This window comes from Triticum dicoccoides, chromosome 5A, assembly GCF_002162155.2.
Source record: "Triticum dicoccoides isolate Atlit2015 ecotype Zavitan chromosome 5A, WEW_v2.0, whole genome shotgun sequence".
Classification (NCBI taxonomy): Eukaryota; Viridiplantae; Streptophyta; class Magnoliopsida; order Poales; family Poaceae; genus Triticum; species Triticum dicoccoides.
Window position 1 is genome coordinate 119,678,446 of NC_041388.1, and position 72,089 is coordinate 119,750,534.

Genomic DNA, 72,089 nt, shown 5'->3' on the forward strand with positions numbered 1-72,089 from the left:
TGGGTCCCTGCTGTCAGGTGGAGGAATAATTATTTTGCACGTAATAAGGAGGCACTTCCTTGCTGCAGCCGTGGACCCAGCTTGACCTCTCCACGTACAGTCCATGTCCGATGGAAGCCGTTCCTTGACCATGTTGACCACGCCACGCTGAGAGCACCAGGGCGGTGGACGACGGCGAGGCCTAGGAAGGGGACGACACAGAGCCGGGGAAGACGCGGCAGTGGATGCCCACGCGTAGAGGAGTACGAGGGTTCATTGGTTCACTGCGGTGTGAGGCCGCCGTCACCGCAGAATAACAGGGGGTGTGGGTGAGTAGAGGGATGGCCTGGCCAGCGGTGGGAGTAGTAGGGGGCGGTGAGGCCTCCACCGATCGCAGCCGGCCACGGGAGGCAGGAGCACGAGGCACGACCGACGATGGTTTGGGTGGCTGGAGCAAGAAGACTAGAGGTTGAAGAAGCACTACGGCCGTTGGATGGACATCGTATGGTCACTGGAGCTAGAATCGTGCATATTGACTAAGTTGACAAAGCCCTCCGTCCCCGTCAACTTAGTAGGCCCACAAGTCAGCCTCTTGCCAAGGTGGGTCCCAGCTAGCAGGGGGTATTCATTTTTTTGTGCGTAATAAGGAGGCACTTCCGATGGGTCTGAGCTGACAGCAGGGGGACCATTTTTTCGTGAAATATGGTGGCCCGTCGGGTGGGTCCCAGCAGTCAGGGGCAAATGTTTTTTTCACGATATACTAGTGGGCGTCCGGTGGGTCCCTGCTGTCAGGTGGAGGAATAATTATTTTCCGCATAATAAGGAGGCACTTCCTTGCGGCTGCCGTGGACCCAGCTGTCAGCCTCTCCACGTACAGTATTCTTCCGATGGAATTCGGTCGTTGACCACATTGACCATGCTGCGCCGACAGCACCACGGCGGTGGACAACGGCGAGGCCTAGGAAGGGGACGACGCGGAGCCGGGGAAGACGCGGCAGTGGATGCCCACGCGGAGAGGAGTACGAGGGTTCACTGGTTCGGTTGCGCTGCCGTCGCCGCAGAATAACAGGGGGTGTGGGTGAGTGGAGTGGAGGGATGGCCTGGTCAGCGGTGGGAGTAGTATGGGGGCGGTGAGGCCTCTGCGGCAGCACAGCCGGCCACGGGAGGCAGGAGCAGGCGGCACGACCGGCGCTGCTTTGGGCGGCTGGAGCAAGAAGATCAGAGGTTGAAGAAGCACTACGGCCGTTGGATGGACATCGTACGGTCAGTCGAGCTAGAATCGTGCATATTTACTAAGTTGACAAAGCCCTTCGTCCCCGTCAACTTAGTAGGCCCACTATACTGGGTCCCAGCTAGCAGGGGGAGTATTCATTTTTTTGTGCGTAATAAGGAGGCACTTCCTTGCGTGCGAAGATATAGCTGGTGGGTCCGAGCTGTCAGCGGTGGTAATGTTTTTTTCGCGAAATACAGACGCCGTTTCGGTGGGTCCCAGATGTCAGGTGGAGGAAATCATTATTTTGCGCGTAATAAGGAGGCATTTCCTTGCGTGAGGCCATGGACCCAGCTGTGAGCCTCTCCATGTACAGTCCACTTCAGATGCATGTCGGTCGTTGACCACGCTGAACACGCCACGCCGAGAGCACCAGGGCGGTGGACGGCAGCGAGGCCTAGGAAGGGAACGACACGGAGGTAGGGAAGACTCGGCCATTGTTTTTGTTTCCCACGCGGAGGGGAGTACGACTGTACGAAAGTTTACTGGTTCGTCTGCTGTCGCCGGAGAATAACAGCAGGTGTGGGTGAGTACAGGGATGGCTAGGCCAGCGATGGGAGTACGGTGGGGCGATGAGGCCTACATGGCAGCACAGCCGGCCACGGGGAGGAGGGAGCAGGCAGTCCCGCCGGCGCTTGATTGAGCGGCTGGAGCAGGAAGAGCAGAGATTGAAGAAGCACGACGGCCGTTGGATGGACATCCAACAGTATACAAGCCATCTGTGGAAAGCCTCAAATCTATGGAAAACAGCATACATCCCATCTGCCATTATTTCAAATAATTTACAGCCCATTTCCTATGTGAGGACAACAAACCGATCGACCTGGTCATTCTCTATTTCGTTGTCATGCCTTTCTACCCTTCTTCAACCAAGAGACACGAGACTCGTTCCTTAGCTACTGATTTTCCCCTTTTCAACCTATATGCGGGTTCGATGCCTACTCTCTTGGATAGTACAATCTCCCTTCCTTTCCTTATTCAACCCAGACATGTATTAGTCTGCATGAAGTAGGGTTTCCTTTAATAGTGCAAATTATGGTTTTCGTCTGCGTGGCCAGCAGACAGAGGATGGCAAATTGGGAAGATGGTGGAGTGGAAAAAGATCCACATGCAACGACGTGGCAGATGGGGCAATAGAACAAGGTTATGGTTCGAAAAGAGGTAGCATACCTGAGGGTCGACGGGAAGTGGCTTCTCTCGTGGTCGTCGTCCTCCGCACACACTACGGCAGCGAGCTTGGGGACGGAGGCCATCCCGCGCGGGCGCTAGGTCTGAGAGGATGGCCTTGTGGTCAGTGCGTGACCTCTCTCGTCGACGACGAGTGCGTCAACGTTGCACATCCTTTTCTCCCCCGGCGGATCTGTGACCACCGATGAGGAGGGAGAGAGGGGCTGTCTTTTTTAGATCTGGAGAGAGGGTGGTAGTGTGAGAAGCAAGTGGGCAGCCCTTAGCAAGAAAGCGCTCAAGCTTCAGCCTATATATCTTTTTTATACTACTAGTACTAGAGGTGGAGTAGTGGTAGAGTAGTTTATATTTTCTCTGCGTACAGTACCAGTTAGTCGTGCTTCAAAACTAAGCGGCACGCCATTAAAAAAATAAAGGTCGATAACTAATGCGGCACCTCGGGCCAACGCGGCCAGATCGCATTTTGCACGAGAAATTACACACCATGTTTCGTTGACATGTGGTCCCGTTCCAACATATTAGTGAGACGACGGCGAGTAGTAGGAGTATTTCCGAACGGACGTGTAGGCCGGGGCGCCTCTTCGTGAACCGTGGCAAACTCGCAACCGTCCACCGACTCTTCGCCTTTCCCTCTCGATTTGGAACTGCTGTCGCACGCTCTTCCTCTCCCTCCTCCATTTTCCTTCAGCCCTTCACCCTTTCTTCTGCCATTGTTCGATCGTCTTCTCCATGGAGGGAACAGGCCAGAAACGACCCCGTTATTCTTGCCCCTATCTGAAAGATGACGTGGTGGAGGAACTCATTGATCGGTGCGACGTCATCACCTCGGCTAGCATGGCAGGTGCGTTCAAGCCCATTCTCGACTCAACTAATAACATCATTACAAAGAACCCAAGAGTCAAGGAGCGGTTTGATCTCCCCTATCTTCTTCGCCGTGACCCTGATGATGACTGGCGCCGGCATGACAGAGGCCTCGCCCTGTGCAAGTTGATGCCGCTTGATAATGATATGTATGATGTTAAGATGCCATCGCTTGAGGGCAAGGCTTGGGCGGGCGCAAATGGAGATTGGGTTGTTTACATTGGGTCCAATTGCGAGTGGGAACTTGTGAATGTGTACACTCGTCACCGGGTTCCACTTCCAAAAATCTCAGCACACTGCCCAGAGGTTGAGCACACCGGTAATGTACGCATGTTCAAATACAATCATGGTGACTATATTCTACGGAAGATAGCAATTTGTCGAGTTCCCAACCGCTCTTGGAATTACAGAAACTATGATGTTGTTGCTATCTTCGACAAGCTTGTTGCCTTCCTTGATGGTTTCACTCGATGGATATTGCTCAAAAATCAGTTTCTGTACACAGATGAGTACTGTGATGCAATTCAATACGAGCGCCTTGTGTTTGCTGCCACCACTCGTGGCACTGTTTTTGCATGGCATCCTCATAGTTTCGGAACGTTTGTCTTCCACCATAATTATAATTGTTTCATCCACATGCATGCGGGTTAGCAAGTTTCCCTTTACTAATTAACCTTCTTCTTGTGTTTCCAAGGTCCTGTGAACATCCCACCACCTATACTTGAAAATTTTTATAACCAAGGGGGACATGACGATGGTGATGATCACGAGCAGCGCCCATATACTCTGTGGCGCCTGGCAACTAATTCCGATGGATCACCTCTTCTTGTGTGTATACAACCCACTAATGATGTTACTGCTAAGGAAGCAGGTGTCTCCCATGGTCGCACTCTCCGGACCTATTCCAACACCCGTTGCATGGTATTCGGGATGGATACTAGTGTGCTAGCACCAACTCCTTCTCCCTGGTACAGAATTGATAGTCTTGGAGAAAACTCGCTCTTCCTTGGACAAAACTATCCGATGATGGTGAAAGGCGATCCAACTGCTGTTGACACATTTATGAGAAGCAACTGTGTCTATACCTTGGACATTTGTGTGGTTCCCTACCCTGGTAGGGATATAGTACGCCGCTTCAGCCTAGATGATCAGTCCTGCGTTGGTTTCCAGATCGACAATCGATGGCCCGTCCCAGAGAATCACTTGTGGTTCAAAGCAAGCGTTTCCAACACCGAGGAATGGTTGAGTTGAAGTTCATTTCATTGCTTGTTATTTGTTGTGTGGTGAAAACTTTAGTATTTATAATGTATCCTCGTTGTCGATGTGGGTTGATGACCTGTTGTATGTAATAAAATGATATGCGTGTGATAAACTTACTAAATTTATGAATGGCTTTCGAGTCGCTTCTCTGAGTGAGTGGTGCAACGAGGCAAAAAAATATTTTCTGAATACATAATTGTACGTGCATTGCAACAGGTTATCGGATGAGGCCAATCAACAATAGTAGTATACTATTTGTACTAGCTTCAGATGCTTCGCGCGTCGGGCGGGTGTTTTTTACTGTAGCCATATGTTAATGTGTTCGCTGTACGTGACCAGCACCTCGAATCCTCGATACTAGTACTATATAGTAGGAGTAAGTAGTAGGGAGTAGTAGGGTGGCATGGGCCAGAACAAGCATTCACGTCCAGGAGTACGACACATGCCACCACCACGACATCCATCTGACACCATATTATTTCTTGGAGTCCATGCTAGAGCAACCTCTTCAACCTCGTCATTTCTCTAACTTCATCCATCGCGCGGCGGGCGAGGTGGGGGTTTGCCGATAGTCAGTTTCCTTAACTGCGGTCCCACTTGTAAGGCCAACTCCAACACACGGCCCCAAACGCACCTCCGTTTTGCATAGACTCCAACGATAATTTTGACTAGAAAAGCAAGACCAAAGAAAACAAGAACCACAAGAATACATTTTACTACTCCTGTAAGTTGGATTAGTGCCTTCTCGATGCATTCATTGTTGATCTGCGGAGGCTCGATCTTGCGTCTGTGCTAGCTAAAAGTGATAGAACATCTACTAAATTGCGCTCTATCAATATATGGATGTACTCTTCTTCCCAATACAAAAACTTGCATCCATTCTACTCCCTCCGTTGCACAATACATGCCTTCTATTTGTCAAAATATATATGTATCTTGACATGTCTTAGTATATAGGTACATCCGTTTTTGGACAAATGGAAGTCAAGTATTTTGGAACGGAGGGAGTACACAATAAATTTTTTAAGTTAGCACAACTAGTCTAATCCGAGAGCAGAACCGAAGATTTGGTCGGGTTCTTCCTCCTTTTGCCGACACGTGGGACATTCAGCATCCAGGTCGTGTCATGAAAGAAAATAGAGTGGTAGTTGAAGCCACGAGATGTGCATCTTGGGTTAAACTGTAAATATAATCTTACTACTCTTGAGTAACTCCAAAAGCGGCCACCCAAGATCTTTATTGGATTTCTTTTTCATCACCGGCACGTCGAGGTGAAAGATGTGCAGGTTCAGTGGGTCCTCTTGCGTTTTCACTGACATGTGGGGCCGCATGTGAGCAAATAGACGATGGGCTCCGCGCGTCCGCTGGCTGGCTGAGAAGAGAGATAGAGGAGGGCTGAGCACGGACTGCAGGAAATTTGTTCTACGTACCTCGATATAGGCTCGATATAGTGGGGTGGCATGGGCCATAACTCAGTAGCATTCACGTCTAGCAGTACGGCACACGCCACCCACACGAGTCCCATCCGACACCAATTTTCTTGGAGTCCATGCTACAGCCATCTCTTCTCCCTCCTGTTTTCTCAGCCATCGCACGGTGGGCGGGGTGGGGGTTTGCCGATAGTCAGTTTGCTCAACTGCGGTCCCACTTGTAAGTGAAAATGCAACACCGCACGCATTCCCGCTTGAGCGACGTGTTGGACCAACCGTGTGGGGGTGCAACGTGAACACGGCGGGCTTTTCCTTTTGAACTCGTAACTTGTAAAATTTGGTTCTGCTCCATGGCGCGACCGATAGATAGAAAATAACGATTTTGCCTAGAGTAATGAGAAGTTTGGTTCTGGCGCCGTTCATGCATGGAGTACGTACGAAAATTATGAAGTTGATGCGAAAGGTAAGATAATTACTGTAGTATCATATACTACTACATGGATTTGACGGAAAGATAAAAATACATACGGATCCATCAACGTTCAACGACATCCTCATGCCCTAGTGCGCCGGGTCACCAACCGACGTGTGAGGAGCAGCGGCGTTGGCGGCGAGCTCAAGGTGCTTCTGAACAGTGCCGTCCAAGGTTGCCCTGCACTCCAAGAAGGCCAGCGTCCTATCGTCCTCCTCTTGCATGTAGTGGTCCTTGTGGACGATTTGCGCGTAGACGTGGGTGATTATGTCGATGGTGTCTTGCTGCGCCAGGCGCTGTGCGGCGAGCGCGACCTCGAGGTGGACATTCTCCGGCGCGATGGCGAGCAGTCGCAGGGCCACCAGTGCGTCGAAGAGGTTGTTACCATAGTGGCTGTTGAGGGTAGCGGGCATCGCAGAGCCTGGGCGTGTCGGCTGGAGGCTTACGTCAAAGTCGTCCGCAAGCTTCTTGACGACGATGAACTTGTCGAGGAAACCGATGAGGACCTCGTCGAACCAGGAGACGAAGCTGTCGTCCAAGCGGCCCCTCGCCCTGGCGGCCTCAAGCAATACTACCTGGAGACGTTCCTCGGTGCCGGTGGACGTGGTAGTACTCCTAAATCCAGACGGTGGTGCTACTAGTACTACTAGTAGTACTACCAATGTAGTAGTAGGAGTACTAGCACTATACCACCCGTTGGTCAAATTATTACGTGCTGCTGCTCACAGTGAAGTGACAAGACCCTGCGCCAGAGATGACACCTAAGTATAGGCGTCGTGTTCGGCATACCATAGTCAGCCTCACCGTCTGCAGTCACTATCATCATGGCTGTAGAGCTAGCCTGCTTACAACTAGCCCTGTTCGACATAATTTCCCGTGCGTAGATGCCCGTGCATTGCACGGAACACCAAGATTGGGGGTGGACGGCTCCGACAGTGGCCATCGCGCTAGATTTTTCCACGGCCTTCTACTCCTAGATGTGTACACGTGTGCTGGTGTGTGTTGTGTGCTGGGTGTGCGCGAGTGCGTCCTTCTGTGCATGCCGCTGCGCAGTGGTGAATTGTGCGCAAGTGCGTCCTTCGCGCGCAAGAAGTTTGTCCTCAATGCGCCCTCAATTTACTAGCGTGCGGGGTGCTACCCCAAGTGGTTTCAACTTTGTTTACTTCACCGCGTGTCAGATGGGCCTCTAGTTTACTTATTTTCACCCACTGCCACATGGGCCAGCACACGAAGATACAGAACACGAGCTGACAAGGCAGCATGTGGATTGGTTGACCGGTCAACTAAACAATATACAGAGCTATACGGTGACACAGTGAGCGTATAATCCGTCGGTATAGAGAGTTCGAGTGAGAGGGGAGGCCCGTGAGAGATAGTAGAGAGAGAGATAAAGAGCTACTCCCTCCGTTCGATAATGTAGTTCCAACATTTTGTTAAGTCAAACTTCTTTGACCAAGTTTATAAAGAAATTACTTATATCTACAATACCAAAGATAAATGATAGTATGAAGTAAGTACATGTTGTGATGAATCTAATGATCCTTCCAGATGTAAATGTTTTTCTCCACATATACCTGGTCAAACGTTTCTGAGGTTTGACTTTTCAAAACATCCATATGCTTATGGACGTGACAGAGTCCCTAACAAGAGAGAGAGAGAGACAGAGAGAGAGAGAGAGAGTGAAAAAAGTGTGTGCGTGTGTGTGAAAGAGACATGGACAACACACGATAAAAGTAGAGAAAAAGCGTGTGTGTTTTATGCAAACATATCACACATGCATCTTCGACAACGGAGGCAAGGTGAGGAGATAGTGTGTGGTTGTTTGGAACCGAGAGAGCAAGACCCCTAGCACGTGGCCAAGAGGGGTCTGACAAACAAGGGAGAGAGGTCGAGAGAGACGTACGAAGAAAATGCAGACATGGGGAGGAGAGAGTGTATGTTTGTCATAGAGAGATCCCCTGGAGATCGTGATGGGACTACATGGGTGGGAGATCGAGTGACAAGGTGTGTGCGCGATAGAAGATGCCCCGAGAGATATCGAGATAGACGTATGGATGGAAGGAGACAATACGTGTGTTCCTGTTGGCTAGTAAGAGATAATCATACTTAGGAGGGGGGGAGTGCTTGCGCCTATGATGGATTGAGGGATTATAGTACTTAGGGGGGTGCGTGTCACATGGAGAGAGAACAAGGGCGGAGAGTGTTGGATGGGTCTATATGTATAGCATGAGCGAGACATGTGTATGTGTGAACCAGGGAGATATAAGGCCAGTTTGGCTTGCGTCCTGAGCATCTTTTGCCTGGCCTGGGGTTGTGGCTGGATTTCATGCATGCTTGTTTGGTTGCTACCCTGTGAAAAAGAAAGCCCGCCTGGCCTGGGTTCCCTTGCACTTTAATTAGCCTGGCTGAACTCCAAACACTACAAGTAGCCTGGCCCAGGCGACCGATTTCGAACGCCTGGTCGTGCCTGGTCATGTGGCCACGAGGCTAACAACAACATGGATGGATATTAGCATTAAATAATTGATGCATGGATTGATTGATGGGACGTTGATGCTTTGCCTGGCCCAAGCATGAACCAAACGCTTTAGCACCACACAAGCCTGGCTAGGCAGAAACATTTTACATCTCACGTCCACACCAGGCAGTACCGGCCATCAAGGCATGAGGGTCAGGTCATGAACCAAACTGACCAATAAAGTTTGAGAGAGATTGAGGAGCCCCGATAAGGCTGAGTGGTGCATCAGATGGCTGAGAGGGGGAAAGAGATATTCCATCCACTCGATAATGCAGTGCATGTAAATTTTTAGAAGTCAAACTTTGGAAACTTTGATCAGGTTTACGCAAATGTTATTTATATGTACAATACCAAAGATACATCATACAAAACTACATCTCATGGTGAATCTAATGGCATATGTTTGCCGTACTAGATGTAATTCTTTTTCTCCACGTACATGGTCAAACTTTATGATGTTTGACTTTTCAATAAATCTATATGCTATGGGCCGAGGAGAGTGCCTCAGTCGAGACAGATCAAGTGCGTGTGAAGGAGAATGAGTAAGTGTGCAAAAAGAGTATGTGTGTGAAAGAGAAAGTGACAACAAACGATAAATTAGAGAAAGAGTGTGTGTTTTTTCGTTTCTTATGCGAACATATCACGCATGCATCTCCGAGATGGAAAAGCGAGGGGAGGAGATACACGAAGATAGCTAGTGTGTGATTGTTTGCAACGGAGAGAGACACCCCTATAGCACATGTCCAATAGAGGTGTGGCCAACAAGGAACAAAGGTCGAGAGGGACACATGGATGGCATGGACGCATGAGGAGGGAAAGAGGGTGTGTTTGTGATAGAGAGATCCCGTCGAGGTCGTGAGGGGACTATATGGGTGGGAGATCGAGGGAGTGCGTGCGCGATAGAGAGATGCCCCGAGAGAAACCGAGATAGACCATGCACATGTTTATGATGGAGACTAAGATTAGCTAGTCATATACATATAGGGGGGACTGCGTGTGCCTACAATTGAGTGAGAGACCATCATACTTGGCTAGCTAGGCATGAGATTGTGTGTGTGCGCATGTGAGATGGAGAGAGAACGAGGGGGGGAGATAGAGTTTTAGATGGGCCTATCGAGTGCGAGTGAGATATGCATGTGTATGTGTGACCCAGGTGGATGGAGAGTTTGAGAGAGGGGGGAAGAGCTCCGAGACGACATAGTGGTGCGTGAGAGAGTTACAGGCAAAGAGCCAAGGAATCTGTGTGCGTACGATGAGTGCACCCAAGATATCTAGCTTGGACTAGCTAGAGTATCATACATAGTGTGCGAGAGAGACCTATAGATGGTGTATATATGCATGCGAACTAGAAAGACCCCCCCCCCACACACAAAGAGAGAGAGAGAGAGAGAGATGGAGAGAAAGGGAGAGGGACGAACAAGGTTTTTGTGTCGGATGTGTGCGACAGAATTGAAGATTGTCGGCGAGAGAGAGAGAGAGAGAGAGAACAAGAGTCCGGGAGAGGGGGAGGTCATGTTCTATGCATCAAAGACTGATATAAACCATGTTTCGATATAAACTTGCATTCAAATATTTAAATTGGAGAACATGTTGTCTGCAATCCACACATGAACGGATATATGCGTATATCAAACAAGTTCATTAATTTGACTTTCAACATGTTCATGGAGTACTATAATACTGTACAACATGCTACTCGATTGAGGTGTCCAATTTTGGATTTAGTTCACTATTTTGACCTACTGAACGAGCTATTTCATTGAATCGTGATATTTCATTTTGGGTTTGATTCGCGTTTTTGAGTGGGTCAAATATTTGTCATATAGTAAATCGCTAGCAACGAGCATGTAAAAACACATTACTCCCGAGCATCATATCTCCATCTAAAAAAGAAGTGGCAAGCTAATATTTCAAAATTTGATCTGAATCGACTTGGTAAGGTAGACGTGGATGCTCGTTCTCCCAAAATTTGAACGAACCGTTAAACATCCTCTCTGCTCGGTGGAATTCGCCTGAGCAATTAAATGGGAGACGCGAAATTACCGTCCTATGTGGGACACGCATCAATTGGCCCGTTGTACATCAGGGTAGGTTCGTAACTTCATCCAAGCGCGCCTTCTCCTCAGCCAAAATGACATGTGCCGAATAATTCAAAAACCATGGTCGGCAAAACACGCTCTCCTCGCCCGAAATAGCTCGCGCCCACTATTTCAAAACACGCTCTCCTCGCCCGAAATCGCTCGCGCCCACTATAGTTCAAAACATGCCCTCCTCGCCCGAAATCGCTCCCGCACAGAGAAGCAAAGTTACTCTACTATCCCCGACCCTTAGTACACAGACCCAAGCCGAGAAGCCTATAGGCAAGGGTAGAACTGTAACTCCCCCTCACATTTCAGACAAATGCGTCTGTAAGACATGGTTCCACTCCCCTCCCAATTTCCCCCGCCCGCCCCCATTCATACCTCGTGGGCGCCAAATCACCTTCTCCCCGGGAAGCTCCCTTCTCCCGAGCCACGAAACCTCAGCCCCACCTCCATGGCACCCCCACCGCACCAATTTCACAGTCGCCCTCCTCCCTAATGTCGGAGACGCTGTCCATTTGCCGTCGTGCACTGGGCCGTGCGCCTCTTACTCCGTGCTGCTGGTGCTGCCTCGACGACGGCCGCGTGAACCGTACCAGAGCCGATTCACCCCTGCTGTTGTTCACGGCGCTGGAGCGGCTCCAACTTTGGATCCGTCCAGAGTCCTAGCACTGCTTCGGCGTAGCCGTCGACCGTCGCGACATCGCTCTTTCCCTGCCGCCGGTCGCCACCGCAAGCGCGCCGGCCTCACCGACTTGGCAGCTGGACCTGCCTACTTCACCATGCCACCAGATAGGTCGCACCCTCATCTCAAATCACTTTATTTAGGTGTCAGTTGTCTGAATTTTTATTCTGGGCCAATCGATTTGCAATGGGAAGCAGCACCCCTCGAGGCGGTGGAGCTCCTAGGCTACCGGTTGGCTGGTGTCTAACGTAAGGGTGCGGGGCCGCAAAGTTCACCGTGGAAGCAGCTCTTAGATGGCTATCTTTTAGAGTTACGTGGGTTGAAGGTACTGCCGCCGCCGGATCTGGATGGCGAGGAGTCTTTGTGGATTGGCCCGGGGGCGGCGCAACCACGGCAGTGCGGTGGGGCGGGGAGCGGGGTTTTGGCCGGGGCCACAGACGGCGGAGGCAGGCTGCTCTGTCGTTGGTCGCTGGCTCTTCGGGGAAGATTCCGAACAGTGTCAGCCGGGAGGCACAAGACGGCCAACCATCCGGCGTAGATCGGGCAGTACCAAAATAAAATAAAATCGTGTGACCCCAATTTAGTCTTAAGTCAACAGACGTGTGACCACTCACATACCTTGCTGTTGATCTCTTTGTGTATTTCTTCAGATCAAAGAGATATGTCGTTCTAAACATTATGCGTTATCTGCATCTTCAGACACACCGTCTTCCGACTCACCGCAGCTGCTCCAACAAGGGAAGCATACACCAGAAGGGAGCTATAGTCCCCACTCAATAGTTCCCTGCATCTAATGCGCGTGCCCGACATGCACAGCCACAACAACTGCAGGGCCATCCACAAGTCAGCACATGATGCTCACTCCTATGGATGGCAGCCAGATAGGTTGCACCCTCATCTTACTTGTGTGCAACATTTATGGCTTTGTTATTCATCTAAGCATGGAAAATAGATCATCACATTTCACGGTATATTCATGTTGATCTCTTACGGGTCTTGTTCAGGAGTTAATGTTGTTCCATAGTTCAGCTAAGATACTTGTTCTTTAGGTAACACTGTTCCATAGTTATCATCCATCAACCAATGCTATCCCACAGGCTAGTGATTATAGTATTATACCACTTCTAGTATTTCCTATGTTGTTCTTTAATACTTTTGTGTGCCATCTAGTTAATCTCGAGTACAAACGATACATATTCTGTAGCTTTCATCTGTGTTCTCCCTTTAGTTTATGAGACTTGTTGCTGCTAGTTAATCCCAGTCCTACTATTTTTGTCGTCTCCTACAGGCACTCATTACATAAATCTAACTACTGGTTGTCTTCCATGCATGTCAGATATAATTGCACACACTGTTATATCCAGAAGAACCTCACGAAGCAATGTAAAGGCCAATAAACTTGATGTCAATGATACCCAATATGATGGAACATGTAAAGGCAGTTCTTCAGAAGACTTGCAGAAAGATGATGAATCCTATTCACCCCACAAGGTCCTTGCTCTAACTTGGCCTGTGATATGGCTACAACATGCATATAATGCCCTGGAGTGTATCTACTCTGTTACAATGCCATGTGCTTAGAATGCTGATCATGCATGTAAATATGTCATGCCTTCCTGTTTTTCAGTACCTATTCCATTCATGATAACATGTTTTCAAATTTAAGTATTGTCATTCTACTGTATCGCAATGCCATCTGCTTAATTTGGACATCATGCTTCTGAATATCTTATGCATTGTTATTCATTAGTATGTACTTCATCTGTCTACCATACCATGTTATTTTACATTGAAGTGTTGTTCTAGTGCTCTGTTGCAATGCCATCTTATTTTCCCAATCATACACGTGTATGTTGCCTTAGTTATTTCTGTATGTATTCCGCTAGCATACAGTTTTACATTCAACTAGTGTTTTTTGCTATATTGTCCTGTCTTATCCCTAGCTCTTACACCATACTCCTTCCGTCCGGATTACGTGTTGCCGAAATGGATAAAAAAGGATGTATCTAGAACTAAAATATGCCTAGACCCTTCCATTTTTTCTGGATGGAGGGAATACATGTCAATATGTCATGCCTTTCTATTCTTCAGTACCTATTCCATCTCTCTGCTGCCGCATGTTTTATAATTAAAGCACCATTCTTCTATACAAGGCATGCAAGGGGAATACGACTATGTTAGAATCTGAAGGGTTACAAATAAGGCCTTTGCAAAAGATCCAAATGCCAGGAGATAATAAACCAACTCCAGTTTTTAAAGATACTGCTCCAGCACAGAGAAACCCAACTCCTACTGATAATAAGCAGATTCCAGTGGCCAAAGAACTAGTCCGCTCCAGTCCAGCAAAAATATGTCAACTCAATTCTAAGAAGCGTGTGCATATCCTTGCATCATGAAATTTTATAGCATGCTGATCATATTTTCTACATGTTTCTTACCCATCTCTCTTTTAGAAAATAAGCTTAACAGATAGAAGATTTTCTGCAACGGTATCGTTTATGAGGAAAGATTCTTGCAGGAATTCTCTGTGCTCCAATGTAGATGTAAGTACCTGTTGTATATCACTATATTTTTACATCAGCATGTATTTTGTTAATCGGCGTGAATCCAACCTTTATTTGATCTAAATTTAGTTGTAGCAAAATGTATGATTAAAGGCCACAATGTGGATTTTTGCAAGGAAAACTGCCTGGTAATTTTGCATCCTGAGCTGCATGAGTGTACTATCTCATATCAGTGGGTTTGAATACTTTGGTTTTTCAGTGGGTTTTTCAGTGTTTTTTTACTGTGTTGTCCTGTCGTATCCCTAGCTCTTACATCATACTCCCTCCATCCGGATTAAATGTCGCAGAAATGGATAAAACTAGATGTATCTTGAACTGAAATACGCCTAGACCCATCCATTTATTTCCGGATGGAGTGAATACATATCGATATGTCATGCCTTTCTATTCTTCAGTACCTATTCCATCTCTGTTATAGCATGTTTTATAACTAAATCACCATTCTTCTATATAAGACATGCAAGGGGAAGATGGCTATGTTAGAATCTGAAGGTATACAAACCAGGTCTTTGCAAAAGATCCAAACGCCAGGAGATAGTAAACCAACTCCATTTTTCATAGATACTGCTCCAGCACAGAGAAACCCAACTCCCACTGATAATAAGCAGATTCCAGTGGCCAAAGAACTAGTCCGCTCCAGTCTAGCAAAAGAATGTCAACTCCATTCTAAGAAGCGTGTGTGTATCCTCGCATCATGAAAGTTTATAGCATTCTGATCATATTTTCTACATGTTTCTTACCCGTCTCTCTTTTAGAAAATAAGGTTAAACGATACAAGACTTCCTCCATTGGGATCGTATTCGAGGAAAATATCTTGTGGGAATTCTCTGTGCTCCAGTGCTGATGTAAGTACATGTTGTATATCACTATATTTTTACATCAGCATGTATTTTGTTAATCGGCCTAAATCTAACCTTTATCTGATCTAAAATTAGTTGTAGCAAAATGTTAAAGGCGCCAATGTTGATTTTTGTAAGGAAAACTGCCTGGTAGTTTTGCGTACTGAGCTGCATGAATGTGCTATCTCATATCACGCACATTACTGAATTGTAGTGCTTCTTTGGTTGCCCATTCATTCATTGTGTCAATGTTGCTTTCGTATTACCTTACCTGGTTGATGATAGCTGTGCCATATTGTGTTAATCTGGTGTAGGCTAGTTGCCCAAACGTTCGTTGTGTCAATATTGCTTTCCTATTATCTGACTTGGCCAATGATAGTAATGCTAGTGTGTTAATTTTGTGCAGGCTGCTGAAGATAAGAAGACAAACTCTGAAAACAGCAAGGCAACCCCATTGTTTCTTTCCAGTAAATCTAGGCCAGGTAATATGGCAATAACTCATGATTAATCTGTTTGGTTCCTGTCCTAATTTATGTTATGATGCAGTGGTCAAGACACTCCCACTATCAATAATACAAGCCTGCCAAAATTGCCATCTGAATCTGTTCAGTATCCTCTGTCTCGAATGCGACGGAGTAAATGTATGTTTGTGAACCAATTAATGGCTGAAGCAATGATGGAAATGGTGGATGAATCAGAGGTGCAGAGTCGTGCGACACAACAACTGATCAATGTTTTCAGAGACAGTGTGGCAAAGCAGCAAGAACTTGCCCACATACTTATGGGCGTCATCTGTGCTGAGGTTGTAGATTGTGACGTTGTAGATGGTTAGGTTCTGCTCATTTATTTGCACTGGCATCAATCTTTGATTGCCTAGTGGATGTAATTTCCTGTAATATATTCTGGATGTGCAACGTTATTCCCTGTATGCCGTACCTTTGCTTGTCTTAATGGGCTCAAATTATCTAATTTGGCCTAAAGACATGAACGAACTTTAGTGGGCCCATTAAGTTAATGGGCCGTTACTAGGCCGAAAGTTAATGGTCGGCCCTCTTACCTCCCGGGTCGTTAACAGGCCGACATCGAAGCGGGCAACAGGTGGCCCCAATTTATTTCACGGGCCATTAACAGGCCGTTACTAAGTTTGGGCTACATATGGCCCAACTATACTATAGGCCTTTAGCAGGCCGAAAGAGACAGCGGGCTTGTATTGGACCATGAAGAGCATGGGCCGCTAAGAGGCCGAAAGTCAGGTCGTATTGTAAACGGCCCAACTGTGTTGTGGGCCTTTAGCAGGCCGAAAGAGAAACCGGGCTGGTATTGGACCATGAAGGGCATGGGCCGTTAAGAGGCCAAAACTAAGGTCCGACTACAAATGGCCCAACTCATTTATGGTCCGTTAACAGGCCGAAAGGCACACATGGCCGGGAATTGGCCCAACACTTAAATGGGTCGCTAAAAGGCCAAAACTCAGGTCCGACTACAATTGGCCCAACTGATTTATGGGCCGTCAACAGGCTGAAAGTGACACCGGGCCAGAAATTGGCCCAACACTTAAATGGGCCGCTAAAAGGCCGAAACTCAGGTCGGACTACAAATGGCCCATCAAATTTATGGGCCGTCAACAGGCTGAAAGACACACCGGGCCGGAAATTAGCCCAACATTTAAATGGGTCGCTAAAAGGCCGAAAGATGTACATCCTGAAAATTGGCCCATCCATTAAATGGGCCGTTAACAGGCCGAAATCTCATCGGGCTGATATTGAGCCCAAATATATAGCGGGCTGTTAACGGGCTCGAACTGACGATGGGCTGCAATGGTGTCAAATCTTTAATGGGCCGAATTGGCACATCTCGCATGGGCCGTCGGCTTAAATGGACCTGACACAAGTAGGCCTTATATGGGCCGACCTGCTAATTTTTACTGGGCCGGCCTTTTTCACCGGAATGGGCCACTGTTGGGCCGTGCCATGTGTCGACCTATCATAGGCGCCTCCTGTCCAATGAGTGGATGACATCTATCCCAATGATGAGCCGACACGTGTTTCCTCTAGCCAATGATGATTTTACACGTGGAAAATCCCCATTGGTCGGGGCTGTTAATGGGTTATCGGATCCAAAACCCGACCCGATAGCTTAACGGCGTTCCGTTACGGTGGATGCCACGTGTCGGTCACCCTTGACGAATGCACTTCTGTGATGCGCGATTTATCGTCATGGAAGTGGACACTTCCGTGATGATAATTTTGGTAATGCCGTGGAACACTTCTACGACAGTACAAGTATGAATATCTTGATTTTGTCATAAATTTGTCATGGATGTACATGCATGACAAAAAAAACGACCTACGGTGACAAACACGTATCATCACGGAAGTGTATTTTTTGTAGTGCTTTGTATGGAACAAATTATGCCTCTGGTTTTGCTCAGCTTGTGTAACCTGCACACTCAAAACATTTTGAGCAACTAAACATTCATATCTGTCAGCATCTTCAGCAGCCATGTATTGCGTCTCATGATCAGAATCATCTCCACCGTGTTCTTCACTTGTAATAAGAGCCAAAGTCTCCTCATCATAGTCACTAGTGGACTCATACTCACCATCCTCAGTAACAACCATCACACGCTTAGATGGGCATTCTCTCGTATAATGACCTCCACCCTTGCAACGATGACAAATAATATCATGTGTTTGCTCTGTTGATGCCATGGATGAAGAAGAGCTCTGTGTAGGCCCAGAAGGTGTGCTCTTGGCAGACAGTGGTGGTTGTGCCTGCTTTCTTGTATCACGGTTGGAGGTGGCGGCTGACGGAGGTGCCGGTGCAGCAGAACGTGTGGAAGTAGAGGATGCACGCGGTGTCCATGATTAAGGTCGACCTGCAGAAAAGTTAGTTCGCGCCAATGCCTGTCGATCCTGCACTTCACGTTCAGCTTTGCAAGCAAGATGGAATAAACGAGTGATATTATTATATTCCTTGTACTATAGAATGGTTTGAATCTCTTTATTTAATCTACCCATAAAACGTGCAAGCATAGCTTCATTATCCTCAACAATACCACATCTAATCATACCAATTTGTAATTCCTAATAATATTCTTCTACAAAAAAATTCCTTGTCTCAAACACTGCAATTTTTGAAGCAATTCACGTTGATAATATGGTGGAACCCAGCGAGTACGCATAGCATTTTTCAAAGCAGCCCAAGTAGATGGAATAGGATATAATCTACAATGTTCAGACCACCAAACACATGCAAAACTAGTGAAAGCACAAATAGCAGCAGGAACAGTCTCTCCACAGGATATTGTAAACATGTAAAATGTTGTTCAGTTTCTAACTCCCAAGTAAGATATATATCAGGAACATATCTACCCTCAAATGGTGGAATATTCAATTTTCGTTTAGGAAGATGGTCATGATCTCGTGCCTGAGGTGGTGGTGCAGCCCTATTGTTGCGATGATATGCATGAGGACGACCTGGTGGTGGTGGTGGTTGCACGTAGTTCTGATTTTGATCAACATCATCCTCGTAATGGTCCTCCACCTCAGCAGTAGCAGCAGGAGCTACAGAAGCATCAATAGTATGTACAGCGGCACCAAAAGTTTGACCAGGCTCAAGGGGAATGCGCAGTGCTCGTCCCACTTGATTTCGAAGGCGATGTTGTTGTAGTTGCTGTAGAGGTGCGATAGGTGCAGCAGGCAGTGGTTGTGGAAGAAGCGCGAGCAATTCATTAAACTTGTTATCGAGCTTTGTTTCGAACGCCTTCTTAAAGCCATCTATATTCTCCATGGCCTCTTCAAATCTGTTTAGCACATCTTCCACCTGTCCACTCATCATTTGCTGAAACTTATCATGTAACTCTTTGTTCGTCATGTTCTCCCAGTCAGTCTCGTCGGCTTGTGATCCTGCCATGTTTAGCAGGAAGAGAAAAACACAAGAATATGATCCTATAGACTACTAGGAAGTGGCTGTGGTGTTGTCGAAAGTCACAAGTCCATCAAGATGATCTCAAATTCTTACCAGTTTTTACAAGCAGCAGGTGGTGATTGGCAACCGTTATAATAAAAAACTCTCAAAGCTTGGATAGAGAGATTACCAGGGAGAGTCAAACGCACGACGTAGATGTATGTGGAGCTGGGAAGGCTTATAATATGGTAGCAAAACGGGTAAGCAATAATCAATTCAGAGATGCAAAGTTGAATAAACGCTCAACCACGGTACTATGCTGGTCCTAGGCTAGACTGTACTAGAGACGCGAGCCTAGAACACTAACAAAATCAAGACGCGGCATAGGAACAAGGGAAAATCACACTCTGGAAAAATCGCTCTTTTTTTGCGCTCTTTTTTTTTGCAAAAAATCACTATAATGGCGAGTGTCTCAAAACTCTTCCCAAGTCAAAATAACAGGATACACACAATTTTTTTTGACAATTTGTTTTCTTGAGAAATCAGGGTAGCGACGACGAAAAAGTGCGACAAAAAATCACTATGATGGCGAGTGTCTCAAAAGACTTAGAAAAGCCTAAAAACAGGATAGGGAAAAATATTTTCGCGTGCCGAAATTTTGGCCTAAAAACTGCCCGGGGGTCTCCAATTTTTTTCCGAAACCTACTTAGGCAAGGAAACACGAATCAGAAAATGGAAGCATGTCGAAAACAAACCTAATATGAACGGAACTTGGATTGGTGGTGGATGTATGATGGTAAGATATGGCAGCGGTGGTATATGTGGACTCGGATTGGTTATGGACAGGCGGTTGTATATGTGGACTCGGATTGGTGATGTGGTATATATGAACTCAGTTTGGTGGGGGATATATGCTGGTATATGGCAGCGGCGATGTATCTGGTGTGGTGGTGGTGGTGGTATATGGCAACGGATGATGAATCTGGTGTGGTGGTGGTATATGGCAGCGGATGTTGAAACTGGTGTGGTGGTGGTATATGGCAGCAGATGATGATGGTGCGACAGCGGCATGAATACCATGAATAGAACTCGAAACTCTAAAAGACTAGACGCTAAGACCAGCAATTAGACACGACGATGCAACTACAAATTAAACAAAGCAAATACAAAAAAGATTATGCAAAGGCTTAGACTGGTTCGGATATGATGAACTAACCCTAATTTTTTTGTGGACTGTAGGTATGAAGAACAGACTAGATATTACAAAAAAACTATGAAATCTCAGCAAGCAACCTAGAAATCTGATACCACTTGATAGAGGCGAAGGTGTTGCGATGTTTCGATGAGAAAGCTATCGCTTTCTGTGGGAGTCGACCTTGGGGATCCGACTACGAATGTGTGAGGACGTCGCTCCTTAACAATCGCTAAACCAACTCCGAGAGGTTATTGACCACGTCGGAGCATGATTAACCTGACCACAAAGGTCTATTTCCCGCAAGCAAATGAAGAACGAGCAAGAAACTAAGATTGCAATCTGGATATTGCGAGTATAAGATGAAAGCTTTATTGATCAAGGTGGGGTTCTGTGACGCCTTGGTCTGGTCACTGAACACAGACGAAGTACACGAAGTTGCAACTATGGCGAACTTTTAATCTAAACAAAACCCAAAGTCTAAACGATGCCCTAAGCGTTATATATATGGAGGAAGAGGGGGGAATTTCGTGGCCCTTGGAGGAGGGGTCCGAAACCAAACCTAACTCTTGTTTCCCCATACATATAGACTCTAAAAACAGCCTATAATCAAGTATTTCAAAATTGCATGGGCCTGGCCCAATAATAAGGTGACGCAACACCTAGAATAGCCTTTGGATGACATTTATGAAGTGACATCTTGTATATTTCGTCCAAGGCTTCATGCACTCATTATGGTGGCTTCAAAGTCCTGGAATCATCACTTGTAACGCCATTCTTGTTCCCCTTGCGCATGCCATCATCTCCATGCTTGAACTTGCTCCAAGGTACATCTTTCTTGTCCAAGCTAGGCCCTTCATTTGTAAGCAAAACAAATGTATCCAATTTAGGCAACATCATATTCTCATGAACATTAGAATTGTTACCAAGAAACGAAAGTACCTGGTAATTCAATTGGCGTGCGCGAGCTCTAGTAATTGGTCCAGTATGTATAGTAGCAGGGGTTGTGGGTGTAACAATGGTATTGCTGTCCTCATCAACAAAACTTTTCATCTGATTTGCACATGACTATCCACTGAACCTTGGGTAACAACTCCGGCCCAACCAACAACCATCACTACCGCTCCCAAACCGATTGGAACAAGGGCGAGTGTTGAGGAAAGAGCTCTTCGGCAATGCCTCAAAGGAGGTAAATGATGGACAGATGAGTCCTCATCATCAACATCGATCCCCGTGGAATGCAAACCTCTCGTCCATAGCCCGATGCCTCGCCACCTTGACAGATCCAAGGAGTGGTCTAACCGTTGCCAACATCTGAAATGGACCCATGACTCCATTTGTATTCATCATTGATGAGCCATGCCAAACGGGGTAGAAGCGCTTCTAGCCAACACAAACTCTGTGATGGGAGCCCAAATGGACGTCGGCACCACCCCTCCAATATCGTCATGAAGCCTCACCAGTGCTATTAGCCAACCGCGTCACGCAATCACTGGCGGCATCCCGTGGGCAAGAAGGAGGCCAACCGCACTGCCCTGGCCACAACTTACGCAAGTCCAGCGACCATGCAGCCATCCAAACATGACGCTTGATACCAACGGGTGGAACCGCAAGATCACCCCACGCCACCCTCGGCAAGACGGGCGCCCCTATGTATTATTGTAGGAGAGATTAAACCTGGGCATTCTTCTGGCCGGGTCAGGTTCCACAAAGCCCGACCCCCAAATCCCAAGCCCAGGCTGGCCTGTAGCCCGGCAAAATGCCTACTTTTCGTATTTTAAATAATAAAATAACTATTTCCGACGATTAATACTATAATGCTATGCCTATATTTATATAAAAAAACTTGAAAATCATGTTTTACCGGGCTTTTACAGGGCTTCGGGCAGGTCTACGGGCGGGAAAGTGAGTCCCAAGCCCGGCCCTGGCGTCGGGCTTCAGGCTAGGCCTATCGCGTCGGGCCACCCATGTAAGGTTTACGCGAGACAGTGGCAAAGCTTGCGTCGGGTGGGCCAGCCCAGCCGCAAGAGGCTACAACCTCCTTTTCCTGTTTTTTATATTTTCTGTTTTAGTTTTTTTGCTTTATTTTTTACTTTTAATTATACTTTCAAATATTCTCAATATATATTAAAAATCTATATAAAACATTTCAAAAGTTTTGATCAAGCATTTAAAAAAGTGTAATGTGTATAGAGAAAATGTTTATCACGTATACGAACAATGTATTAAAAATTGATCATGTATTCACAAAAAATGTTAATCAAGCAATTGAAAAACATTTGAATAAGTATGTGAAATTTTTTAATCAAGCATTCGGAAAATGTTAAATGTGTATAGACAAAATTTTGACCATGTATTAAAAAATGATGATTTTTTATCATGTATATAAAAAATGTTAATCAAGCTTTTCAAGAAAATGTTGAACAAGTTTTTTTAAATTTAATCAAGCATTTGGAAATGTTAAATGTGTATAGTAAAAATGTTGACCATGTATTAAAAAATGATGAAATTTATTTACCTTGTATATAAAAATTTTAAGCAAGCATTTGAAAAAATGTTGAACAACTATTTGAAAAATGTTAATCAAGCATTTGGAAACTATAAAAAATGTGTATAGATTTTTTTGACCATGTATTAGAAAATGATGATTTTTTATAATGTATATAAAAATCTTAATCAAGCATTTGAAAAAAATGTTGAATAAGTATTTAAAAATGTTAATCAAGCACTTCAAAAATGTTAAATGTGTATAGAAAAAACATTGACCATGTACTAAAAAATGCTGAATTTTTTTATCATGTATATAAAAAATATTAATAAAGCATTTGAGAAAAATGTTGAACAAGTATTCAAAAAAGTTTAATCAAACATTTAAAAAATGTTAAATATGTACAAAAAATGTTAACCATGTATTAAAACATGTTAAAATTGTATTTGAAAAGGTTAATCAAGAATTTTAAAAAGATAGTTGAGTGTGTATAGAAAAAAGTTGACCATGTATTTAAAAAATGTTAACTTGGTATTTGAAGAAAACCGATAAAGAACAAGAAAGAAAGAAACATAACCAAAGAAAAACGAAGAGAAAATAAAGAAAAGAAAAAACATAGTGAAAACCAAGAAAGATACGAAGAAAACAGAAGAAAGACAACAAAAAATCCAATGAAAACAAAGAAAATTGGGAAACACAAAAGGAAAAAAAGAAAAACAGAAACAGAAAAACCCAGACAATCCAGTGAAAGACCATATCTTTTCGCCTCAAGTATGGTTGCACCAGTTACCTAAGAAAGAACCCGACGCTAGCCGAGTCACAGGAGCGATGCACAACATCTCAGAGACTAGGGTTCAATCCTTGTGTTATCCTCCTTTTTCATTGTTATTTTTAAGTGTGTCCACACGTAACAGGTCGGCCGATACTGTAGCCCCTCAACGCGAGAGCTTCTTTCGTCTTTGTTAATGCAAGATGTAGCTCTCATGCGGCTAGATGGCATACCGATCATGAGTCGTGACATCGTGCATGGCTGCAGGCCCACTGCGGCCTAAATTGGGCCGTACCCACAACCAGCATCGCAAGCACACCTCACCCACAACATTGCCACCTCTTCCACACATCCCTACACGGCGCCGTGATACGTCTCCAACGTATCTATAATTTTTTGTTGTTCTATGCTATTATATTATCATTCTTGGATGTTTTATAACCATTTTATATCATTTTGGGTACTAGCCTATTGACATAGTGCCAAGTGACAACTGTTTTTTGCTTGTTTTTTACATCGTAGATAATCAATATCAAACGTAGTCCAAATGCAATGAAAACTTTTTATGGAATTTTTATGGACCAAAAGACATCCAATGGGCCGAAGAAGCACCTGGGGGTGCCCCGAGGGGGGCACCACCCACCAGGGCACGCGTGGGCCCCAAGTGCGCCTAGGTGGGTTGTGCCCACCTCGATGGCATCCCGCACCGCCTCTTTGCTCAATAAATACCCCCAATATTCCAGAAACCCTAGGGGAGTCGACGGAAATCAATTCCAGCCGCCGCAAGTTCCAGAAACACCAGATCCAATCTAGACACCATCACAGAGGGGTTCATCATCCTCATTGGTGCCTCTCCGATGATGCGTGAGTAGTCTTTTGTAGATCTACAGGTCCATAATTAGTAGCTAGATGGCTTCCTCTCTCTCTTTTCATTCTCAATACAATGGTCTCTTGGAGATCCATATGATGTAACTCTTTTTGCGGTGTGTTTGTTGGGATCTGATGAACTTTGAGTTTATGATCAGATCTATGTTTTTATCCATGAAAGTTATTTGAGTCTTCTTTGATCTCTTATATGCATGATTACTTATAGCCTCGTATTTCTTCTCCGATATTTGGGTTTTATTTGGACAACTTGATCTATTTATCTTGGAATGGGAAGATGTGCTTTGTGGTGGGTTCGATCTTATGGTGCTTGATCCCAGTGACAGAAGGGGAACCGACACGTATGTATCGTTGCTATTAAGGATAACAAGTTGGGGTCTATTTCTACATAAATAGATCTTGTCCACATCATGTCATTGTTCTTATTGCATTACTCTGTTTCTCCATGAACTTAATACACTAGATGCATGCTGGATAGCGGTCGATGTGTGGAGTAATAGTAGTAGATGTAGGCAGGAGTCGGTCTAGTAATCTTGGACGTGATGCCTATATAATGATCATTGCATGCATATCGTCATGATTATTTGAATTTCTATAAATTACCCAACAGTAATTTGTTTACCCACCATTTGCTATTTTTCTCGAGAGAAGCCACTAGTGAAATCTACGACCCCCAGGTCTCTTCTTTATTATATTTGCCTTCGCGGTCTATTTTTATTTGCTTATATTTTCAGATCTATTAATCCAAAAAACCCAAAATACCTTGCTGCAATTTTTATTTATTTTATCTCGCGTTCCCGCAAGATCCATTTATCCAATCTACTACAATTTTACTTATCTTTTTACCCGTGAAGGATTGACAACCCCTCTCTTACGTCGGGTTGCAAGTATTTGTTCTTTGTGTGCAGGAGCTGTTTACGTGGTGTTGCTTGGTTCTCCTACTAGTTCGATAACCTTGGTCTCATCAATGAGGGAAATACCTACTGTTGTTGTGCTACATCATCCCTTCCTCTTTGGGGAAATACCGACGTAGTTCAAGCAAACACCAAAAGGAATTTCTAGCGCCGTTGCCGGGGAGACATCATCAATATCTACCAGGTTCCTAATCAAAAATCCCATCTCCTTGTAATTTACATTATTTGCCATTTGCCTCTCGTTTTCCTCTCCCCCACTTCACACAAATTTGCCGTTTTATTCGCCCTCTTTTTCATTCGCCGTTTTCACGTCAGATATATCTTTTTGCTTGCAATCATGAGTGATTTCGGTATGGCAGAAATAGATGATGGCCCAACTCCTAAAATTGGACGATCTGGCAATTTGGACGCTAAAGCTTTTATTTTGGGGCAAGGGAATTGATACGTCTCCAACGTATCTATAATTTTTGATTGCTCCATGCTATGTTACCTACTGTTTTGGGCAATATTGGGCTTTATTATCCACTTTTATATTATTTTTGAGACTAACCTATTAACCGGAGGCCCAGCCCAGATTTGCTATTTTTTTTGCCTATTTCAGTGTTTTGAAGAAAAGGAATATCAAACGGAGTCGAAACGGAACGAAATCAACTAGAGAAGTTATTTTTGGAAGGAAAGCTACCGGACGGACTTGGACCCCACGTCAGGAGCCAAGGGAGGTGCTCACAAGGGTGGGGGCGCCCCCTGCCTCGTGGGGCCCCCGAAGCTCCATCGACGTACTTCCTGCACCCATATATACTCACGTACCCTAAAACTTCCAGAACAGAGATTAGATCGGGAGTTCCGCCGCCAGAAGCCTTCATAGCCACCGAAAACCAATCTAGACCCGTTTCGGCACCCTGCCGGAGGGGGAATCCTTCTCCGGTGGCCATCTTCATCATCCCAGTGCTCTCCATGACGAGGAGGGAGTAGTTCTCCCTCGGGGCTGAGGGTATGTACCAGTAGCTATGTGTTTGATCTCTCTCTCTCTCTCTCTCTCTCTCTCTCTCTCTCTCTCTCTCTCTCGTGTTCTTGAGGTGATACGATCTTGATGTATCGCGAGCTTTGCTATTATATTTGGATCCTATGATGTTTCTTCCCCCCCTCTACTCTCTTGTAATGGATTGAGTTTCCCCTTTGAAGTTATCTTATCGGATTGAGTCTTTAAAGATTTGAGAACACTTGATGTATGTCTTGCCGTGCGTATCTGTGGTGACAATTGGATATCACGTGATTCACTTGATGTATTTTTTGGTGACCAACTTGCGGGTTCCGCCCATGAACCTATGCATAGGGGTTTGCACACGTTTTCGTCATGATTCTCTGGTAGAAACTTTGGGGCACTCTTTGAGGTTCTATGTGTTGGTTGAATAGATGAATCTGAGATTGTGTGATGCATATCGTATAATCATACCCACGGATACTTGAGGTGACATTGGAGTATCTAGGTGACATTAGGGTTTTGGTTGATTTGTGTCTTAAGGTGTTATTCTAGTACGAACTCTAGGGCTGTTTGTGACACTTATAGGAATAGCCCAACGGATTGATTGGAAAGAATAACTTTGAGGTGGTTTCGTACCCTACCATAATCTCTTCGTTTGTTCTCCGCTATTAGTGACTTTGGAGTGACTCTTTGTTGCATGTTGAGGGATAGTTATGTGATCGAATTATGTTATCATTGTTGAGGGAACTTGCACTAGCGAAAGTATGAACCCTAGGCCTTGTTTCAACACATTGCAATACCGTTTACGCTCACTTTTATCATTAGTTACCTTGCTGTTTTTATATTTTCAGATTACAAAAACCTATATCTACTATCCATATACCACTTGTATCACCATCTCTTCGCCAAACTAGTGCACCTATACAATTTACCATTGTATTGGGTGTGTTGGGGACACAAGAGACTCTTTGTTATTTGGTTGCAGGGTTGCTTGAGAGAAACCATCTTCATCCTACGCCTCCTACGGATTGATAAACCTTAGGTCATCCACTTGAGGGAAATTTGCTACTGTCCTACAAACCTCTGCACTTGGAGGCCCAACAACGTCTACAAGAAGAAGGTTGTGTAGTAGACATCAAGCTCTTTTCTGGCGCCGTTGCCGGGGAGGTGAGTGCTTGAAGGTATATCTTTAGATCTTGCAATCGAGTCTTTTAGTTTCTTGTTTTATCACTAGTTTAGTCTTTAAAAGAAAACTATAAAAAAATGGAATTGAGTTTGTCTCATACGCTTCATCTTTTTAATATCTTTCGTGAGTATGATGGAAAGGAAAATTGTGCCAAAGTGTTAGAAGAAGAATGCATTAAAATGTTTGGCACTAAATCTTTGAATGATGAGCATGATTGCAATGTTGTTAGTACGAATTCTTTGAATATCCATGATACTAATGATGATTGCACTAGTTATGATGAAAATATCTCCTATAAACATGTCAATTTTTGTGGAGTGCATTGGGTTTGTAAGTACACACCAAATAGGGAAGATAGATATTGCAAGAGGCATAAGTACTTAGAAACTAAATTGTTGCAAGAAGAGCTAGATGAATGTGCTGAAAATTTAATTTTTCTTAGCCCTACTTGTGAACTTTGCAATGAACGTGATCATTTTAGTACCCAATGCAAATTGTTTCACGATCGTAGCGTGTCCAAAAATTGTGATGACTTGATTTCCCTTGCACATCATAATGAACTTAGTTTGATCTTGGGTTATGAAGAAATTAAACGTATAACTAAGGATATTCCAAAATTTGCCCTTGATAAAGTTCTTCATTTTGATCAAGAGAAAATTTATATGTATTGTGTGGTGAATTGCATTGAAAATCCTTATATTGCCAACTACATAAAGAAAAGAAAACAAATAGAAGATGAAGAGAATACTAATGAAAGGGAAGAGACTTCCCAATATCCTCCTATTATTTCTTATGATGAATCAGGTAACGAGGAGGAGCCTCCTATTCAACCAATCTCATTAATAAGGAGCTCCATAAAGAGGATTGAACCCACACATGATGTGGTGAAGAAGAAGAAAAGAAAAAGGAAGAGAGGTAAAAATACATCTATACCAAATAGTGCTGCTCCTATTACTATTGTGCCTCATGAAAATATAATTGTGGAAGATAATTATACTTCTTATGATCTTGAAAATCTTTTTGGCACTTGCTTGGAAGAATATGATAATTGCTATACTATTGGTGCTATCCATACTATTAATGATGAGAGTGATTATGCTTATGATATGAAAAGGCCCAAGCTTGGGGATGCTATGTTTGATGAAGATGATGTTTTTGAGAATATATTTGATGCAATTAATGTTTGTCCCAAGCTTGGGGATGCTATGATTAATGAAGATGATATTTTTAGTCTCCCAAGTTTTGATATGCAAGTTTATAATGATGATAGCATGCCTCCTACTTATGATGATTATTGTGATGATACTTATGCTATAAAAAGTAGTGATTATATTTATAAAACTTGTCATGATTATGATTACCCCTTCTCTGAACATTACTCTTTTAATTTGGAAACAATTTATAGTATTCGAGTTTCCTATGATACTCCCACTATTCCGAATGAGAAGAATTTTGCCTATGTGGAGAGTAGTAAATTTTCTATGCTTATAGATCATGAAAAGAATGCTTTAGGTGATGGTTATATTGTTGAATTCATTCATGATTCTACTGAAAATTATTATGAGGGAGGAACATATGCTTGTAGGAATTGCAATAATATCAAGTTTCCTCTCTATGTGCTTAAAGTTTTGAAGTTTTACTTGCATTCCTTCCTGTGCAAGTTGATTCTTGTTCCCATAAGTTGTTTGCTCACAAAATCCCTATGCATAGGAAGTATGTTAGACTTAAATGTGCTAGTCATATTCTTCATGATGCTCTCTTTATATTTCAATTCTTATTTTTTATGTGAGCATCATTGAAATCATCATGCCTAGCTAGGGCGTTAAACGATAGCGCTTGTTGGGAGGCAAGCCAACTTTATTTTTGTTCCTTGCTTTTTGCTCCTGTTTATTAATAAATAATTCATCTAGCCTCTGTTTAGATGTGGCTTTATGTCTTTAATTAGTGTTCGTGCCAAGTAGAACCTTTGGGAAGACTTGGGGAAAGTCTTGTTGATCATGCTGTAAAAAACAGAAACTTTAGCGCTCACGAGAATTGCTGCCATTTTTTTTGGAGAGTTATATTTAGTTAATTCTTTTTTAAGATGATTAATATATAAATTCCTCAGGTCAAGCAATTTATTTTAGAATTTTTGGCTTTCCATAAGTTTGCGTTAGTTACAGATTACTACAGACTGTTCTGTTTTTGACAGATTCTGTTTTTCGTGTGTTGTTTGCTTATTTTGATGAATCGATGGCTAGCAAAAGAGTTTATAAACCATAGAGAAGTTGGAATACAGTAGGTTTAACACCAATATAAATAAAGAATGAGTTCATTACAGTACCTTGAAGTAGTGTTTTGTTTTCTTTCGCTAACGGAGCTTACGAGTTTTCTGTTAAGTTTTGTGTTGTGAAGTTTTCAAGTTTTGGGTAAAGATTCGATGGAATATGGAACAAGGAGTGGTAAGAGCCTAATCTTGGGGATTCCCAAGGCACCCCAAGGTAATATTCAAGGAAAACCAAGAGCCTAAGCTTGGGGATCCCCCGGAAGGCATCCCCTCTTTCGTCTTCATTCATCGGTAACTTTACTTAGAGCTATATTTTTATTCGCCACATGATATGTGTTTTGCTTGGAGCATCAATTTAGTTTGTTAGGATTTGCTTGCTGTTATTTAGAACAATGTTTTGCATCTTTTATTTCAATAAAAGTGGCATTGATAGCCTTTACTATGCCTATGTTACAAGTATACATGTTGCTGTTTGAAAACAGAAAGTTTACCGCTGTTGCAATAATTCCCTAGAAAAGTCAGAATTTGATAAAATGTTGAAACGTTTTTCATATTAAGCTCTGATAAATTTACTACAGTGGGAATTTTCTTTAATAATTTTTGGAGCTAGGGAAGTGTGGATGTTGCTGCATTCTTTACAGACTGTCCTGTTTAGGAAGATTGCTGTTATGTTTGCATTGTTTGCATATGTTTGCTTCTTTAATGATTCTATTTGAGGATAGGACTATTAAATATGCAGAGGAATTTAGTATGCAATGTTGAATAATAATCTTAGTGATTTTCTACAGTAGATTATGATAAGGTTTTTGCAATGGTTTATACTAACTTATCTCATGAGTTCTTGTTGAGTTTTGTGTGGATGAAGCTTTTGAGATTTAGGGAGACCGTGATATGAGAGGAATTAGGGAGACATAGAAGCTCAAGCTTGGGGATGCCCAAGGCACCCCAAGATAATATCTCAAGAAGTCTCAAGCGTCTAAGCTTGGGGATGCCCCGGTTGGCATCCCACCTTTCTTCTTCAACAACTATCGGTTAGTTTTGGTTGATCCTAAGTTTTTGCTTCTTCACATGATGTTTGCTATTCTTAGATGCCATTTTATTTTGCTTTGCTTGCTGTTTGAATAAAATACCAAGATCTGAAATTATTAAATGTTAGAGAGTCTTCACATAGTTGCGTAATTATTCAACTACTCATTGATCTTCACTTATATCTTTCGGAGTAGTTTGTCGATGCTCTAGTGCTTCACTTATATATTTTAGAGCATGGTGGTAGTTTTATTTTGAAGAAATAGATGAACTCTCATACTTCACTTAGATTATTTTGAGAGTCTTAAATAGCATGGTAATTTGCTTAAAATCCTAATATGCTAGGTATACAAGATTAGTAAAAACTTTCTTATGAGTGTGTTGAATACTAAGAGGAGTTTGATGCTTGATGATTGTTTTGAGATATGGAGGTAATAACATCAAAGTTGTGCTAGTTGAGTAGTTGTGAAATTGAGAAATGCTTGTGTTGAAGTTCGCGAGTCCCGTAGCATGCACGTATGGTAAACGTTATGTAACAAATTTGAAACATGAGGTGTTATTTGATTGTCCTCCTTATGAGTGGCGGTCGGGGACGAGCGATGGTCTTTTCCTACCAATCTATCCCCCTAGGAGCATGCGAGTAGTACCGAGGTTTTTTATGACTTGTAGATTTTTGCAATAAGTATGTGAGTTCTTTATGACTAATGTTAAGTCCATGGATTATACGTACTCTCACCCTTCCATCGTTGCTAGCCTCTGCGGTACCGTGCATTGCCCTTTCTCACATTTAGAGTTGGTGCAAACTTCGCTGGTGCATCCAAAACCCGTGATATGATATGCTCTGTCACACATAAACCTCCTTATATCTTCCTCAAAACAGCCACCATACCTACCTATTATGGCATTTCCATAGCCATTCCGAGATATATTGCCATGCAACTTTCCACCATTCCGTTTATTATGACATGCACCATCATTGTCATATTGGTTTGCATGATCATGTAGTTGACATCGTATTTGTGGCAAAGCCACCGTCCATAATTTTTCATACATGTCACACTTGATTCATCGCAATCCCGGTACACCGCCGGAGGCATTCATATAGAGTCATCTTTGTTCTAGTATCGAGTTGTAATCATTGAGTTGTAAATAAATAGAAGTGTGATGATCATCATTATTAGAGCATTGTCCCAAGTGAGGAATAAAAAAAAGAGAAAGGCCATAAAAAAGAGAAGGCCCCAAAAAAATATAAAGGCCATAAAAAAAGAGAAGGCCCAAAAAATGAGAGAAAAAGAGAGAAGGGACAATGCTACTATCCTTTGCCACACTTGTGCTTCAAAGTAGCACCATGATCTTTATGATAGAGAGTCTCTTGTTTTGTCACTTTCATATACTAGTGGGAATTTTTCATTATAGAACTTGGCTTGTATATTCCAACAATGGGCCTCCTCAAGTGCCCTAGGTCTTCTTGAGCAAGCAAGTTGGATGCACACCCACTTAGTTTCTTTTGTTGAGCTTTCATACATTTATAGCTCTAGTGCATCCGTTGCATGGCAATCAGTGGGCATCTCCATAGCCCATTGATTAGCCTCGTTGATGTGAGACTTTCTCCTTTTTGCCTTCTCCACATAACCCCCCTCATTATATTCTATTCCACCCATAGTGCTATATCCATGGCTCGCGCTCATGTATTGCGTGAAAGTTTATGAGTTTGAGATTACTAAAGTATGAAACAATTGCTTGGCTTGTCATCGGGGTTGTGCATGATGAGAGCATTCTTGTGTGACGAAAATGAAACATAACTAAACTATATGATTTTGTAGGGATGAACTTTCTTTGGCCATGTTATTTTGAGAAGACATAATTTCTTAGTTAGTATGCTTGAAGTATTATCATTTTTATGTCAATATGAACTTTTGTCTTGAATCTTTCGGATCTGAATATTCATACCACAATTAAGAAGAATTACATTGAAATTATGCCAAGTAGCACTCTGCATCAAAAAATTTGTTTTTATCATTTACTTACTCGAGGACGAGCAGGAATTAAGCTTGGGGATGCTTGATACGTCTCCAACGTATCTATAATTTTTGATTGCTCCATGCTATGTTATCTACTGTTTTGGGCAATATTGGGCTTTATTATCCACTTTTATATTATTTTTGGGACTAACCTATTAACCGGAGGCCCAGCCCAGATTTGCTGTTTTTTTGCCTATTTCAGTGTTTCGAAGAAAAGGAATATCAAACGGAGTCGAAACGGAACGAAATCAACTGGAGAAGTTATTTTTGGAAGGAAAGCTACCGGATGGACTTGGACCCCATGTCAGGAGCCAAGGGAGGTTCTCACGAGGGTGGGGGCGCGACCCCTGCCTCATGGGCCCCCCGAAGCTCCACCGACGTACTTCCTGCACCCATATATACTCACATACCCTAAAACTTCCAGAACAGAGATTAGATCGGGAGTTCCACCGCCAGAAGCCTCCGTAGCCACCAAAAACCAATCTAGACCCGTTCCGGCACCCTGCCGGAGGGGGAATCCTTCTTCGGTGGCCATCTTCATCATCCCGTTGCTCTCCATGACGAGGAGGGAGTAGTTCTCCCTTGGGGCTGAGGGTATGTACCAGTAGCTATGTGTTTGATCTCTCTCTCTCTCTCTCTCTCGTGTTCTTGAGGTGATACGATCTTGATGTATCGCGAGCTTTGCTATTATATTTGGATCCTATGATGTTTCTTCCCCCCTCTACTCTCTTGTAATGGATTGAGTTTCCCCTTTGAAGTTATCTTATCGGATTGAGTCTTTAAAGATTTGAGAACACTTGATGTATGTCTTGCCGTGCGTATCTGTGGTGACAATTGGATATCACGTGATTCACTTGATGTATGTTTTGGTGATCAACTTGCGGGTTCCGCCCATGAACCTATGCATAGGGGTTTGCACACGTTTTCGTCGTGATTCTCCGGTAGAAACTTTGGGGCACTCTTTGAGGTTCTATGTGTTGGTTGAATAGATGAATCTGAGATTGTGTGATGCATATCGTATAATCATACCCACAGATACTTGAGGTGACATTGGAGTATCTAGGTGACATTAGGGTTTTGGTTGATTTGTGTCTTAAGGTGTTATTCTAGTACGAACTCTAGGGCTGTTTGTGACACTTATAGGAATAGCCCAACGGATTGATTGGAAAGAATAACTTTGAGGTGGTTTCGTACCCTACCATAATCTCTTCGTTTGTTCTCCGCTATTAGTGACTTTGGAGTGACTCTTTGTTGCATGTTGAGGGATAGTTATGTGATCGAATTATGTTATCATTGTTGAGGGAACTTGCACTAGCGAAAGTATGAACCCTAGGCCTTGTTTCAACACATTGCAATACCGTTTACGCTAACTTTTATCATTAGTTACCTTGCTGTTTTTATATTTTCAGATTACAAAAACCTATATCTACTATCCATATACCACTTGTATCACCATCTCTTCGCCGAACTAGTGCACCTATACAATTTACCATTGTATTGGGTGTGTTGGGGACACAAGAGACTCTTTGTTATTTGGTTGCAGGGTTGCTTGAGAAAGACCATCTTCATCCTATGCCTCCTACGGATTGATAAACCTTAGGTCATCCACTTGAGGGAAATTTTCTACTGTCCTACAAACCTCTGCACTTGGAGGCCCAACAACATCTACAAGAAGAAGGTTGTGTAGTAGACATCAGGAATGTTATAGGAAAAGAACGTATCCAAGAATTTTTCAATTGTGTTGGAAATTTGAGTCTTGATATGATGCTCCTATTCTTAAGAGGACTAAATCTTATGCGGAAGCTATTTCATCACTAATTCTGAAACTTGAAAATAAATTTATCCGTACCCATCCTACCTTGCAAAGATTGTTTTTTGAGCTACCCATTATAAAGAATCCTAAAACTAAAAAGTTAGCCACCCTTGTTCTTATGAATGAATTTGAATACATAGTACGGGAAGCTAGAGAAATTTTTGATTTCTATGGTATGATCGTGTAAAACCGGAGATAGATGAAATTCTTTATAATAGTGATTATGTGCTAAGACATTTGCTTGGGGATAATCAAATCTTTGATGAGAATCTTAAAAAGGAAGCCCCTATTTTAGATATAATCCAACAAGTTTTCAATGATGTTAATCAACACTATTCTTGGATTGTTGCCGGAAATCAAAAAGGTTATGATGACAAGCAACTTGATAGTGCTAAGGTCTGTATGGATAAGATGTTCTATGCTGTCTTTACAAAACCCCTTGACAAGGACACCTCTAAGGAAAATAGAAACAAAGATGCCAACACTTAGATATTTTGCATTATGCCTAGTTAGGGGCATAAAACAATAGTGCTTGTTGGGAGGCAATCCAATGAATAAAATGTATTTGTCTTTTTCTTTCTATTCTTGAGTGTTTGCAAAATTATGCTACTGTTATAGTTGTGTTTTTTGTGTTTTAATTAATGTTTGTGCCAAGTAAAGCCTTTGGGATCATGTTGGGTGATAGTTGATTTGATCTTGCTGAAAAACAGAAACTTTTGCGCCTAGAAAGATAATTTTCGTTTTTAATAGAAGCATGATAAAATATTGATTGTTTTTGCAGAATATTAGTATAAAAATTGCTCACGTTGTCCTAATTTTTCAGAATATTTGGAGTTGCAGAAGTATTGGATATCTCCATATAGCTACAGACTGTTATGTTTTTGGCAGATTGTGTTTTCTTTGCGTTGTGTGCTTGTTTTGATGATTGTATGGTTTTCTTTGAAGAGTTTTTGCCATAGAAAAGTTGGAATACAGTAGCTATAATGCAAAAATAAAATATGAATGGGTTTTCAACAATACTTATAGTAGTGATTTGCTTTCTTATACTAACGGATCTCACGAAGGTTTTGTTAAGTTTTGTGTGATTGAAGTTTTCAAGTTTTGGGTGACTTTACGATGGATGAAGGAATAAGGATTAGCAAAAGGATAAGCTTGGGGATGCCCATGGCACCCCAAGATAATATTCAAGAAGTATCAAGCAACTAAGCTTGGGGATGCCCCGAGTGGCATCCCCTCTTTCTTCTAACAACCATCGGCATTTTACTTGAAACTATATTTTTATTCGTCACATATTATGAGTTTTGCTTGGAGCATCTTGTATGATATGAGTCTTTGCTTTTTTCTTTGTGTTTTTAGTCATGAATCCTTGCTGGAAACACCTATTTGAGAGAGCCAAAATTATGCCATGACTTGTAAGAATTGCTCTCTATGCTTCACTTAAATCTTTTTGAGCTATGGAATTGCTCTAGTGCTTCACTTATATCTTTTTGAGCATGGTGTGCTTTAGTATTTTTGGAGAAATGCTCTCATGCTTCACTTAGATTTATTTAAGAGTTAGTAATTTTTTTAGAAATTCTGTCTTGCTTCAGTTAAATTATTTTCAGAGAACAATTTTTTATGCTTATGTTCTTCACTTAAATTTGTTTGAGCTATCAAAAGCAACATATGAAACTAGTACCAAAGTGATAGATGTCCAAGGAGGATATAATAAAAAAACTTTCATGAAGATCATTGGACGAAATAAACATGATACCTCGTAATAGTTTTGAGATATGTTGATATAATATGTGAGTTATTATGCTTTAGTAAGAATATTGGTGTTAAGGTTTGTGATTCCCTATGCAAGAACGAAAGTCAACAGTTATGCAATGAAATTACATCCTACTTGTGGTGCAATATTCGGTATTAGTTATGCTTAATGCTCGCTGATATGTCTCTGTCATATCTACTTCTCCAAACACTTTTGCCCTTATTTTGGACTCTAACTTGCACGATTTGAATGGAACTATCCCGGACTGACGCCGTTTTCAGCAGAATTGCCATGGTGTTATTTTTGTGCAGAAATAAAACTTCTCGAAATGAACTGAAAATCAACAGAGAATTATTTTGGAATATATAGTAAATATTGGAAGGAAGCTCCACGTTAGGGGGTGTCCCACCTGTCCACGAGGGTGGGGGGCGCCCCCCTGCCTCATGGCCCCCCTGACGCTCCACCGACCTCAACCCTGACTCCATATATTCACTTTCGGGGAGAAAAAAACAGAGGAGAAGGATTCATCGCGTTTTACGATAAAGAGCCGCCGCCAAGCCCTAAACTCTCCCGGGAGGGCTGATCTGGAGTCCGTTCGGGGCTCCGGAGAGGGGAATCCGTCGCCATCGTCATCATCAACCTTCCTCTATCACCAATTTCATGATGCTCATCGCCGTGCGTGAGTAGTTCCATCGTAGGCTTGCTGGACGGTGATGGGTTGGATGAGATTTATCATGTAATCGAGTTAGTTTTGTTTGGGTTTGATCCCTAGTATCCACTATGTTCTGAGGTTGATGTTGCTATGACTTTGCTATGCTTAATGCTTGTCACTAGGGCCCGAGTGTCATGATTTCAGATCTGAACCTATTATGTTTTCATCAATATATGAGAGTTCTTGATCCTATCTTGCAAGTCTATAGTCACCTATTATGTGTTATGATCCGTTAACCCCGAACTGACAATAATCGGGATACTTACCGGTGATGACCGTAGTTTGAGGAGTTCATGTATTCACTATGTGTTAATGCTTTGGTCTAGTACTCTATTAAAAGGAGGCCTTAATATCCCTTAGTTTCCAATAGGACCCCTCTGCCACGGGAGGGTAGGACAAAAGATGGCATGCAAGTTCTTTTCCATAAGCACGTATGACTATATTCGGAATACATGCCTACATTACATTGATGAACTGGAGCTAGTTCTGTGTCACCCTATGTTATGTCTGTTACATGATGAACCGCATCCGACATAATTCTCCATCACCGATCCATTGCCTACGAGCTTTCCATTTATTGTTCTTTGCTTATTTACTTTTCCGTTGCTATTGTTATCATCACTACAAAACACCCAAAATATTACTTTTGCTACCGTTGCTTTTGCTATCTTTACCACTACTATCATATTACTTTGCTACTAAATACCTTGCTGCAGATATTAAGTTTCCAGGTGTGGTTGAATTGACAACTCAACTGCTAATACTTGATAATATTCTTTGGCTCCCCTTGTGTCGAATCAATAAATTTGGGTTGAATACTCTACCCTCGAAAACGGTTGCGATCCCCTATACTTGTGGGTTATCAAGACTATTTTCTGGCGCGGCTGCCGGGGAGTATAGCTCTATTCTTTGAGTCACTTGGGATTTATATCTGCTTATCATTATGAAGAACTTGAAAGACGAGAAAACAAAGATTTATCCCTCAACTACGAGGGGAGGTAAGGAACTGCCATCTAGCTCTGCACTTGATTCACCTTCTATTTTGAGTAAGCTTGCGAGACCTAAACCTGCTTCTGCTATTAATTCTGATATGTCGCATGTTATTTATGATGCCACTTCTGCTATGCATGATACTTATGATGAAACTACTTCTATGCTTGATACTACTGTGCCACTTGGTGAATTTCTTGATGAACAACTTGCTAGGGCTAGAGAGAATGAAATTATTGAAACTGATAATATTGATAAAGCGATGATGAAGATTCTCCCCCTAGATATGAATTGCCTGTTGTTCCTGAGGGTTATGTTATGGATGAAGAAACTGCTAGAGACTTTCTTGCTTTCAATGGTAGGAGTGATCTTAAGAAATTATTAGCTAAGCTGAAACAAAAAACTCTGAATGCTAGAATGAAATATGATCCCGCTTATGCTACTTCACCTATCTTTGTTACTGATAAGGATCATGAATTCTCTGTCGACCCTGAGATAATTACTTTAGTTGAATCTGATCCTTTCTATGGCTATGAATCTGAAACTGTTGTGGCACATCTTACTAAATTAAATGATATAGCCACCCTGTTCACTAATGATGAGAAAACTCGCTACTATTATATCCTTAAATTATTTCCGTTCTCATTAAAGGGTGATGCTAAGATATGGTTTAATTCTCTTGATCCTGGTTGTGTGCGTAGTCCCCAAGATATGATTTATTACTTCTCTGCTAAATATTCCCGGCTCATAAGAAACAAGCTGCCTTAAGGGAGATATATAATTTTGTGCAAATTGAAGGAGAGAGTCTCCCGCAAGCTTGGGGGAGGCTTCTCCAATTACTTAATGCTTTGCCTGATCATCCTCTTAAGAAAAATGAAATACTTGATATCTTTTATAATGGAATAACCGATGCTTCCAGAGATTACCTGGATAGTTGTGCTGGTTGTGTTTTCACAGAAAGAACTGTTGATCAAGCTGAAATTTTATTGAATAATATGTTGACTAATGAAAACAATTAAACACTTCCTGATCCAATTCCCGATCCAATTCCTGAACCAACTCCTAAGGCAACTCTGAAAAAGGGGTATTCTAGTTCTTAGTCCTGAAGATATGCAAGAAGCAAAGAAATCTATGAAGGAAAAAGGTATTAAAGCTGAAGATGTTAAGAATTTACCTCCTATTGAAGAAATGCATGGTCTTAATTTACCGCTTGTTGAAGAAATACATGGTTTTAATCCATCACCTATTGAGGAAACACATGGTCTTGATAACCCGACACTGGTAGTAAAGGTGAATTCTCTCTATAGATATGATAAAGCTGAAATTCCTCTTACTAAGTTTGCTAGCCCATGCTTAGATGAGTTTGATAACTTTATGGTTAAACAAGAAAACTTCAATGCTTATTTTGGTAGAGAATTAAAACGTAATAATTATATGATTGAACACTTGAGTGGTTATATGGCTAATGTTATAGGTGAACTAAAACTTATTAGTAAACATGCTTCTATGGTTACCACTCAAGTAGAACAAGTACTTAAAGCTTAGAATGATTTGCTCAATGAACTGAATAGTAAGAACAAAGATTGTGCTGTTAGAGTGGCTACTAGAACTGGTAAAATGACTCAGGAACCTTTGTATCCCGAAGGACACCCTAAGAGAATTGAGCAAGATTCTCAGAGAAATAATATTGATGCACCTAGTCCTTCTAAAAGGAAGAAAAAGAAAAATGATAGGACTTTGCATGCTTCTAGTGAAACTGTTGTAGACACACTTGAGAATCCCAATGATATTTCTATTTCTGATGCTGAAACACAATCTGGTAATGAACATGAACCTAGTAATAATGTTAATGATGATGTTCATGTTGATGCTCAACCTAGCAATGATAATGATGTAGACATTGAACCTGCTGTTGATCTTGAAAACCCACAATCAAAGAATCAACGTTATGATAAGAGAGACTTTGTTGCTAGGAAGAACGGTAAAGAAAGAGAACCATGGGTTCAGAAACCCATGCCCTTTCCTTCTAAACCATCCAAGAAAAAGGATGATGAGGATTTTGAGCGCTTTGCTGAAATGATTAGACCTATCTTTTTGCGTATGCGTTTAACTGATATGCTCAAAATGAATCCTTATGCTAAGTATATGAAAGATATTGTGACAAATAAAAGAAAGATACTGGAAGCTGAAATTTCCACCAGGCTTGCTAATTATACTTTTAAGGGTGGAATACCAAAGAAACTTGGAGATCCAGGAGTACCAACTATACCATGCTCCATTAAAAGAAACTATGTTAAAACTGCTTTATGTGATCTTGGAGCCGGTGTTAGTGTTATGCCTCTCTCTTTATATCGTAGACTTGATTTGAATAAGTTGACACCTACTGAAATATCCTTGCAAATGGCTGATAAATCAACTGCTATACCTGTCGGTATTTGTGAGGATGTGCCTGTTGTGGTTGCAAACATTACTATTTTAACGGACTTTGTTATTCTTGATATTCCTGAGGACGATAGTATGTCTATTATTCTTGGAAGACCCTTCTTGAATACTGCGGGGGCTGTTATTGATTGCACCAAAGGCAATGTCACTTTTCATGTTAATGGTAATGAGCATACGGTACACTTTCCGAGGAAACAACCTCAAGTCCACAATATCAATTCTATTGGAAAAATTCCATTGATTATTTTTGGAGGTTTTGAATTTCCTCTACTTACTGTCAAGAAGAAATATGATATTCTTATTGTTGGGGATGTGCATATCCCCGTTGAGGTAACCTAGTGTTATTCGAAAATTCCTCGGTTCCATGTTATTCGGAATGAGTTTGTTAACAAGACTTGATCAACATTGTTAGTGGATTCCTTTTGATGAGCATGAGATGGATGAATTTAGGAAACACAACTCTCTGTACCCTCTTTTTACTTTCTGTTATTTATATTAAGTAAAGAAAAAATAGTAATTTCTATCTGTTGTCTGAATTATCCATGCAATAAAAAATACCCCAAAAATAAAAGTTCTCCAAATGCCCTGAAATTTAAATATGATTTTTTCTAGAATATTTGAGAATATCTGGCAGTAAAAACACACCAGGGGGAGCAAGCACCTGGCCACGAGGGTGGAGGGCGCGCCCTACCCCCTGGGCGCTCCCCCTACCTCGTGGGCCCACGGTGGGTCCCCTCCACTTATTCCAGTTACCACACACTCCTTCCTCCCACAAACACCACCAACCAGCTCAAACCCGAGTCCAAGCTCATTTTGCTGCCATTTTCGATCTCCTTGCTCAAAACACCTCTCACAAAACTGCTTTGGGGGATTGTTCCTTGGTATGTGACTCCTCCAATGGTCCAATTAGTTTTTGTTCTAGTGCTTTATTCATTGCATATTTTTTCTGCTTAGGTGACCCTGTTCTTGAGCTTGCATGTCAAATTTATATGGTCAAAAATAGTTTTGATGCATGATATTGCCTCTAGGCACTTGTAGGAGTAGTTGCTATCAATATTGTTGAGTTTGGTTCACTTTTATTTTGAAGTTAATAAAATTCCAGAAATTCTTCAGAGGAAGAAATATGCTTAGGAAAATATACCAAGGTGGTTCTTCAAGGAAGCAAGGACCCAGGCTCGCAATGTGCGATGCCGACGAAGAACCACCGAGGGAAGCTCGAGTGCGGGCTTGTGAATGGCCTTCAGAGGACTTTATGGATCGAGCAAGAATCAAGGAAGAATTTTATGCATATTTGTGCAATGCTGATCTTGAGAGCTTTGAGGAAGACAAATGCCGCCAGTATCACTATCTCACTGATTCCTTGTGAGGAGGTTTGGATTTTCATCATCACGCAATTCTCAAACTGTCCTGTTTGGTCTCTATGAAAATTCTTATACTATGGACTTAGAGGATTTTAACACTGCTTGCAAACTTCCACAATGGGGTAGTCCTAATGAACCTCGCAAATATGACTTTAGAGATTTTCTTGCTAGTATAACCGTGGGGGAATCTAGAGACATAACACAAGCTACCATAGGGAGCATCCATTTTCCTGCTATACATTATTTTGCTCTCTTCATAGGTAGGTGCATAAATTGTAAGGATGAAGCATGTCACATGTGTGTCCCTGGCCTCAATGTTCTCAGGAATGCTGTATTAGAATATAGACATTATAATTTGGGAGCCATTGTTGCACGTAGGTTGCATAATAATAGATTTAGTGGAGATTTCTTCGGTGGAATTTATGCAACCCGTCTAGCTAATTTTCTTGGTGTACCCATACGTGGGTATGATATTGAGTTGCCTCCTGTTTATTTGGATTATGAGGCCATGGTTCGTCATCAGTTTGTTGAGAGGAACGATCAGTTCCTCTAGTACCGACTAATCTTTGACAGACGACGCACCTATCATGTCACTCTCCCTGCTCCTGCTTTCTTTGACTCCCAGGCAAAAGGGAGATATGTTATAACTAGGGAGGAGGCGCACGAGTATAAGAGGAGGACGGAGACAGCTTGTATCTAAGCGACAGCCCACGATGCAATAGCTGCTGCATCTCAGTACGACCCCAGCTACAACTTTGGATATCCTCTAGGCCAACCGTGGCCATAGACCAACTTAGGCCAAAAGCCTAAGCTTGGGGGAGTACGTATTTCTCACCAACATTACATTCATGTTCACAAACTCATTGCTAGTTGTCGGTGCTCATACTTTTTCATTGTATCATCCATGCTAGTTTATTTTCCTTTTTGCTTTCTTCTTATGTGTTTAATAAACCTTAAGAAAAATGAAAAAAAAAATTAGTTGTAGCTTTTAGCTAGTTTACTTTTCATACCTATAGTAGTAATAACTAAAAGGAAAACCCAAATAGATTTCTCGTTCTTCTTTTGCTTGTTGGGAGCTTTCCCGTGTAAATAGTTTTATTTCTTTTCTTTGGTGGTCGATAGGAGAAGACCATAACTGAAATGTTAAAGTGGCTCTTATATGCATTATTGTTGATCTAACAAAGAGCCCATATTACCTCGTCTTCTCTCTTGAATTGAATGCTTGCAGATTCCAGCTTAGTCCAATGCACGTGCACTATTATTATTATTCACATCGTTCGGTCGTGCAGGTGAGAGGCAATAATGATGATTATATGATGAACTTATTGAGATGAGAAAAGCTGATATGAACTCGACCTCTCTTGTTTTTGTAAATATGATTAATTCATCGTTCCTGATTCAACCTATTATGAATAAACATGTTTGCAATGACAATTAGAGATTATAGTTGCTTATGCCATGCTTAATTAGCTAGGAGCTTATAATGGTTTACCTTGCGTGCCAACATGCTATTAAAATGGTTGTGATGTGGTATGATAGGGTGGTATCCTATTTTGAACAATTCGAGTGGCTTGACTTGGCACATGTTCACGCATGTAGTTGAAACAAAATCAACATAGCCTCTATGATATTTATGTTCATGGTGGATTATATCCTACTCATGCTTGCATTCGGTGTTGATTAATTTTAATGCATGTTCATGACTGTTGTCGCTCTCTAGCTGGTCGCTTCCCAGTCTTTTGCCAGCCTTCACTTGTACGAAGCGGGAATACTGCTTGTGCATCCAATTGCATAAACCCCAAAGTTATTCCATATGAGTCCACCGTACCTACCTATATACGGTATCTACCTGCCGTTCCAAGTAAATTTGTATGTGCCAAACTCTAAACCTTAAATAAACATTCTGTTTTGTATGCTCGAATAGCTCATGTATCAACTAGGGCTGTCCGTATCTTCCATGTTAGGCGGGTTATTCTCAAGAGGAGTGGACTCCGCTCCTCACTCACGAGAAAATGGATGTTCACCGGGATGCCCAGTCCCATGCTTTATGCAAATCAAATCAAATTAACTGCAAACAAAACTCCCCCGGGACTCTTGTTAGTTGGAGGCACTCGTTGTTTCGAGCAAGCCATGGATTGATGCTTGTTGGTGGAGGGGGAGTATAAACTTTACCATTCTGTTTGGGAACCACCTATAATGTGTGTAGCATGGAAGATATCGCCATCTCTTGGTTGTTATGTTGACAATGAAAGTATATCGCTCAAAATATTATTCATATCTATTTCAAAATCGAGCTCTGGCACCTCTACAAATCCCTGCTCCCCTCTGCGAAGGGCCTATCCATTTACTTTTATGTTGAGTCATCAACCTCTTATTAAAAAGCACCAGTTGGAGAGCACGGCTGTCATTTGCATCCATTACTGTTAGTTTACATTGAGTATGACTTGACTAGATCTCTTTTACCATGAATTACAATGTCTAGTCAGTCCTTGATCTTTAAAAGTGCTCTGCATTTATGTTTTGCGGTCTCAGAAAGGGCTAGTGAGATACCATCTTGTTATATCATATTATGATTGTTTTGAGAAAGTGTTGTCATCCGAGATTTATTATTATTGCTCGCTAGTCAATTATCCCATTGATATGAGTAAACATGAGACCTAAATATTATTGTGACTATGGTTAGTTCATAATCTTTGCTGAAAACTTGAATGCTGGCTTGACATATTTACAACAACAAGAGCAAACAGAGTTTGTAAAAGTTTTTCTTTATCACTTTCAGTTTATCAACTGAATTGCTTGAGGACAAGCAAAGGTTTAAGCTTGGGGGAGTTGATACGTCCGCGTCATATCTACTTTTCCAAACACTTTTGCCCTTGTTTTGGACTCTAACTTGCATGATTTGAATGGAACTAACCCGGACTAACGCCGTTTTTAGCAGAATTGCCATGGTGTTATTTTTGTGCAGAAATAAAAGTTCTCGGAATGACCTAAAAATCAACGAAGAATTATTTTGGAATATATAATAAATATTGGAAGGAAGCTCCACGTCAGGGGGTGTCCCACCTGTCCACGAGGGTGGGGGGGGGGCGCCCCCTGCCTCGTGGGCCCCCTCACGCTCCACCGACCTCAACCCTGACTCCATATATTCACTTTCGGGGAGAAAAAAACAGAGGAGAAGGATTCATCGCGTTTTACGATAAAGAGCCGCCGCCAAGCCCTAAACTCTCTCGGGAGGGCTGATCTGGAGTCCGTTCGGGGCTCCGGAGAGGGGAATCCATCGCCATTGTCATCATCAACCTTCCTCCATCACCAATTTCATGATGCTCATCGCCGTGCATGAGTAATTCCATCGTAGGCTTGCTGGACGGTGATGGGTTGGATGAGATTTATCATGTAATCGAGTTAGTTTTGTTAGGGTTTGATCCCTAGTATCCACTATGTTCTGATGTTGATGTTGCTATGACTTTGCTATGCTTAATGCTTGTCACTAGGGCCCGAGTGCCATGATTTCAGATCTGAACCTATTATGTTTTCATCAATATATGAGAGTTCTTGATCCTATCTTGCAAGTCTATAGTCACCTATTATGTGTTATGATCCGTTAACCACGAAGTGACAATAATCGGGATACTTACCGGTGATGACCGTAGTTTGAGGAGTTCATGTATTCACTATGTGTTAATGCTTTGGTCTGGTACTCTATTAAAAGGAGGCCTTAATATCCCTTAGTTTCCAATAGGACCCCGCTGCCACGGGAGGGTAGGACAAAATATGTCATGCAAGTTCTTTTCCATAAGCACGTATGACTATATTCGGAATACATGCCTACATTACATTGATGAACTGGAGCTAGTTCTGTGTCACCCTATGTTATGACTGTTACACGATGAACCGCATTCGGCATAATTATCCATCACCGATCCATTTCCTACGAGCTTTCCATATATTGTTCTTTGCTTATTTACTTTTCCGTTGCTATTGTTATCATCACTACAAAACACCAAAAATATTACTTTTGCTACCGTTACTTTTGCTATCATTACAACTACTATCATATTACTTTGCTACTAAATACCTTGCTGCAGATATTAAGTTTCCAGGTGTGGTTGAATTGACAAATCAGCTGCTAATACTTGAGAATATTCTTTGCCTCCCCTTGTGTCGAATCGATAAATTTGGGTTGAATACTATACCCTCGAAAACTGTTGCGATCCCCTATACTTGTGGGTTATCACTCGCTTATGAGATTTTTCATTTCTCGGTTGGTCGCTTCTTAATCTTTTGGTTGCCTTCATTTTGCACTAAGTATGACCACTACTTGTGCATCCAAAATCCTTTAAACCAGTTTTGCTATATGAGTCCACTATACCTACCTATATGCGGTATTCTTTTGCCGTTCTAAGCAAATTTGTATGTGCCATCTCTAATTTTCAAAATAAACTACTCCTTTGTGTGCTCGTACCACTCATGAAACGATAGGGGGTGGCTGATATATTTCCATGCTAGATCTGTTATTCTCAAGATGAGTGTTTATTCACTTGCCATTGCACAAGAGTACGGCAAAGGTATTAGGGATGCCCAGTACCGAAATGAAAAATGAATTTAATTTATGTTGTCAAACAATAAATTCCTTGGAAAGTGTTGGTATGGAAGGCACCTGTGGATACGGTTAGCCATGGAAAGTGAAAGTATGGTGGAAAAAGGAATAATCTTTATTTTTTGTTTGGGAACCGCCTATGATATATCCAAGATGGAAAGTATTGGGAACTACTCGATCATTTTCGCTGACAGGAAAAGCATGCCAGCCAAAATGTTTTATCTCTATCTTTTTCGGTTTGATCTCTGGCACTTCTACAAATCTGTACTTCCCTCTGCGAAGGGCCTTTCTATTTAGTTTATGCAATTTTTATTTTTACTTGATTCTCATCTTCTCTTATAAAGCACCAACTAAGGGGCACTATGATCGTACTTGAGCATTGGGTGTAGCTAATATGCGAGTGTGTTTCATGAATGGATCAATGATTGAGCATAATGGGCTAGGGATCGGATAACTTGCTTTAGTGTTGATATTTTGAAAGACATGGTTGCATGTTGATATGCTTGAGTATTAAAGTCGTCCTGTCAAAACTAGACTATTGCTTTGAACCATATAAAAGTCAAATTGTCCATGCTATAAAAGAAAGAATATGTGATGAACATGTTAGGCAGCATTCCACATCAAAAATTCTGTTTTTATCATTTACCTACTCGAGGACGAGCAGGAATTAAGCTTGGGGATGTTGATACGTCTCCAACGTATCTATAATTTTTGATTGTTCCATGCTGTTATATTATCATTATTGGATGTTTATAATCATTTTCTATCATTTTTGGTACTAACCTATTGACATAGTGCCAAGTGCCAGTTGCTATTTTTTTGCTTGTTTTTTACATCACAGAAAATCAATATCAAACGGAGTCCAAATACAGCAAAAAATTTTGTGGAATTTTTATGGACCATAAGACATCCAATGGGCCGAAGAAGCACCTTAGGGGTGCCCCGGGGGGGGGGGCACAACCAACCAGGGCGCGTGTGGGCCCCCAGGCGCGCCCAGGTGGGTTGTTCCCACTTGGGTGGCCTCCCGCACTGCCTCTTTGTTCTATAAATACCCTAATATTCCAGAAACCCTAGGGGAGTCGACGAAAATCAATTCCAGCCGCCGCAATTTCCAGAAACACCAGATCCAATCTAGACACCATCACGGAGGGGTTCATCATCCTCATTGGTGCCTCTCCGATGATGGGTGACTAGTCTTTTGTAGACCTACGGGTCCGTAGTTAGTAGCTAGATGGCTTCCTCTCTCTCTTTTGATTCTCAATACAATGGTCTCTTGGAGATCCATATGATGTAACTCTTTTTTGCGGTGTGTTTGTTGGGATCTGATGAACTTTGAGTTCATGGTCAGATCTATGTTTTTATCCATGAGAGTTATTTGAGTCTTCTTTGATCTCTTATATGAATGATTACTTATAGCCTCATATTTCTTCTTCGATATTTGGGTTTTGTTTGGCAAACTTGATCTTTTTATCTTGCAATGGAAAGAGGTGCTTTGTGATGGGTTCGATCTTATGGTGCTTGATCCCAGTGACATAAGGGGAACCAACACGTATGTATAGTTGCTATTAAGGATAATAAGATGGGGTCTATTTCTACATAAATATATCTTATCTACATCATGTCATCGTTCTTATTGCATTACTCCATTTCTCCATGAACTTAATACACTAGATGCATGCTGGATAGCGGTCGATGTGTGGAGTAATAGTAGTAGATGCAGGCAGGAGTTGGTCTACTAGTCTTGGACGTGATGCTATATAATGATCATTTCCTGGATATCGTCATGATTATTTGAAGTTCTATCAATTGCTCAACAGTAACTTGTTTACCCACCGTTTGCTATTTTTCTCGAGATAAGCCACTAGTGAAATATACGGCCCCGGGTATCTTCTTTATTATATTTGCCTTCGCGATCTATTTTTATTTGCTTATATTTTCAGATCTATTAATCCAAAAACCCAAAAATATCTTTCTGCAATTTTTATTTATTTTATCTCACGTTCCCGCGAGATCCATTTATCCAATCTACTACAATTTTACCTATCTTTTTACCCGTGAGGGATTGACAACCCCTCTCTTACGTAGGGTTGCAAGTATTTGTTCTTTGTGTGCAGGAGCTATTTATGCAGTGTTGCGTGGTTCTCCTACTGGTTCGATAACCTTGGTCTCATCATTGAGTGAAATACCTACCATTGTTGTGCTACATCATCCCTTCCTCTTTGCGGAAATATCAATGTAGTTCAAGCAAACATCACGCTGCCTGCACAACCCCACCGCGCATTGGATAAAGCCGAACTGCCACCGCCGATACGCTATGATGTCGGATCTGCATGTGCGCCTCCCAAGGAGAAGCCCCGCCACCACCCTCACTGGAGCCTACCCAGGCTTCACTGTCGGGCTACTCAAGCGATGGTGAAGCGAGGGGGAGGAGGAGGGTTGGAAGGTGGCGGTGCTAGTATAGTTCTCCCTGTGTCGCTTGAGCAGGATGACGTAGAGCTCGTGATCATTTCGTGATCTAAGGAGCTTTGTGTAATTCATTATGTTTGGGCCGATTTGTATTTCTAGTGAACTTTCCATAATAGATCCGGTTACTTTTTCAAAAAATGGAGCTTTGCTAGTTTGTCCTTCCAAAGATTGAGGGTGATCAAAACGGGATTGTTGTTCATATAGATAATCACGAATCAGGTAGAACTAGATGGAGCACTGATATGTCCATTTTTCATCATGTTTACCTACTGTTATTTACTATGTTTTTATGCATAATAATGCCTTTTAGCGTAATTCTAAAGCCTGTTCTCTCATAATATGCAAGGGTCACACAAAGAGGGAGAATGCCGGCAGGTGGAATTCTGGACCTGGAAAATTTACGGAGAATTATTTTGCAATATAAATACTGGAGCAAATAACTACCGGAGGAGGCCCACCAGGTGGGCACAACCCACCTGGGCGTGCCAGGCCCCCAGGCGCGCCCTGGTGGGCTGTGCCCTCCTTGGCCCACCTCCGGTGCCCCTCTTCTGGTATATAAGTCATTTTGACCTAGAAAAACAAATAAGGGGAGGACTTTCAGGAGGAAGTGCCGCCGTCTCGAGGCTGAACTTGGGCAGGAGCACTTTTTCCCTCCGGCGGATCATCATCACCAACAACTCTCCCATCTCGGGGAGGGCAATCTCCATCTGCATCTTCAACAACACCATCTCCTCTCAAACCCTAGTTCATCTCTTATGTTTAATCTTTGTACTGGAACCTTAGATTGGTACTTGTGGGTGACTAGTAGTGTTGATTACATCTTGTAGTTGATTACTATATGGTTTATTTGGTGGAAGATTATATGTTCAGATCCATTATGCTATTTAATACCCCACTAATCTTGAGCATGATTATCATTTGTGAGTAGTTACTTTTGTTCTTGAGGTCATGAGAGAAATCTTGTTGCAAGTAATCATGTGAACTTGATATGTGTTTGATATTTTGATGATATGTATGTTGTGATTCCCTTAGTGTTGTCATGTGAACGTCGACTACATGAAACTTCATCATATTTTGTCCTAAGGGAATGCATTGTGGAGTAGTTATTAGATGATGGGTTGCTAGAGTGACCGAAACTTAAACCCTAGTTTATGCGCTACTTCATAAGAGACCAATTTGGATCCAAAAGTTTAATGCTATGGTTAGATTTTATCTTAATACTTTTCTCGTAGTTGCGGATGCTTGCGAGGGGGTTAATCATAAGTAGGAGGTTTGTTGAAGTAAGAACAACACCTAAGCACTGGTCCACCCACATATCAAATTATCAAAGTAGCAAACACGAATCAAACCAACATGATGAAAGTGACTAGATGAAATCCCCGTGTACCCTCAAGAACACTTTGCTTATCACGAGAGACCGTTTTGGCATGTCCTTTGCCACAAGAGGATTGGCTACCTTGATGCATATTATTTTCCGTTACTGTTATATGCTCATTACAATTTATCTGGTTATCAAACTACTTGTTACTTATAATTTCAGTGCTTGCAGAGAATACCTTGCTGAAAACCACTTGTCATTTCCTTCTGCTCCTCGTTGGGTTCGACACTCTTACTTATCGAAAGGACTATGATTGATCCCCTATACTTGTTGGTCATCAAGGCTCTTTTCCGGCACCGTTGCTGGGAGTGAAGCGCTATTGGTAAGTGGAAATTGGTAAGGAAACATTATTACTACATGCTGAAATTTATTGTCACTTGTTACTATGGAGAACAATCCTTTGAGGGGTTTGTTCGGGGCATCTTCACCTCGACCGGAACCACAATTAGTTGCCCCTCAACCTATCACACCTACTGAAATGATTGGTTATGAAATTCCTGCGAGTATGATAGAGCAACTGCTAGCTAATCCATATGCAGGAGATGGAATCGAACATCTTGATATGCACTTGATATATGTAGATGAAATTTGTGGATTATTTAAGCTTGCAGGTTTGCCCAGAGATGAAGCTACGAAGAAGGTTTTCCATTTATCTTTGAAGGTAAAAGCATTGGCATGGTATACGCCATGCGATGATATTGGATCCTGGAACTGGAATCGATTGAAATTGGAATTTCACCAAAAAAATCATCCTATGCATCTAGTTCATCGTGATCGGAATGACATATATAATTTTAGGCCTCGTGAAGGGGGACATATCGCTCTAACTTGGGGGAGGCTTAAGTCAATGTTATATTCATGCCCCAATCATGAGCTGTTAAGATAAATTATTATTCGGAATTATTATGCGTGGCTTTCTCGTGATGATCAATCCATGCTCGATGCTTCTTGTACTGGTTCTTTTATGAAGAAGATTATTGAATTCAAGTGGGATCTTTTGGTAAGAATTAAATGCAACTCTTAAGAGTGGGAACTCGACAAAGGTAAGGAGTCAGGTATTAAGCTTGAGTTTGATTGTGTTAAATCGTTTATGAATACCAATGCTTTTCACAAGTTTAGCACAAAATATGGACTTGGATCTGAGATAGTAGCCTCTTTTTGTGAATCTTTTGCTACTCATGTTGATCTCCCTAAGGAGAAGTGGTTTAAATATCACCCCTATTAAATAAGAAGTTAAAGAACCAGTCATAGCTAAAGATGAAACTATTATTTACAATGTTGATCGAGTTGTGCCTACTGCTTATATTGAAAAACCACCTTTCCTATTAGGATAAAGGAACATGCTAAGGTTTCACTGTGGTTCGCAAAAGTAGTATTAGAGCATCTAAACCTGCTGAACAAATCAAAGTACAACCTAGTGTTGCTATGGTTAAAGATTTCCTGGTAGAAAATATATATGGGCATGTTATTTACTTCTGTGATGAAGCTACTAGAATTGACAAACCCGATGAAAAAGATAAACATAGACTAGTTGTTGGCATGCCTGTTGTCTCAGCTAAAATAGGAGATCACTGTTATCATGGTTTTATGTGATTTAGGTGCTAGCGTGAGTGCTATTCCTTTTACTTTATACCAGAAAATTATGAATGACATAGCACCCGCTGAAATAGAAGACATAGATGTTACTATTAAACTTGCTAATAGACACACCATCACACCACTTGGGATTGTTAGAGATGTTGAAGTCTTGTGTGGGAAAATAAATTATCCTATTGATTTTCTTGTTTTTGTTTCCCACAAGATGACTTTTGTCCCATTATCTTTTTTAGACCTTTCTTGAACACCGTCAATGCTACTATCACTTCAAAAAATACACTTCCGTGATGATACGTGTTTGTCATAGTAGTCATGTTTTCTGTCATGCATGTACATCCATGACGATTTTATGATGGAATCAAGATAGTCATACCTGTGCTGTCGTAGAAGTGTTCCATGACATTACCAAAATTATCATCACTGAAGTGTCCACTTCCATGATGATAAATCGCGCGTCATAGAAGTGCTTTCTTTAAGGGTAAATGACACGTGGCATCCACCATAACGGGTGACCGTTAAGCTATCGGGTTCTGGTTTGGATCCGATAACCCGTTAACAGCTGGGACCAATGAGGTTCTACCACGTGTAAGATTATCATTGGCTATAGCAACCACGTGTCAGCACCGGGAAAGGACATATGTCAACCGCCCAATGGACAGGAGGCTCCTATGATACGTCGACACGTGACAAGGCCCAACAGCGTCCCATCTAGGTTAAAAAGGCCGTCCTAGTTAAAATTAGCAGGCTGTCCCCTTAACGGCCTGCTTGCAGACGGCCCATTCGTAGTTAAGGCCCGTACGACTAGTATCAAATCGGCCCGTCAATGACCTGTTCTAAACTTGTCATCATCGCAGCCCATGGTCACTTCTGGCCCATTAACCGCCCGCTAAGTATTTGGGCCGAATTACGGCCCGGTGTGTTTCCGGCCTGTTAAAGGTCCTGCTTCATTTGGGCCCATTTATTGGCGATTGGAACTTTCGGCCCATAAACGACCATGAAAGATTTAGGTCATTTTCGGCCATGTATGACATTCGGCCTGTTAGAGGCCCACTGTAGATTTGGGCCACTTACAGCCTGTTGTGATTTTTGCCCTATTAACGTCGGACTAAATCCGTGGGCCATATGTGGCTAATAGCAGCTTGAAGCCACGACGGTATCTCCCCAAAGTGGAAGGGATGATGCAGCACATCAACGGTAGGTATTTCCCTCAGTGATGAAACCAAGGTTATCGAACCAGTAGGAGAACCAAGCAACAACATGTAAATGGCACCTGCACACAAAGAACAAATACTCGCAACCTGACGTATTAAAGGGGTTGTCAATCCCTTTCGGGTAACGACGCTAGAAATTGGCAAACATACATGAACAAATTGTTGTAGATTGATAGATCGTATGGCAAATAAAATTAATAAGAATAAATTGCAGCAATGTATTTTTGTACTTTTGGTTTAATATATCTAAAAATAAAAGGCAAATAAAATAGATCACAAAGGCAAATAATATGAGAAAGAGACCCGGGGGCCGTAGGTTTCACTAGTGGCTTCTCTCGAGAAAAAATAGCAAACGATGGGTGAACAAATTACTGTTGGGCAATTGATAGAACTTCAAATAATCATGACGATATCCAGGCAATGATCATTAGATAGGCATCACGTCCAAGATTAGTGGACCGACTCCTACCTGCATCTACTACAATTACTCCACACATTGACCGCTATCCAGCATGCATCTAGTGTTTTAAGTTCATGGAGAAATGGAGTAATGCAATAAGAACAATGACATGATGTAGTAAAGATCTATTTATGTAGAAATAGACCCCATCATTTTATCCTTAGTAGCAACGATACATACGTGTCGTTTCCCTTCTGTCACTGGGATCAAGCACCGTAAGATCAAACCCACTACAAAGCACCTCTTCCCATTGCAAGATAAATAGATCAAGTTGGCCAAACAAAACCTAAATATCGGATAATAAACACGAGGCTATAAGCAATCATGCATATAAGAGATCAAAGAAACTCAAATAACTTGCCTGTATAAAAAGAGATAGATCTAATCATAAACTCAAAGTTCATCGGATCCCAACAAACACACTGCAAAAGACTTACATCATATGGATCTCCAAGAGACCATTGTATTGGGAATCAAACAAGAGAGAGGAAGCCATCTAGCTACTAACTACGGACCCGAAGGTCTACAAAGAACTACTCACGCATCATCGGAGAGGCACCAATGGAAGTGGTGAACCCCTCCGTGATGGTGTCTAGATTGGATCTGGTGGTTTTGGACTCTGTGGCGGCTGGAATTGATTTTCGTCGACTCCCCTAGGGTTTCTAGAATATTGGGATATTTATAGAGCAAAGAGGTGGTGCGGGAGGCCACTGAGGTGGGCACAACCCACTTGGTTGTGCCTGGGGGCCCAGGCGTGCCCTGGTGGGTTGTGCCCCCCTTGGGGCACCCCCAGCTGCTTCTCCAGCCCATTGGATGTCTTCTGGTCGATAAAAATTCCACAAAAAGTTTCGCTGCGTTTGGGACTCCGTTTGGTATTGATTATCTGCGATGTAAAAAACATGCAAAAAGCAACAACTTGCACTTGGCACTATGTCAATAGGTTAGTACCAAAAAATGATATAAAAGGACTAAGAATGATTATAAAACATCCAAGATTGATAATATAACAAGATGGAACAATAAAAAATTATAGATACGTTGGAGACGTATCAGCATCCCCAAGCTTAATTCCTACTCGTCCTCGAGTAGGTAAATGATAAAAATAGAATTTTTGATGTGGAATGCTGCCTAACATGTCATATCATATTATTTTCTTTATAGCATGGACATTTGGACTTTTATATTGTTCAAAGCAATAGTCTAGTTTTGACATGATAACTTAAATACTCAAGCATATCAACAAGCAACCATGTCTTTCAAAATATCAATGCTAAAATAAGCTATCCCTAGCCCATCATGCTCAATCATTGATCCATTCATGAAACACACTCGCATATTAACTACATCCAATGCTCAAGTACGATCATAGTGCCTCCTAATTGGTGATTTTGTAAGAGAAGATGGAGTCTCAAATTTAAAAATAAAAATTGCATAAAGTAAAAGAAAGGCCCTTCACGGAGGGAAGTAGGGATTTGTAGAGGTGCCAGAGTTCAAAGAGAAAATTGAGAGATAAAAACATTTTGAGAGGCATAATTTTCTCACCAACAAAAATGACTTAGAGTTCCCAACACTTTCCATGCTAGATATATCATAGGCGGTTCCCAAATAGAAAATAAAGTTTATTCCTTTTTCCACCATACTTTCACTTTCCATGGCTAACCATATCCACGTTTGCCTTCCATACCAACACTTCCTAAGGAACTTATTATTTGACAACATAAAGTAAATTCATTTTTTATGTCGGGACTGGGCATCCCTAATACCTTTGCCTTTCTCTCGTGCAATGACAAGTGAATAAACACTCATCGTGAGAATAACACATCTAGCATGGAAAATATTAGCCACCCCTCACCACCTCGCAAGCTGTACGAGCACACAAAAGGGAAATTTATTTTGAATATTAGAGATGGCACATACAAATTTGCTTAAAAAGGCAAAAGAATACCGCATATGGGTAGATATAGTGGACTCATGTGGCAAAACTAGTTTAAAGGATTTTGGATGCACAAGTAGTGATCATACTTAGTGCAAAATGAAGGCTAGCAAAAGATTGAGAAGCTACCAACCAAAAAACGAATAATCTCATAAGCGAGCATTAATCATAATTAACACCGAATAATGCACCACAAGTAGGATATAATTTCATTGCATGACTATTGACTTTCGTGCTTCCATAGCGAATCACAAACCTTATGACCAATATTCTTACTAAAGCATAATTACTCATCAAGACGACTCACATATCGCATCATCATATCTCAAAACTATTACTAAGAATCAAGTTTAATTTGTCCAGTGATCTTCATGAAAGTTTTTATTATATCCTTCTTGGATATCTATCACTTTGGGACTAATTTTCATGTGTTGCTTTTGATAACTCAAACAAATATAAGTGAAGATCATGAGCATAATATGTCTTTCTCTCAAATTAATTTAAGTGAATCAAGAGAGAATTTCTTAAATTTTTTACGAACTCCCAAATAAATCTAAGTGAAGCAAGAGAGCATTTCTTCAAAAATACTAAAGCACACTATGCTCAAAAAGATATAAGTGAAGCACTAGAGCAAATCCATAGCTCATAAAAAATTAAGTGAAGCATAGAGAGTAATTCTAATAGGTCATGCCATATTTTGGATCTCTCAAATAGGTGTGTCCAGCAAGGGATCAATACTGAAAACACAAAATAAAACAAGCAAAGACTCATATCATACAAGACGCTCCAAGCAAAACAAATAGTATGTGACGAATAAAAATATAGCTTCGAGTAAAATACCGATGGTCATTAGAAGAAAGAGGGGATGCCACTCAGGGCATCCCCAAGCTTAGTTGCTTGCTCTCTTTGGATAATAGCTTGGTATGCCGGGGCATCCCCAAGCTTAGGCTCTTCTTACTCCTTATTCCTTCATCCATTGTAAGATAACCCAAAACTTGAAAACTTCAATCACACAAAACTCAACAAAACCTTCGTGAGATCCGTTAGTATAAGAAAACAAATCACTACTATAAGTGCTATAGAAAACCAATTCATATTTTGTTCTTGCATTATATCTACTGTATTTCAACTTTTCTATGGCAAAAACTCATCAAAGAAAACCATAAAATCATCAAAACAAGCACACAATGCAAAGAAAACAGAATCTGTCAAAAAACATAACAGTCTGTAGCAATCTGGATATTCTGAATACTTCTGTAACTCTAAAAACTCTAAAGAATTAGGACGACATGGGAAATTTGTATATTAATCTTCTGTAAAAATAATTGGTATTTTGTCGCTCCCTGGTTAGAAATGAGAATTGTTTTCGTGAGCGCAAAAGTTTCTGTTTTTCAGCAAGATCAAACAACTATCACCTAAGAAGATCATAAAGGATTTACTTGGCATAGACACTAATTAAAACACAAAAACACAATCATAACAGTAGCATAATTGTGCTAACACTCAAGAACAGAAAGCAAAAAGCAAAAAATAATTTTTATTCATTGGGTTGCCTCCCAACGAGCGCTATAGTTTTATGCCCTTAGCTAGGCATAAAGAAAAGATCTAAGTTTTGTCATCTTTGTTTCGAGATCCATAAGATGCCCTCATGATAGATTCATATGGTGGCCTAATTCTTGTTGTAGGCAAGTGTTCCATACCCTTCTTCAAGGGAAATTGGAACTTAATATTGCCTTCTTTCAGATCAATCACGTCACATGTAGTGCGTAAAACGGTCTACCAAGAATAATTGGACAAGACGGATTGCAATCAATATCAAGAACAATAAAATCTATGGGCACATAGTTCCTATTTGCAAGAATAAGAACCTCACTAATTATTCCCATAGGCTTTTTAATAGTAGAATCCTCCAAGTGCAAATTTAAAGAACATTCTTCAATATCGGTAAGACCAAGCACATCATATAAAGATTTTAGAATTGTAGAAACACTAGAACCCAAGTCACACAAAGCAAAACACTCATAATTTTTAATCTTGACTTTGATAGTAGGTTTCCATTCGTCATGCAATTTTCTAGGAATTGAAACTTCTAATTCCAACTTTTCTTCTAAAGCTTTCATCATAGCATCAACAATATATTTAGTAAAAGATTTATTTTGTTCATAAGCACGGGGTGAATTTATCATGGATTGCAACAAAGAAATACAATCAATCAAAGAGCAACTATCATAATTAAAGTCTTTGTAATCCAAAAGAGCGGGCACATCACTAGTTAAAGTTTTGACTCTTCAAACCCACTTTTATCAATTTTCTCAACAAGATTTTCACCCACCGAATTATCGGGATGCCTTCTAACTAAAGTTGACTCTTCCCCAGTCCCTTTTTCATAAATATTAACTTTACTAAACAAGGAATCAATAGAAGAAACACCAACCATTTCAAGATCTTCATCACTTTTATGAAAGTAATCACTAGAAAACGCTTTTTGTAAAAATTCTCTTCTAGCTCTAGGCATAGCAGTCCTTTTCTTACTTTCATCCATAGAAACACAAAGATCTTTAATTGATTCCTCAACTTTAGGCACAAAATTTTCATCTTGATATTTTCCATATCATGAGAAATTCTATTAACACTTCTAGACAAACCATCAATCTTATTCAACTTTTCTTCCATTGTGGCATTGAAAACTTTTTGCGTGTTGATAAATTCTTTAGTATTATTCTCAAGATCAGAGGTGTTACTACTATTATTATTATGAGAAGGATTACCATAGGAATTACCATAATTATTAGAGGAATTACTAGGAAAAGGCCTGGGATTAAAATTACCTTTATAAGCATTGTTATTGAAATTGTTTCGCAAGATAAGATTCACATATATGGCATCACTATTTTGCTCAATCAAAGTAGACAAAGGAACATCATTAAAATCAATAGGAGCACTTTTACTAGCAACCAATTTCATAAAAGCATCAACTTTTTCACTCAAAGAAGAAATTCTTCAACCGAATTAACTTTTTTACTAGTAGGAGCTCTTTCGGTATGCCATTGTGAATAATTTGCCATAATATTATCAAGCAATTTAGTGGCTTCACCCAAAGTAATTTCCATAAAAGTACCACCCGCGGCGGAATCTAAAAGATTACGAGAAACAAAATTCAATCCCACATAAAAAAATTGTATGATCGTCCAAAGATTTAACCCATGAGTTGGGCAATTCCTTAGCATCATTTTCATCCTTTCCCAAGATTGTGCAACACGCTCATGTTCAAGTTGCTTGAAATTCGTGATCTGGGTTCTAAGGGAAATAATTATTGCGGGCAGAAAATACTTAGTGATAAAAGCATCTTTGCACTTATTCCAAGAATCAAAACTATTACAAGGCAAAGAAGAAAACCAAAATTTTGCAGAACCACACAAAGAAAACGAAAATAATTCCATGTTCACAATATCATTGTCCACATCTTTTTTCTTCTGCATATCGCATAATTCCACGAAGTTATTAAGATGGGACGCGGGATTCTCATTAGGAGTACTGGAAAATTGATCTTTCATAACAAGATTCCGCAAAGCAGTATTAATATCACTAGACTCTGCACTTGTGGCGGGGGGAGCAAGCGGAGTGCCAATAAAATCATTGTTGTTGGTATTTGAGAAATCACACAACTTGGTGTTCTCTTGAGCCATGATGACTACACAACAAGATTGCACTAAAAAACAGATCCGACAAGAAAATGACGAACGAAAAAAGAGGGCGAATAAAACGGCAATTTTTTGTGAAGTGGGGGAGAGGAAAATGGAAAATAATGTAAATTGCATGGAGATGAGATTTGTGATTAGGAACCTGGTATAGGTTGAAGATCATCCCCGGCAATTGCACCATAAATTCCTTTTGATAGCGGCTTGAAGCTACGTCGGTATTTCCACAAAGAGGAAGGGATGATGCAGCACAGCGACGGTAGGTATTTCCCTCAGTGATGAAACCAAGGTTATCGAACCAATAGGAGAACCAAGCAACAACACATAAATGGCACCTGCACACAAATAACAAATACTCGCAACCCGACGTATTAAAGGGGTTGTCAATCCCTTCCGGGTAACGGCGCCAGAAATTGGCAAACGGACGTGAATAAATTATAGTAGATTGATAGATCGAACGCAAAATAAAATAATAAGAATAAATTGCAGCAAGGTATTTTTGTATTTTTGGTTTTATGGATGTGAAAATAAAAGGCAAATAAAATAGATCGCAAAGGCAAATAACATGAGAAAGAGACCCTGGGGCCGTAGGTTTCACTAGTGGCTTCTCTCGAGAAAAATAGCAAACGGTGGGTGAACAAATTACTGTTGGGAAATTGATAGAACTTCAAATAATCATGACGATATCCAGGCAATGATCATTAGATAGGCATCATGTCCAAGATTAGTAGACCGACTCCTGCTTGCATCTACTACTATTACTCCACACATCGACCGCTATCCAGCATGCATCTAGTGTATTAAGTTCATGGAGAAACGGAGTAATGCAATAAGAACGATGACACGATGTAGACAAGATCTATTTCTGTAGAAATAGACCCCATCGTTTTATCCTTAGTAGCAATGATACATACGTGTCGGTTCCCCTTTTGTCACAGGGATCAAGCACCGTAAGATCGAACCCACTACAAAGCACCTCTTCCCATTGCAAGATAAATAGATCAAGTTGGCCAAACAAAATCCAAATATCGGAGAAGAAATACGAGGCGATAAGCAATCATGCATATAAGAGATCAAAGAAACTCAAATAACTTTCATGGATAAAAAGAGACAGATCTGATCATAAACTCAAAGTTCATTGGATCCCAGCAAACACACCGCAAAAAAGTTACACCATATGGATCTCCAAGAGACCATTGTATTGAGAATCAAATGAGAGAGAGGAAGCCATCTAGCTACTAACTACGGACCCGAAGGTCTACAAAGAACTACGCACGCATCATCGGAGAGGCACCAATGGAAGTGATGAACCCCTCCGTGATGGTGTCTAGATTGGATCTGGTCGTTCTGGAGTCTGCAGCGACTTTGTCGACTCCCCTAGGGTTTCTGGAATACTTGGGTATTTATAGAGCAAAGAGGCGATGCTGGAAGCCACTAAAGTGGGGCACAACCCACCTAGTTCATGCTTGGGGGCCCAGGCGTGCCCTAGTGGGTTGTGGCGCCCTCAGGGCACCCCCAGGTGCTTCTTCGGCCCATTGGATGTCTTCTGGTCCATAAAAATTCCACAAAAAGTTTCGGTGCGTTTGGACTCTGTTTGATATTGATTATCTGCGATGTAAAAAACATGCAAAAACAACAACTCGCACTTGGCGCTATGTCAATAGGTTAGTACCAAAAAATGATATAAAATGACTAAAAATGATTATAAAACATCCAAGATTGATAATATAACAACATGGAACAATCAAAAATTATAGATGCGTTGGAGACGTATCAGTGGCCCAACGTCACATCGAGCCTATTAACGACCCATATAAAACTGATACTAATCAAGCCCGACTGAACTTCTGGCCTGTTAAAGGCCCGTGTAGTAGGTTAGCACATTTATGGCCTGTTTGAATTTCAGCCTGTGAATGGTCCGCGTTGTAAATGGGTCACCACAAGTTGAGATATATTTCGGCCTGCTAATGACCAGTGGGTAATTTGGCACAATCAGGGCCCAATGTCACTTTCAGCCTATTAAAGGCCCATGTTATTTATGGGCTCGAGATATTTACACATGTTAATGGCCTATTATTACCGAGGGCCCAAATTATGTTTAGGCCTGTTAAAGGCCCACTATGAGCACATGCCTACCAAAAATATGAAAGCTTATGCTGATTTAGGCCCAGATATTTTTAGTGGGCTACATGCAAATTACGACCCATAATCGTTTTTAGCCCAATTGGAATGGGCCCGACGAATGTTGGCACGTTGGGCTCCTACGAAGCTTTCGGTCGAATACATTACCTAAACTATAACAAAATAGCGTCGTAATATCTACAACCTTTGGCAACACGATAAATTTTGCGTCACAACAAAATAAATTCCAGCCATACAACAAAAGGCCTATTGGCATAAAGTTTACAGTCCTTGTAGATAAAAGAACCATCAGATGTATAGAAGCACAAACCATTTGACCTGAGTGCTGATGTTTCAGGCTGTAGAATCTGATGGAGTAGCATGATCTTCCCCTTTTTCCACCATTGCTCTTGAACAATGAAGGAAATGTCTGATAGTCTAGTTTCAAAACCATTCATATATATCTTGATGACATTTGTCAACCACTATTCTTGTTTCCCAAATGACCTCCAATAGGGATTGGACTTGTGTCTGGAGCACAGATATATCACTCTGTCTAGCCAAAAGATTTTGTTCAGTAGGTGATTTGTATGAGGTTACCTTGACAACCAACCCAGAATTACGCAGGAAGGTGCTTTTTGAGTGTTAGTGGAGAGATGCTGACGCATTGCAGCAAGAGGTGACATTGTGCCTGTGGTAGCCTCGTCACCTTCAGGTGGTTGTGGCTGTTCAATCATTTATTCCATAGCTTGCCGAAAGTTTGAACTTGTATATTAGTGTACCAGATAAGTTACTAAGGAGACAAAAACAAACAAAGTAGGTTTCAGGTTTATACATAACTTATTTTGATGAACTACTGTAATACATTAGCATGTATTGTAGTGCCAACTACCTAATAAAATCACTTTCGAAACATATGTCCATGTAGCATGCCTACTATATTGTCTATTTCCTCACATTCGTTGACATTTAAGGATAAATGCCTACTGTATTGTCTATGTCCTCACATTCATTGACATCTAAGGATAAAGAGACATGGTTTAAAGTAGGATGAACATAGTATGACATCATTCATATCATAGGCAAACAGATATAAAACAAACAGGCTATTGTATTATTGTGTGGGCACGTGAACATCACAACTAGATTATAGATCAAGACCAAAAGAATATCCTTCATCTCTTTTAAATCATGTAAGGTGAAATGATACGTTAAGACAACTGTGTATAAAAGTGAACAAAGTAACTGACATTGGCTGCAAACCAAGTAGTTAAATGAACACGTCACAATAACAAGCAGTTCAAAGGCTGGAGGAGTAAGGACTTACAACAATGGCTTGAATTGGTGTGCTCATGCCCTTCATCTTGCTGGTGTGGCAATCCTTGAAGATTTGCACTGCATTCAGTTCAGGTTCTTTTTGTTCCGCATGGGCATTCCTCTATATTTGGAACAGGTCAATATGGATACGATAACATGGCACAGAAAAAAGAAGGAACTAGCAGCTATTTACAAGAGCCTCACAGTGTGCAATATAGCTACAAGATCCTATTCTCTGTTGGAATTTCACTTTAGAATGGTTGGTCTTGTTCTTCAAACAGTTATCCTAGAAGAAGATATACTTGTAAGGCACATACGTAAATACAAGTTCAATATGTGATCTGATCAAATACATATACCCTACCTGATACTTTGGACCAGACTAGTGTTTAACAAGGGTTGTCTATGTAACACCCCGGATGTAATTTTCCCAATTTGTACTCCAACTCTTGCCGTTTCCGGCGTTAAGTTAATTTATTTTCTCGGGTTCGGGTTTTGCCTCCGTGTGTTGTTGTCGTTGTCATGCATCTCATATCATGTCATCCTGTGCATTGCATTTGCATACGTGTTCTTCTCATGCATTCGAGCATTTTCCCCGTTGTCCATTTTGCATTCCGGCGCTTCGTTCTCCTCCGGTGGCCAATTCTAGCTTCCTTTCGTGTGTGGGGATTAAACATTTCCGGATTAGACCGAGACTTGTCATGCGGCCTAGGTTTACTACCGGTAGACCGCTTGTCAAGTTTCGTACCATTTGGACTTCGTTTGATACTCCAACGGTTAACCGAGGGACCGAAAAGGCCTCGTGTGTGTTGCAGCCCAACACCCCTCCATTTTGGCCCAAAACCACCAAACTCTACTCCATGTCCTAGAGCGTTCGATCACGATCGCGTGGCCGGAAACCGCACCTCATTTGGACTCTCCTAGCTCCCTCTATGCCTATTTAAAGGCCCTCCCGTTTTTCGGATCGTCTCCTCCCCCGAAACCCTAAAAAAAGAGATCTCCGCCACAGCCGGACAACATCCGCGCCGAGCCGGACGTGTTCGGATCCGCCGCTGCCTATCACCGCCCGGCACGTGGCGCTCGCCTGTCCCCGCCGCCACCGCGGCCCGGGAGCCCGAGGCCGGCCCCCGCGGCCCGCATCGCCGCCCGCCGCCGCCTCGCACCAGCCCCTCCTCCTTCCTCGTCGCCGGGCCACCGCACCGCCGCCTCCATGGCCGCGCCGCCACCACCTCCTCTTCCCGACGCCGTCCCGACGCCGGCCGGCGCCAGCCGCCTCCGCCACCGCGCCGGCAAGGCCGCGCCGCCATCGCCCCGCTCCGGCAAGCTCCACCGGCGCCGCCCCGGCCCCTTCCTTTCCCCGGCCGGCCTCCTCCTCTACTCCGGCAAGAACTCCGGCAAACAGGAGCTCGAAGTCCGGCGAACCTCGGGTTGCGCGCAGATCCAGATCCGGATCGGTTTAGGGTTGCCTTTTCCCTCCGAACCCTAATTTTTATGCCTACTTTGACCTGTCGTATCTCCGCATCTTTAGCTCTGATTTGGGCATATAGCATATCAAAATGTTCGCCTCGATGAGTACATCATTTCATTCCATTGCATAATTTTCATTTGAGTTCATCTTGATGCCCTAAATGCTGTTAGAAGAGGCCTTCGTGAGGTAGTTGTCAGATCTGCTAGTTCATCTTAGACTTTTGTCATTTTTGCCATGATTATTGTGTGCATGATATGCCCATGAGTCCTATAGATGTTTTGTTAAGAATTTTTTTATCTTTCCAGAGGTGCAACCCATGCATTTTTGTGATGTGTGTGGTGACTTGTGCAAGCTTGCAAGGTGAGGCACCCGGTAAATCTGTTTTCAGGGACTTAGTAGTTTTCACTAAGTCTGGGATTATTTAGTTCATGATGCCATATGTTCATGTTGTTTCCTAGTGATCCGTGCCTCTTTTGAGGATGATCAGTAAGGGAGTTTTGTTAATCTTATAGTGCTCTATCCATCCATGTCTTTGTTTGCAATTATGGAGCACCCTAGCTTGAGTCAATCGAGCTCTACTTTTGCTTCGTTGCGAATCTGGGCAGATCGTCAACTCGTTTGCGATTTTGCCGATGTTGTTGTAGTTGATCCGTGGATGCTATACCATTGTTCTTGCCATGTCTAGCTTGTATTTTGTGCCTTCTTAAGGGATGTATGCTTGTCTTGCCATGACTTGCACGGTAGCAAGTGCATCGAGCTCGTTTACATGCCTTCGTGGGTTATGTTTCAGCATGTCCCAGTTTTCACTAAGTCTGAAAACTGATTATGTTTTGCTATGTTCGTGTGCTTGTTAGTATATTTTGTGATCCCTTATGGCTCAAGGTCACTAAGGGACTTTTGTTAAGCTTGTTGAGTAGCTCCATGCCATTTCTTTCTTTGTCATGTTCAGGTCCTGTAGCATGTTGTTTTGTTGCTCCGAAGAGGGCTATATGATCTGAAATTGCAGACAAGTGTTAATTTCACTAAGTCTGAGATCTGTTTGTCATTTGCGTTTTTGCCATGCTTGTTTGGACCTGTTAATGGATGAATTGGCCGTAGCTCAGTGCTAGACTTTTGTTAAGCATCTTGTGTGCATCCCTGCCATGTATTTTGTTGTCATGTTTGGTGGCTGTAGCATGTTCATCTCGTTGCATTTAGATGCCTACTTGCTGTAAATCGCAGACCGGTGTCATTTTTGAAACGCTTGCCATTTCCAAACCGTAACTCCGATTCCAGCGTTCTTTATATCGTTTTCAAGCGATTTCATCTCATATTTCCAGTGGCACCCTTGGAATTCCAAGTTGAGGCCAGGTTCATGCATTTCCTATCATATCTTGCATTTTGCATCCCGCATCGCATCCCGCATAGCATATCATCGTTGCATCGTCTTGTTTGATCCTTGCACGTGGTTGATTGTATCCTTGTTGCTTATTTGTCTTGTTTGGGTAGAGCCGGGAGACGAGTTCGCTACCGAGAAGCCCGTTGAGTTTGCGTTTGAGGATCCAGTCAACTCTGACAGCTTTGCAGGCAAGATGATCACACCCTCGAAATCACTACTATCTTTGCTATGCTAGTTTGCTCGCTCTTTTGCTATGCCATTGCTACGATGCCTACCACTTGCTTGCCAGCCTCCTAAATTGCCATGTCAAACCTCTAACCCACCATTGTCCTAGCAAACCGTTGATTGGCCATGTTACCGCTTTGCTCAGCCCCTCTTATAACGTTGCTAGTTGCAGGTGAAGATTGGAGGCCGTTCCTTGTTGGAACATCTTTTATTTACTTGTTGGGATATCATTATATTGCCATGTTATCTTATTGCATCTATATACTTGGTAAAGGGTGGAAGGCTCGGCCTCTCGCCTAGTGTTTTCTTCCACTCTTGCCGCCCTAGTTCCCGTCATATCGGTGTTATGTTCCCGGATTTTGCGTTCCTTACGCGGTTGGGTTATAATGGGAACCACTTGATATTTCGCCTTGATTAAAGCTTTTCCAGCAATGCCTAACCTTGGTTTTACCATTTGCCACCTAGCCTTTTCTTTCCCTTGGGTTTTGCAGACTCAAGGGTCATCTTATTTTAACCCCCCCGGGCCAGTGCTCCTCTGAGTGTTGGTCCACCTGTCAGCTGCCGGTGGCCACCAGGGGCAACTCTGGGCTGGCCTACCCGTACCTAAGACAATCTGAGTGTGCCCTGAGAAAGAGATATGTGCAGCTCCTATCGGGATTTGTCGGCACATTCGGGCGGTGTTGCTGGTCTTGTTTTAACCCGTCGAAGTGTCTTGAGTTACCGAGATACCGAGTCTGATCGGAACATCTTGGGAGGAGGTCTATTCCTTCGTTGACCGTGAGAGCTTGTCATGGGCTAAGTTGGGACTCCCCTGCAGGGATTGAACTTTCGAAAGCCGTGCCCGCGGTTATGGGCAGATGGGAATTTGCTAATGTCCGGTTGTAGATAACTTGAACCTTAATTAATTAAAATGAATCAACTGAGTGTGTTACCGTGATGGCCTCTTCTCGGCGGAGTCCAGGAAGTGGACACGGCGTTGGAGTAATGTTTGCGCATGTTGTCCTCTAGCTTCTCGCTCGTGCTTTGCCTCCTCTTCTCGCTCTCTTTTGCGAATAAGTTAGCCACCATACTTGCTAGTCGCTTGCTGCAGCTCCACTCATATTTTACCTTGCCTTACCTATAAGCTTGAATAGTCTTGATCGCGAGGGTGCGAGCTTGCTGAGTCCCTGTGGCTCACAGATTACTATTACACCAGATGCAGGGCCCGATGATTCCGCTCCAGCAGACGCGTATGAGCTCAAGTGGGAGTTCGACGAAGACTCTCAACGATACTACGTTTCCTTTCCCGATGATCAGTAGTGGTGCCCAGTTGGGGGTGATTGGGACCGTGTCGCATGTTGGGTTCTCTTTTATTTTGGCGCCGTAGTCGGGCCATGAGTGTTTGGATGATGTAATGTTATTTATGTACTTGATTGACGTGGCGAGTGTAAGCCAACTATGTTATCTCCCCTTTTATCATTATATTACATGGGATGTTGTGAAGATTGCCTAACTTGTGACATATGCCTTCAATGCGATTATGTCTCTAAGTCGTGCCTCGACACGTGGGAGCTATAGTTGCATCGAGGGTGTTACAAGTTGGTAATCAGAGCCTTCCCCGACCTTAGGAGCCCCATTGCTTGATCATTTTTAGCGGCCGAGTTGTGTCTAGAAAAATGTTTTGAGTCTTTAGGAATTATATATCGGAGAGCTTAGGAATTCTTTTTACTTTCCAGTCTCCTCATCGCTCTGGTAAGGCATCCTGACGTAGAGTTTTGACTCTTCTCTTCTCAAATTTCACTAAATTTTTTTTTAGGATCACGCGGGTATCTTGGAATCGTTCCGATGGTTTTATGATGAGAACATTGTCTTGGTGCCTCCTGTCAGGGGTTTAGTGGAAGTGTCCCGGGGAGTTGAGCTCTGAGGTGTTGTCATCATAATTTTATCGTTGCAGTTCTGGAATACCTGAGTCTAGTACGCCGACATCGAAAATCTCTTTTATGCAGTTCGTTGGTGGGATAACCTCGACGCCACCCAGTACTGGGGCGGGAGTTCGGGAGTATCGCCATAACTTGTATAACGGATGCTTTTCGAAGGTTGAGGTAGATGGTTTCCGAAGGTTTCTTGGTTATGTGTTGAAGGATGGATACAGCTGGATGTAGGATTTGCTAGTTTGGGTGAGATATTATGCTTCCCCTATATCCCCAACACCTGATTGCATAACCGGAAAAGTTCGGGAGTTTCATAGGTGGGAATTCTAGTAGCTCTAGTTCTTCTTCCACGGATATTAGTTTGAGATTGGGATTTCTTACCGATTATTCGTTCTTGATCCGTACCGTGTTCATCTATTTCCCTACCTTAATTCTACGTGGCTTCTCAATTTATGGATATGTGACCATTTCAAGAGGAATTCATTTGTTCATTTTGTTCGGATGTGAAGACTATATGTTGCAGTTTTCATTCCGTTGGATTCAGCTTCAATATTTATCTGTCAATGTGCTAATGGTGGTCAACCTCTTCAGGATGGCTCCTCCAACGCGCACGACTCCGAATCCTGATCCGCCACCACCTCCACCTCCTCCGGAGGCATGGCAAGCCGTGATGGCCGCAACCAATGCAAACACACAGCTGATCATGCAAATTCTTCAAGAGCGCAATCAAGGCAGTCAAGGGAATCAAGGCAGCAATCAGAGTCACTTTGCTACACTCAACTAGTTCCTTGCTAACGGGCCAAAGACTTTCAGCAATTGTGTTGAGGCAACCGATGCTGACGATTGGCTTGTGGATCTGTGTAAGCATTTTGAGTGCAGTAACGTCAGGCCTGAGGACTTTGTCAAGTTCGCTTCCTTCCAACTCAAAGATCAAGCTGCAGAATGGTTCCAGCAGTACAAGGATTCCAGAGGTGGACGTGTTATCACTTGGGATGATTTCCTTCGAGATTTCCGAGCTCATCATATTCCGCAGAGCATGGTTGAAAGCAAGCGTGAGGAATTCCGCAATCTGAAGCAAGGCTCTTTGTCTGTCTATGACTACAACAAGTTGTTCCAGAAGCTCGCCCGCTTTGCCAAGCAGGACGTGCCTGATGAGAAGAGCATGATATATCAGTTCAGGGGTGGTCTCAGAGAAGAAATTCAGCTCGCTCTTGTTCTCTTCGAGCCCTTGAGATACGATGAGTTCTACAACATGGCACTGAAGCAAGAGGCTGCTCAATTGAGGTGTGATGCTTCCAAGAAGCGAGTCAGAGATGTTACTCCTTCTTCCTCTACTCAAGTGGCCAAGCAGCAGAAGTTTTGGCTTCCTCCTCCTCCGTTCCGTCAGCCGTTTCAGCAGAAGAGCAAAGGTGGCAGTGGTTCTTCCCACCCACCCAACCCTGGCTTTCAGAACAAGACTTCGTCTCAAGCTCCAAGATCGAGTGCTCCGTATCACCGTCCGCTTTCAGAGGTCACGTGCAACAAGTGCCAACAGAAGGGTCACTATGCCAACAAGTGTCTCAACCAGAGGCATCTTCCTCCTCCTCCTCCTGTCAGATCGACAAGTACAACTGTGGTCAAGCATAACCCCAAGCATGCCAAGGTCAATTTGATGAATGCAGCTCAGGCAGAGGACTCGTCAGATGTGATCATGGGTAACCTTCCTGTTAATGATATTCCTGCAAAAGTTCTTTTTGACACGGGTGCATCGCATTGTTTCATATCGAGACCGTTTTCATCTAAGCATGGTTTGCCTTTGCAAATTTTGCCTAGTCCTTTAGCAGTTGTCTCTCCCGATAAGCGCATGCATGCTAACTCCATTGCTCCGGATGTTACTATCACTTTGGGTGACTACAAGTTTCTATCTTCTCCAACGGTTCTCGGTGACTCAGATATTGATCTTATTCTCGGGATGGATTGGCTTTCTAAGCACAAGGCTCAGCTTGATTGTGCAGCCAGGCAGATTCAATTGACTCATTCGTCTGAGGATGTAATTGTCTTTGCCGCTCGTGATGATACTATCTGTCTGTTTTCTCTCAGTGAGAAGGGTGAATTGGATGCCATCTCTCAAATTCCAGTCGTTTGCGAATATCAAGACGTCTTTCCAGAAGAGCTTCCAGGAATGCATCCGCACCGGCCAGTTGAATTTGTCATTGATCTTGAGCCTGGTACGGAACCTGTGTGCAAACGTCCTTACAAGCTCGGACCTGGAGAGTTGAAGGAGCTGAAGAAGCAACTTGATATGCAAGAGAAAATGGGTCTTATCCGGCCTAGTTCTTCTCCGTGGGGTTGTGGTGTTCTTTTTGTGAAGAAGAAGGATCGAACGGACCGACTTTGTGTTGATTACCGTCCGGTGAACAAGAAGACCATCAAGAACAAATACCCACTTCCCAACATCAATGAGCTGTTCGAACAACTCAAAGGTGCCCAAGTATTCTCCAAGCTTGATCTCCGTATGGGTTATCACCAAATTCGCATTCGTGAAGAAGATATTCCCAAGACAACATTCAGAACAAGCTTTAGTTCATATGAATACACTGTCATGTCTTTTGGCCTCGCCAACGCTCCTCCGACGTTCTCTCGCATGATGAACTTCATCTTCAATGCCTACACCAATGACTTTGTTTTGGTCTATCTCGACGACATTCTGGTTTTCTCGAAGAACAAGGAAGATCATGCCAAGCATTTGCGTTTGGTTCTCGATAAGCTCCGAGAACATCAGTTCTACGCCAAGTTCTCCAAGTGTGAATTTTGGCTTGATGAGGTTCTTTATCTTGGTCATATCATCTCTGCCAAGGGCATTGCCGTGAATCCTGAGAAGGTGTCTGCAATTGCGAATTGGGAACCTCCTCAGAATGTGAAGCAACTCCGCAGTTTTCTCGGTCTCGCAAGCTATTGCCGAAGATTCATTGAAAACTTTTCCAAGATCGCAAAGCCTCTCTCAAATCTTCTTCAGAAGCACGTCAAGTACGTTTGGTCTCCGGAGTGTGATATTGCTTTCAACACTTTGAAAGAGAAATTGATCACTGCTCCAGTTCTGACTCCGCCTGATGAATCCAAGCCCTACGAGGTCTTTTGTGATGCCTCTCTCCAAGGTCTTGGCGTGGTATTGATGCAAGAGAAGAAAGTTGTTGCTTATACATCTCGCCAGTTGAAGCCGAATGAGAAGAACTACCCCACTCATGATCTCGAGTTGGTGGCAGTTGTGCATGCTCTTTTGACTTGGAGACATCTTCTATTGGGAAGAAAAGTGGACATTTTCACTGATCACAAGAGTCTCAAGTACATCTTCACTCAGCCTAATCTCAACCTCAGGCAAACTCGATGGGTCGAAATGATTCAAGAGTATAATCCGAGTATTGAGTACACTCCAGGCAAGGCTAATGTGATTGCTGACGCTTTGAGCAGAAAGGCTTACTGCACCAGTCTGATTCTCAAGCCTTATCAACCCAAGCTTTGTGAAGCTTTCCGCAAACTTAATCTGCAAGTTGTTCCTCAAGGTTTCCTCGCCAACCTTCAAGTCTCTCCTACCTTGGAAGACCAGATTCGCCAAGCCCAGCTTCTTGATGCTATGGTGAAAAAGGTGAAGATTGGGATTGCTAAGAGTCAGTCCAAGTACAAGTGCTACCGCCTTGCTGAAAAGGACACTCTCTTCTTCGAGGATCGTATTGTTGTGCCCAAAGGTGACCTCCGTAAAGTGATCATGAACGAGGCTCACAATTCTCTCCTCTCCATCCACCCTGGGAGCACGAAGATGTATCAGGACCTTAAGCAAGCTTATTGGTGGACTCGAATGAAGCGCGAGATCGCTCAATTCGTGAATGAATGTGATGTCTGCAGAAGAGTGAAGGCAGAACACCAAAGGACAACAGGTCTCCTCCAACCTCTTGCCATTCCAGAATGGAAGTTTGACCACATTGAAATGGACTTCGTGACTGGGTTTCAAAGTCCAAGCGTGGCAATGATGCTATATTCGTTGTCATCGACAAACTCACCAAAGTGGCTCACTTTCTGCCTATCAAAGAGTCGATCACTGCAGCTCAATTGGCGGAACTCTATACCTCTCGTATTGTCTCTCTGCATGGTATTCCTCAAGTGATCTCTTCAGACCGTGGCAGCATCTTTACCTCGAAGTTTTGGGATTCTTTTCAGAAGGCCATGGGCACGAACATCCGCTTCAGCACAACTTTCCATCCTCAAACAAGCGGTCAAGTCGAGCGTGTCAACCAGATTCTTGAAGATATGCTCAGGGCTTGTGTGATCTCCTTCGGCATGAAGTGGGAGTATTGTCTTCCTTATGCTGAATTCTCCTACAACAACAGTTTTCAAGCAAGTTCGGGCAAGGCCCCTTTTGAAATTCTGTATGGCAGGAAGTGTCGTACCCCTCTCAACTGGTCTGAAACCGGTGAACGTCAGCTTTTGGGTAATGACTTAATCACAGA